Source organism: Zea mays, chromosome 1 (genome assembly GCF_902167145.1).
Source record: "Zea mays cultivar B73 chromosome 1, Zm-B73-REFERENCE-NAM-5.0, whole genome shotgun sequence".
In the NCBI taxonomy this organism is placed as follows: domain Eukaryota; kingdom Viridiplantae; phylum Streptophyta; class Magnoliopsida; order Poales; family Poaceae; genus Zea; species Zea mays.
In genome coordinates this window covers 78,631,123-78,703,004 of record NC_050096.1, presented here as the reverse complement: position 1 = coordinate 78,703,004, position 71,882 = coordinate 78,631,123, and the positions used below count along the sequence as shown (strand labels likewise).

The following is a 71,882-nucleotide window of genomic DNA, read 5'->3' as shown; positions in this document are numbered from 1 at the left end:
TTTGGAAGTCCAGGAAGATCTGACATACATAGAGAAGCCAACGCAGATTCTGGAGTTTGCGGACAGAGTCACCCGGAGGAACACCATCAGAATGTGCAAAGTCAGATGGGGTCACCACTCCGAGGAAGAAGCAACCTGGGAGCGAGAAGATGATCTGAAGGCCAAATACCCTGAACTCTTTGCTGACCAACCTTGAATCTCGGGGCGAGATTCTTTTAAGGGGGATAGGTTTGTGACACCCTGAATTTGGGGGTATAAAATTTCTTTGCTCATATTCACAAATTCAGGTGTTACTTCCCTTTTCTCACCCTTCCCCAATCTTTTCTTTCTCATTTCTATAGGAGAAAAGTGCTTATTTTAATTGTAATTATAGTCTATTAACTCAAACTCCAAGGGAGTATGAATTGTTGCATCATGTTGAACCCTAGATTTCACTTTTGTTTGATGCATAATTCTTAGAAAGTCTATTTTGAATTTGTGGCTTATTTGGATTTGAATCAAATAGAGAAAATAAAAAGAAAAGGGAAAACAATTCCAGAATAAAAGGAAAAAGGAAAGAAGCCCACTCCCCTGCCCCCCTCAGCCTTTCGGCCCAGCTAAGCCCATCCCGCGCGCGCGCTCTTTCCCCCCCCCCCCCCCCCGCTCTCTCTCTCTGCCCTGGCGGGCCCGCCCGTCAGCGCAGCCGCCTCCCGCGCGCCCGCCCCCGCTTTCCCTTCTCTCTCTCTGCTCGTGGGCCCGGCTTGTCAGCCCCGTCGTCCTCGCGTAACTACCGCCTGAGCTGCGCGCGGCCGCCTTCTCCGCGCCCACGTCGCGCGTGGAGCTCGCAACCGCCCCACCCCCGGCCACTTGGGCCCAGAACCCCACTCGCCCTCTCCCCCTCCCTCATTTGCGCTCCAGCAGACCCCTCTTCCACCTCCCCCTCGCTGCGCGCACGCCCGAGCGCCGCCGCCATAAACCCCCGCCGTCCCGAGCTCGTTTCCCCGTCGCCGTTGGAGCTCCGCCGTGCCCTTTGCCCTGGTGAGCTCCGCCCCGACGTCCGCAACCCGGGACGTGCCCCAATTTCCCCTCCCCCTCCCTATTTCTCTCTTCCCGCGCTCACCCGCCGTTCCCCGTGCAGCCGCGGAGGTCCGCCACCGTCGCCCCGGGCCACCGTCGCGCCATTGCCGCCACCGAGGAGTCCCCGGAGCCCGCCTTGAGGTAAAGAACCTCTCTCGCCCCTATCGACCTGTGTATTGCCTTCTGCTGCGCTTAATTCCTCGCCGGAGTTGTTTTATGCCGCCGCCGAGCCGCTCCGTCGTGAACCGCCCCCCTCCGGTGTCCCTGCCCCGACCCAGCCCCCACCGGGCGATTCCCCGTGCCCTCCCCAACCTTCCCGGCCACTCAGGTCGCCCCAGAGACCCGCCAAGCGCCCGCACCCCTCGTCTCCGGCGAGTCCTCCGCCGCGGGGACGAGCGCCGCCGCCCCAGCTAGCCGTAGGAAAGGCCCAAGCCGGCCACCCGATCCCTGCCGTCCGTCCCAGATCGGGCGGTCCCGTTTTAATTAGGCCGAAGCCAATCCTGGCCGTCCGCCGGAGATCCAGCGGCCCAGGCCCGCTTCCCCCACACCCCGCCTCTCTGCCGTTGGGCCCCGCCCGCGCGCTCGCGCTGCCCGCCGGCCCCGCCTGTCAGCCCGCCCGCGCGCTCGCGCTGCCCGCCGGCCCCGCCTGTCAGCCCGCCCGTGCCCGCGCTGCCGTTTGGGCCCCGCCTGTCAGCCGCGTGCTCGCGCTGCCCGCCCGGCCCCGCCTGTCAGCCGCTCAGGCCGCCGCGTGCTCGCGCGCCCGCCCGCAGGATCTAATCCTGACCGTTCGCCTTAGATCTGACGGCCGTAGTAGCCCGATACCCCTTCGCCCGCGCGTTTTCTTAAAGAGACCCCCGGTTTTCTGGAATTTGAACCCGCCGTCCCTGGTTTCTCTCAGTTAGGTCCCTGGGCCTTTTATTTAATTCAAAATAGGTATTTAGGGTATATTTTTAACCCCTAAACTTGTAAAATCCATAACTTTGTCATATGAACTCCAAATTAGGTGCTTCAAATTGCAAAATGCTCATGATGTTTTTGTCTATCTATTTAAACAATGTTTCCCTGCTGTTTCCATGTACCAATTAATGATTAATCATTAGGATAGGATTAAGGTTATTGGAACCCTATTTGAGATAATTAGAAGTTGGTAGACTTTAATAAAAGTTGGAGTACTTAAGTTTAGGAACTTAAACACCTAGGTTTAGGAGCTTAAAACCATGTAATGATTTAATCCCACCACTGACTTAAACCTGATTAGTGGATAATGAATCACTTTGTATAGTCCTCTACCCCAGACCTAGGGAACACCAGAGTGCCTATCCCTTTTCTACTATGAACTTGTGATCCCTCTCTGCTGCATATGTTTGGTATGTTGCTTTTTGTTTGTTATTTTCCCAAGTGCATAGTGTGAATGATTACTTTACGTAGACAACGAGCAGTCTGTGTTTCCCGAGGAGGTTGCAGAGGAAGTCCCTGATCAGCAGTTTGGTGAAGGCAAGTGTCCTCTGTCCCATTATGTCCTATTCATTTATAACTTACTACCCCGCATTACTTACTTGAAACCTAAGGATTGACTAGCTTTACACTTTACTTTATCCTTGATGACCTTATGGGCTGATATGGTTAGCACTCTGCTATTGCCTTAACTTAATCAATGAACATGGTGTGACTATTTATGATACTGTTATCCTGATGATGTTGATGATCTTGTGATACTCTAGGGGGCTCAGGCTGTTTCCTGAGTACCTCTCCGTAAGGACTTGTTCGTTGAGAGACCACCCGGGATAACAGTGCAACCATGAGGGTGAAATGGGATGCCCTTAGCTGATTAATTGGATGAACTAGAGGTGTAGTTGCTTAGCCGTCGTGCCGTCAATGGGGTCCAGGCACAGTGCTTGCTCTGCCGAGGCTGAGTGCCGAGGTTCTTTCGTTTTGCTCTTTGTTAGTCACTCTCCTGCGGGGAGGGGTACTGTGTTTATCAAACTGGAGAAACCTAACGGGCAGCTATGATCACTAGGGAATCTTTGTAAAAGCTACGTAGTGATGCCCTGCCGGACCACCTAGGTAGTGGTCAATGGGGATTAGCTCTCCCCGGGTAGAAAGGGAATCATGACTCATGGGTAAAGTGTGCAACCTCTGCAGAGGGTAGTGAAACTGATATATCAGCCGTGCTCACGGTTAAGAGCAGCCTTGGGATCCTCTTTGATTAGAGATACAGATGGTTCGAGATACAAGGATTATGTTATGGTTTTGGTTCGACTATGATGATGATGTTCCTCGATGAGGAAATGGTTTACGGGTTGGTTAATGCTAAAATCTGGCTTCTACTAATGATAAATACCTGACCAACTAAAAGCAACTGCTTGAGCCTAACCCCACATAAAGCTAGTCCACTTCAGCCAAACGGGACATTTGCTGAGTACGTTGATGTGTACTCATCCTTGCTTTACCACAAAACACCAGGTTGCCCGCATTGTAACCACTGCTCAGGAGAAGGCGAAGTCGTAGAAGGAGACTTCCAGGAGTTCCAAGACTACGACGAGTTTTAGATGTGGGTTGGCGGCAAACCCCAGTCAGCTGCCTGTGGAGGCCCTATCTTTACTGTGTTTCGCTAGTACTTTGATTTACCTGTTAAGACAATGACTTTGTGGATGTCTATGACTTTGTGATGTAATAAGTTATTACTCTTTTATGTTATTATTTGAGCATTGTGTGATGATGTTCATTTATGTAATCGCTGTGTACGTGAGTTCTGATCCTGGCACGTACATAGTTCGCATTCGGTTTGCCTTCTAAAACCGGGTGTGACAATGACTCGAACTGAGCTCTCAACCATGTCAAGTGGCTCTTTTTCCATCTCTGAAACTGAAAATGACCAAGTCTCACAATCAAAATTGAGATCGTAACAAAGGCAGGGATCAGAGGGAAAACAAGGATGTGGCTTATAGGGCAAAAAGAGGGGTCCAAATAACATTGTCATGGCTATGAACAAGTCAAAGATGGGAGATAAGAACAAGTCTTATAACATAGGGTTGGGAAGCAAAGATAGGTAGTCAAAAAACTAAGAAGGGAGATAAGAACAAGTCTTATAACATAGGGGGATAATAACATTGTCATGGCTATGTACTTCCATGATGTATGTGGCCATAAGCACATTTGCCCTAATGATTATCAAACAAAGATAGGTAGTCAAAAAACACTAAAAATAGACTTGTTGCCCCAATCACTATGGAGATTTTCTTATAACTGAATATGTAAGTGAAAAAACATTTAATTAGAAGGGATAAAAATAGATTCCAATCGATGGAGGGACACAAAATTCTTCATTCGAAGGATACTAACACCTTAATGGTATACAAACATTTAATCAGAAGAGATAAAAGAAATAAAAAAACTGATACATGAGAAGTAATTGACAACCAAGCAATAAGCATATGATTCAGGGATAGCCAAACAAGTAATTGACAACCAAGCAATAAGCAATAAGCATATTGACAACCAAACAAAATATGTAAGTGAAAACACCAACAGTAATTAATCTAAGCACTAATAATCAGGGATAGCCATTAATTAACACCTTAATGTGTTTGAACCATTGATTAACCTAAGCATTTGATTAACCTAACCATTTGATTAACCTAAGCTATGATTCAAACACATAGATATCCAGCTGTGTATTCAAACACATATATCATTCAAACACAAGTAATATGCCATCAATTAACATATATGATTCAAACACATATATGATTCAAACACATATAGCAAATTCGAGCCATGAACTTAGAAGAAATGGAACCTGAACTTCGACCTTACTACGAGAGGAAGAAGAAAGAGCTCGGGGACGGCGGCGCTTCGGGCTCAGGGACCGTGACGGTGGCGCTTGGGCTCAGGGACGGCGGCACAATCGGCGCTTGGGCTCGGGGACGGCGGCGCTCAGGCTCGGGGAAGGGGACGGCGGCGCTTGGGCTCAGGGACGGCGGCGCACTCGGCGCTCGGGCTCGGGGACGGGGACAGCGGCAGCCTGGCGGCGCAACAGTGTCAGCTCGGGCGGGACGAGTTAGGGTTCCTACCGACCAACAAGCCTTTTATATTGTAAACAATCACAGGCGGATATTTAGAAAAACCGCCTGTGATAGATAACATCACAGGCGGTTGTTTATTCCGACCGCCTGTGATATATTAACTTCACAGGCGGTTGGATTTAAAAACCACCTGTGATGTTATCTATCACAGGCGGTTTATCTAAATATCCGCCTATGATGTGTGTACACTATAAAAGGACTAGCCCACGGGTTCCAGAACCCTATCTCCCAGAACATTCACAGCACTGTAGCGGCGGCGGGTATTTTTTGAGATCTACAGGGAGAAGGTTTTGTTTTTGAGTTTATTGATTGATTTCAATAGTTTATGCATATATATGATCTCCATTTGTTTTCTTTCTCATTTTGATGCGATTTTTTGCCTCAATTTTGTAATATAGACCGGATTTGAAGAAAAGCTTAGGAATTCCAAGATTTGGACTTGTAATAGTTGAACTAGTTTAAAGATTCTTTAGAAACACAATTGTCTCACCTCAAGGTCCCTATTGCTGCAATGTTTGTTTCATTTTCATGCACATCAATTCGTTTCATGTTTTATAGATGAATTCAATTAATTAATGATTTTATTGATGTTAATCAATATAGGGATAGGTAATGGACCGAGGTTGGATGTACAATGTGCCAAGACCACATCCGTCGTACATTCGAAATTTGAGAAGCTTTATTGAAGCGGCCAACAAGCACGCGAATTTGCGAAAGAGCAAGGAGATATTATGTCTGTGCATCGATTGTGATAATAAGATAGCTTGGAGAGATACAGGAGTAATCCAATCACATCTACTAAAAAGAGGGTTTAAAAACAATTACACGATATGGTCAGAACATGGTGAGTTGGATCTGTGTGAAGTGCCTGGTAATGACGAGAGAGTTGTCGGAATTTTAGATCTTAAAGTTGATGGTAAAGTGGATAATGTGTATGCTAATCAAGATTTTGAAGAATTTGATTGCGAAGAGATGTTGCGCCATATGGAACCAGAAATGTTGAGTTCTGTGGGATCGCAGAAAGGGCTATCTAAAATGGAGGGACTGGAAAGTGCCTCAAAAGAACCTTTATATGATGAATCAAAGGGTTGTGACAAAGAGTTTACTACACTGCGTACAGTTCTAGAACTTCTTAAGTTGAAGGCTAGCGCCGGATGGTCTGATACTAGCTTCACAGATCTTTTGAATTTTCTATCCCAATTACTACCAAAACCCAACAAACTACCAACAAGCACTTATAAAGCGAAGAAGCTTATATCTCCCATAGCTCTGGGTGTGCAAAAAATTCATGCATGTCTGAACCATTGTATTCTGTATCGTGGCGATTTTGAGAACGCATCAAGATGCCCAGTTTGCAATGTCAGTCGATACAAGAAGAGCTACAATCAAGACTGTGTAAAAAAATTCCTGAAGAAAAATAAAAACAAGAAATCCACTATTGGACCTAAAAGTGACGATGACACTTTTGATGACATGGATGGGGAAAAGAAGTCAAAGATCCCAGCTTTGGTGATGTGGTATCTTCCAGTAATTGATCGCTTAAAACGTTTGTTCTCAAATCCTAGGGAGGCTGAGCTTATGCGTTGGCATGCTGAAAATCGCAAGCAGGATAACAAACAGATTCGACACCCTGCTGATGCATCACAATGGAAAAATTTCGATCTTATGTATCCTGAGTTCGCCAAAGAAACCAGAAATGTAAGATTTGCTTTGGGTACAGACGGAATGAATCCATTTGGTGAAAAAAGAAGTGTACATAGCACCTGGCCCGTGACTTTAACGATGTACAACCTTCCATCATGGCTATGTCACAAAAGAAAGTACATTATGTTGACTATTCTTATTCAAGGTCTGAAATCAGCTGGTGTTGATATTGATGTGTTCCTAGAACCTCTTATGGAAGATATGACAAAGCTCTGGAATGAAGGAGTTAGAATATGGGATGAGTATTGCCATGAGTATTTCAACTTAAGAGCAATTATATTTGTTACCATCCATGATTCTCCCGGTGGCGCTACACTATCAGGGCAAAAGACTAATGGAAAGAATGGTTGTGTAGTGTACGTCGATGGAACTGCTTCCATGTACCTTAAATCATCCAAGAAGTTGGTGTTCATGGGACACAGACGGTTCTTGATGAAGCAGCATAAGTACCGAAAGATGAAAGAGGAATTTAACAATGAACCGGAAAGTGAAGGTGCACCAAAGCCTTATAGTGGGAAACTTGTTTTTGAAATTGTAAAGAACATTCATGTTGTATTCGGAAAGGGAAAAACAAAGGAGAAAAGAGAAAGAGAACTGACCCTTCAACTTACACAACTTTCAAGAAGCAATCAATTTTTTCAAGTACCTCCCATACTGGAAGGATATGGAAATTTGCGACAGCATTGATTTGATGCATGTAACAAAAAATGTTTTTGACAGCATCATTGGAACCTTGCTGGGCATGCCGAGTAAGACAAAGGACGGACTTAAATCACGCAATGATCTAGTAGATCTTCAAATTAGACCGGAACTTCATCCAGTGGATAGTGGCAAAGGGAAGCCTTACCTCCCCCCAGCTAGCTACAACTTGTCAGTTGAGGAGAGAACAAAGATTTGCAAATGTTTGCGTGGGGTCAAAGTGCCCACAGGTTTCTCATCCAATATCAGCAAACTAGTCAGGATGAAGGACTTGTCTCTATTTGGCTACAACTGTCATGACTGCCATGTGATGATGACGGTGTTCCTCCCAATTGCGGTAAGAGCCCTCGAAACAGAGCATGTCAAAGTTTTCATCACACGCTTGTGTTACTTTTTCAATGCGGTTTTACAAAAAGTAATAGCTTTAGAAGACTTGGACTATCTAAAGGCATACATCATTGAGACTATGTGCAAGCTTGAAATGTGTTTTCCTCCATCATTTTTTGATATGCAAGTACACCTAATCATACATCTCGTGGATCAGATAAAAATATTAGGGCCACTATATTTACATCATATGTTTCAGTTGGAGCGATACCTGGGAGTATTAAAAGGTTATGTGCGAAATCGCGCTCACCCAGAGGGTTCAATCATGGAGGGATACACTACAGAAGAAGTGATTGAGAGCTGTATAGATTACATCAGTGACGGAACAATGATAGGTGTGCCTGTACCTAAACATGAGGGTAAACTATGTGGGAGAGGGAGAATGGGCAAGAAAACTTTTCGCGTTGAGGATTACAAGCTAGTACATTGTGCTCATGGTAGTGTACTACAACATCTCACGATAGCCGAGCCTTACATAGAGGAACACCTGGATGAGCTTCGTAAAGAAAATCAGAACCGCACAGAGGACTAGATCATGAGGGAGCACAAACATCGTTTCAGCGAATGGTTAATGGACAAAAATATCCCATTCGGAGACTCTTTGGAAGAGAAAACAATGAAGAATTTGGCTTCTGGGCCATCGTGTTTTGTGACTTCATGGCAAGCATATGACATCAATGGGTACACATTCTACACTAAATCAAAAGACATGAAAAGTGTTGCACAAAATAGCGGTGTTCGTATCGATGCTTTTGACCTACATGGACAGAAGACCACATATTTTGGATTCATAGAGGAAATATGGGAACTTGATTATGGCCCAAGCATGAAAATACCCTTATTTAAGTGCCAATGGGTACAACATCCCGTGGGGGTGATAGTGGATAACTACGGACTCACACTGGTAGACTTAAAGAAAGTAGGATATAAAGATGACCCGTGGGTTCTCGCCGAATGTGTTGCACAAGTGTTCTATGTACTCGATCCAGCAGATGAGAAGATGCATGTAGTTATTTCTGGAAAGCAAAAAATTATTGGAGTTGAGAATGTGGGAGACCAAGATGAGGAATACAATAAGTATGAAGAGATGTTCGTCTTTAACGGTCCAGAGAGAATCAAGCGTGTGGAAAAGAAAATTGATAAGAACCTAAAGCCATACATGCGGAAAAATGGTAGTTCATGAAAAATTGTATGAATTAAATTGTATTTGTTATCATGTATGATCGACTGTGAATTGTGGTTGCCAATTAATTTAAAATCTCTCTAGTTATCTATGTGTGCTATTATAATTCATTTAAATTGTATTTGCATATTTATGTTAAAAATTAAATATTAATTCATTTAAATTGTATTTGCATATTTCTGTTAAAAATTAAAATATTAATTCATTTAAATTGTATTTTCATATTTTCACAATCACAGACGGTTTTTCCTTAGGGTCCGTTTGTGAAAAGAATAGAGCACCACAGGCGGTTCTAAACAAAAACCGCTTGTGATACTAATACATCACAGGCGTACCGAACTGCCTGGGACATCAAAGGCGGTTTTCTAACCGAACCGACTGTGATGTAAAAAGCCTACCGCTTGTATAGAGCCAAATTGTACTAGTGCATATTACTCTTCACTAGTTAGGATGGATAGAACGAAAACTATATAAGCTTTAATTTTATTAGAGAACTGCCATCCAAACTCAGCGGAGATCTCCATGATCACCATCTTCAGAAACCTGTAGCCATTTTTCATGTTGTTTCTTGTCTCTCCCTTCCTATACAGCAGCAACCACGTCCGAATTTTTCCCTACATACCATCGGAAATTATATTTATCTCCTATGTGCTCCTGACTCCACATGTTATACACACAAAAACAATCTATATATACCATTCAATAGCATACAAGAGATGAATATAAAATCCAATGGTACATAGAAAATTGGTGTTCTGTAAATGACGTATGGGTAAAGTTAACTAACTGGAGATCGAATTCTAAAAGTGATAGCTACCTGGACGTCGAATTTCGAAAGTGACAAATGATATGATTCAAAGGTGATAGTATGTAGGAAATGGAATTTTGTCATTCAAGAGAATATTAGGTGTTGTTTGATTCACATATTTATAACATAAACAATAACTGATAACGTTAAATCATGATTGTTTAAGTCCAATCGTAATTAGATATAACATATACTAGAAATTGATACCGACATATTCAAATTTATTACAGCTAGTATTTAAATATGAATTATTATCATTATCATTTACGTTATATTTCGTGAATCAAACAACATCTTAATGTTCTATACAATCTCTGTTGGTTGAGTTCAGCTTCACGAAATCACCATTCCCTTCCGTCAATCCTGATCATGATCGTGCTCCACTATTTCAGTTGTCTTCCACCTTCGCTTGTCGTGGAGCGAATGAAGTCCTCCGTTGGGTGGTTGGGCAAGTTGATTCGTTCACTGTCATAGAGGCTAGCTGGACCTTTACATATCTATCAATTCCTTTTTTTTCCTAACCTGGTGTTTTATATTAGCGTTGCCTGCATCCGTGCTGTCGAGATGGAGTTTTCAAAGACGGAACGGAGTCGTAGCCCACTGTTTTTTTAAATGGAAACATCATTCTGACCTTTTGCATTTAAATGCATACAGCCTTATAACTCAATTATTACATCATCTTGTAACAATTTGTAGTTTAAATAGACTTTAACTAAATCATACTATGGAGAAAATAAAACACGAACACTGCTTCAATTCTTGAATGGAACCGCAACCCGTAACTCACGAATAACTCCATGACCACCACCTCCAAAGACTGGCACACGATGAGAATTTGCTGTTGCGTTTCTTCCTTCTGCAACGCTGTTGGGAGATGGACAGATGGTAGGAAGGCATAGACCAACTCACGGGACTTGAAGGGTTTGGAGTTGACAATCTGGAACTACACGCATTGCCAGCTGTTTGCTTCTGTCGGCGTTTCGAGACAGGGGGGTCCCAAAGCCGACGAGTGAGTGTGCTGCGTGCCCCAGCCCAGATGGGTCGAGCGCGTGGGCGAGCGCGAAGGGGGGAGAGGCGAGGTGGCCGGAGTCGAGCGTGAGAGAGGTGGAAGTCCCGCGACCTTCGTGTTCGTCCCGCGCCCAGGTCGGGTGCGCTTGCAGTAGGGGGGATACAAGCGTCCACGCGGGTGAGGGAAGCGAGCGGCCCCAAGAGAGCGCCTGTCCCGTCCTCGGTCCCGCGCGGCCAACCTTCTCTAAGAAGGCCCTGGTCCTCCCTTTTATAGTCGTAAGGAGAGGATCCAGGTGTACAATGGGGGTGTAGCAGAGTGCTACGTGTCTAGCGGAGAGAGAGCTAGCGCCCTAGGTACATGCCAATGTGGCAGCCGGAGAGGTCTTGGCACCTTGCTGGCGTGATGTCGTGGCTGTCGGAGGTGCGACGGAGCCTGGCGGAGGGACAGTTGTTGGAGCGGTCGAGTCCTTGCTGACGTCGCCCTGCTTCCGTAAGAGAGCTGGGGGCCGCCGTCGTCACATAGCTTGTGGAGCGCCATCATTGCCCATCTGGCGGAGCTGGCCGGATGGGACGCTGGTCTTGTTCTCCGTGACCCGAGTCGATTCGGGGTAGGATGATGATGGCGCCTCCTGTTGACGTGGCGGGTCTGTGCCCTAGGCGGGGTGACGTGGGGGCTCCTCCGAAGCCGAGGTTGAGTCTGTCTTCTGTTGCCGAGGCCGAGTCCGAGCCATGGGGTCGGGCGAGGCGGAGGTCGTTTGGCCGAGGCCAGGGCGGAGTCCGAGCCCTGGGGTCGGGCGAGGCGGAGTTTCGTCGTCTTCCGGGTCTTAGCCCGAGTCCGAGCCCTGGGGTCGGGCGGAGCGGAGTTCGCCGTCTTCCGGGTCTTAGCCCGAGTCCGAGCCCTGGGGTCGGGCGAGGCGGAGGTCGTTTGGCCGAGGTCAGGGTGGAGTCCGAGCCCTGGGGTCGGGCGAGGCGGAGTTTCGTCGTCTTCCGGGTCTTAGCCCGAGTCCGAGCCCTGGGGTCGGGCGGAGCGGAGTTCGCCGTCTTCCGGGTCTTAGCCCGAGTCCGAGCCCTGGGGTCGGGCGGAGCGGAGTTCGCCGTCTTCCGGGTCTTAGCCCGAGTCCGAGCCCTGGGGTCGGGCGGAGCGGAGTTCGCCGTCTTCCAGGTCTTAGCCCGAGTCCGAGCCCTGCGGTCGGGCGGAGCGGAGTTCGCCGTCTTCCGGGTCTTAGCCCGAGTCCGAGCCCTGGGGTCGGGCGGAGCGGAGTTCGCCGTCTTCCGGGTCTTAGCCCGAGTCCGAGCCCTGGGGTCGGGCGGAGCGGAGTTCGCCGTCTTCCGGGTCTTAGCCCGAGTTCGAGCCCTGGGGTCGGGCGGAGCGGAGTTCGCCGTCTTCCGGGTCTTAGCCCGAGTCCGAGCCCTGGGGTCGGGCGGAGCGGAGTTTGCCGTCTTCCGGGTCTTAGTCCGAGTCCGAGCCCTGGGGTCGGGCGGAGCAGAGTTCGCCGTCTTCCGGGTCTTAGCCCGAGTCCGAGCCCTGGGGTCGGGCGGAGCGGAGTTCGCCGTGGCGCCTTTGGCAAGGCCTGACTGTCTGTCTGACTCACCCTTTGCGTTAAATGCTCCTGCAACTCGGTCAGTCGGTGTGGCGATTTAGTCAGGGTCGCTTCTGAGCGAAGCCAAGGCCTCGGCCGAGCCGGTGATGTGTCCGCCGTAAAAAGGGGGGCCTCGGGCGAGACGGAAGTCTCTCGAGGTCGGCTGCCCTTGGCCGAGGCTAGGCTCGGGTGAAGCGTGATCGAGTCACTCGTGTGGACTGATCCCTGACTTAATCGTACCCATCAGGCCTTTGCAGCTTTATGCTGATGGGGGTTACCAGCTGAGAATTAGGCGTCTTGAGGGTACCCCTAATTATGGTCCCCGACAGTAGCCCCCGAGCCTCGAAGGGAGTGTTAGCACTCGCTTGGAGGCTTTCGTCGCACTTTTTTGCAAGGGGACCAGCCTTTCTCGGTTGCATTTTGTTCCGGTGGGTGCGCGCGAGCGCACCCGCCGGGTGTAGCCCCCGAGGCCTCGGAGGAGTGGTTACACTCCTTCGAGGTCTTAATACCTTGCGTAATGCTTCGGCTGGTCTGGTCGTTCCCTCATGCGAACTGGCCGTAGCCCGGGTGCACGGTCGGGGACCAAGCTCTCGGGCTGGTATGTTGACGCTGTCAACGGTTTGGCCGGAGCCGGTTTTTGCGAGAGCAGCCCCCGAGCCTCTGCACAGGGCGAGAGGACGATCAGGGACAGACTCGACTTTTTACATACGCCCCTACGTCGCCTTTCCGCAAGGAGGGGGGAGTGCGCCATGTTACCCTCGATGGGCACCGAACATGGTGTCTCCGGTGAGCTGCAAGCGGGTAATCCGAGTGGGCGTCCGTGCCCCGTTCGTTGGGGGTCGGCTAGGAGCCCAGAGGCACGCCCAAAAGTACCTGCGGGTGATTTGCCGGACCCGGTCCCCTGGCGACGGGGTCCGAGGGCTCGATGCCTCCCTCCGATGGGATTCCGTTACAAGATCGTTCCCGCTGGTCTCGAAAATGTCCTAGGGTACCTCGGGAGCGCAGCCCGAGCCTCGGTTATGTATCGAACGCACCCCTGGTCATCCCTCGCTCGGTGTCTGAGGCGACTGTGAACCCTTCGGGGGCCAGCCTTCGAACCCCTGATCAGTAATGGGCGCGGAGCCCGAGTAGCCTGAGGCGGCCATGGAGCTCTTCGGGGGGCTGGCCTTCGAACCCCTGACCAGTAGTGGGTGTCGGGCCCACGCGATCTGAGGCGACTGTTGAACCCTTCAGAGGGCCAGTCTTCGAACCCCTGATCAGTAGGGGGGCTCGGAGCCCGGTTCCTTCGCGGAAAAGGATCCTTTTCGGGGTATCCCCCTTTCCCGGTCCCTGTTGCAAGAGATAGAGAAAGAGGAAAAAGGAAAAGGAAACGAAATCGAACGACGTGGCGTACCTCTTTTTGACGCGGTTATTACGGCGAAGGTGAAGCGTCGCGCGCTTCTCCCGGCAGAGGCGCCGCGTGTCCCGCCGCGGAGTTAATGCGACGGGGCGAGTGGTTGGCGGGGTGGCTGTTACGTGTGCGCGAGCCGCTTGAGGAACGACTGTACCGCTTCGCGTTTTTCGAATCCCGCGTCCGGTCCAGGCGGTGTGCTGGAAACGGCTTCGCCCTGGCCTTCATATACTTGAGAGGGGGTCCGGTGACGGTTCTTCGCTCTGCTCCCTTCTTTTCCCTTTAGGTTTTCGCAACCCGGGAAACTTTAGTCGGAGAAGAGAGAAACCGCTCTCCCTGTCCCCCGCGCCGCCATCTTCTCCATTTTGGTGATGGCGGATCGAGTGACCATAATCCCCCCGCGCGATCCGTGGCCCTTCTCCACGGTGACGGCGAGTGATCTGGAGGAGCTGGTCGGCGAAGGTTTGCTCCGCCCCCTCACCGACAAGCAGCGGCCAGAGTGGATTCCTCCCGTGGGCGGAGCCGCTCCGTCCCCACCGCCGGGGTATGTCGTGAGCTTCGTCTCCTTCCATGAGCGGGGATTTGGTGTGCCGACGGGCCGCTTCATGCGGGCCATCCTATTCCACTATGGGGTGGAGTTGCACAACCTCTCCCCCAACTCCATCTCGCAGGCCGCTATCTTCGTAGCGGTATGCGAAGGATACTTGGGGATCGCTCCACATTGGGATTTGTGGACTCATCTCTTCCTCGCCGAGCCTTTCGCCTTGTCGACGGGGGAGAGGAGGATCCGTGCCGCGGTGCGGGCCGGCGGCTGCATTCTCTTGTTGAGGCAGTCGCGGGCGCTGCAGTACATTCCGGCCACTCTTGCGTCTTCGAACAAGGGGTGGCAGCGCCGGTGGTTCTACCTCCGGAATGACGGTGAGTTGCTCCCACCGTTTTCCCAGCGAGTGGTTACGGCTGCCACCGACGCCTGGCGCCACGGGACCCCGCACGAGAGGCAGAAGAATCTCGAACCCCTTCTCCAAGCCCTGAAGGAGTTGCGGGAGGGGGGACTTACCGCTGCGGGAGTGATCGCCGCTATCCACCGTCGGAGGGTGCTTCCATTGGCGGAGCGGCGGCTGCCGCTCTGGGAGATGACCCCGGAGGCTGACTGGGAGGGCTCACGAATGTCCCCTGATCCTCTCCCCTTCAACGCCCTCCAATGGCGGGTGTCGGCTGCGATGGGGAAGCCGGACCCCCACGCATACTCCCAGCTTCGGATGCGCCCCGACCAGGGGTGTGTGACTTTGGTGAGTGTTCGCTCCTTCCTTCTTCGTATATCGGGTCGCCCCGGGTCCTTATGACCGGGTTCCTTTCTCCCCTCCTTTTAGGATGTGGGGTGGCACAAACCCTCCCAGCCACGGGTCCCGGAGGACGCGGTGGACCGTGCAGCGCGGCGGGTCGCCGTGGAGGAGAAGAAGAAAAAGAAGGACGCGGAGAAGGCCCGGGCCCGCGAGCGGAGGCGGGCTCGGGACGCCTTGGAGAAGCGCCGTCGCCAGCAAGAGAGGGACGGACTCCCGAGGGAGCCGTCGCCGGAGACGCCCGACGATGATGATGACGATGATGATGATGAAGAGGATGACATGGCCGCTCGTCTCGGCCTCAGGCCCAGCTTGGGGTGCGGCCAGGAGCCGTCGAGCCAGCCCCCGAGCGGGCCGACTCCGTCAGCCCCCAAAGTCGGCGCGTCGGGCTCCCGACCCGAGGCACGGGGACGAACCGAGAGGTCATCTGACCCCTCAACCGGAGGAGCTGAGGCAGCTCCGGTGGTCCAGGCCAAGGCGTCTGTTCCCCAGGGGCCGCCGCTCGTGGTGGTGGCGCATGGGGGTGACCCTCAAGTCGTCGCGGCCGTGCCCGGGGAATCCGCTTCCCGGGCGCCCCAAGCAAGGGTGGTGCCGAAGGTGCCGGCGGAGCGGACCTCGGCGGCTGTTTCGGGAGCCGGGATCCAAGAAGGCTCTCCCCAGGCGCGGTGGATCATGGCCCGAAGTGGGTGAGTATCACGGAATGTCTTCGTCTTGGCTTCCCATTCATATGTCTCGGTCGTGATCTTTCTTTCCTCCTCTCCCCCCCCTTTTTTTTTATATATCCAGCAAGCGAAGTCATGGCCAGACCGACCTGGCACCCCGGAAGGCCCTCAAGACGGCGCCGAACTGTGTGGCCAGCGCCATTCCACCGACCCTTTCGCGGGGTACTTCACCACTGGGGGCTCGGGCGTCGCCAATCTCTGAGGAGCGGGCTCCCGAGGCCGGCTCTTCAGCCGAGGCGGCTATCGTGGTTGAGGGGGCGGCTGACGCCCACGCGGCCCTGAGTTCGCCTGTCGTGCCGGTCATGCCGGCGCCTGCCACCGCCGAGGTTGCCGCCGTCCCTGTCGAAGGGTGTCCAGTTGCCGCCAGCGTCGGGAAGGCCGATGCGTCGGCGCCCAAGACTTCAGAAGAGGTGGGCGTGGATGCGCAATCCGTCCAGCCGGGCGGCAGCCTCGTCGCTGTGCGGCGGAGCCCCGAGGCCCGCCGCCCGTTGCTCCGATTCCAGACCCGCGGGGCCTCGGACCCCGTCTTTGTTCTCGATGATGAGCAGGAGGACCAGTCCTGGGGTGAGCTCCGCGAGTGCGCAGAGGCTACGGTGGGGTCGCTCCGGTCGTCGCTGGAGGTTTTCTGCAGAGACGTCCCCAAAATCCTCCAGGTAGCGGTTTCGGGCATACCTTTTTTCCTTCTGTGGGCGAGACACCCGTCGTGACGCCCTGTTTCCTTTCCCCAGGATCTGTCGGACCGGAGCGCCGCCAAGTCGTCGTTCATCCGCCGCGAGGTTGATGTCTGGGGCTCGCTGCGATCCCTGAGGTCCTCGCTCGCCGGGGCTACCGCGCGCCTTTCTCAGCAGGATGCCAAGGTGGTGGACCTCCAGCTGCTCTGCGCCGACCTGAGAGCCGAGGCGGCTGCAGCGCGTGCGGAGGCGCAACGGCAGCGATCGGAGCTCGCTCAGGTCGTCGAGGAACGGGACCGGTCTCAGGGCCGGGCTGCCGAGGCCGAAAGCCGTGCCGAGACCCTTGCGGCTGACTTAGCCGCGGCCCAAGTCGCGGCCTCGGAGCATCGTGCCCGAGTCGGAGGTACGTCTTGGTCCTCCCTGGTTCTCTTTCTTGTCCGTTTCCTCCGCTTGTGCTTGAGGTATTTCTCCTGGTTGCTTGCAGAGCTTGAGTCCGCCCTTGACGAGTCCGCCAAGGCGCTTGCTGAGGCGCTTGCCGGAGCTGCCGAGCAGAGGGATGCGGACCTTGCGGCCATGTCCGAGGCCGTCTCGGACTTTTATCGTGTCCTCGGCCCCGGCGACGTCCCTTCAGGAAGCTCCCCTCAGAGCCGCCTTCGAGCCTTGGGTGATCACGCGCGCGGCAGAGTCCGCGAAGCGCTACACCACGGCGTCAGGCGGGCCTTTGCCGTGCTTGCTTCCCACTACGTTGTGGACCTGGAGCGGGTTAGTGAGGGGTACTGTCTTCCTGACGAAGACGATGCTGCCCTAGCGGAGGTCCAACGGCTCGACGCGGTCGCCGCGGGTCCGGGCGCGGTGTTGGCGACCACCTTTGAGGCGGAGATCCTTCCCCCTGCGACGTTACCGGAGGCCGAGATGGACCCCACCGACGGCGGGGATGGAGCTGAGGACGCGGCTCCTTCCCAAGGCGGCGCCTAATTCTTGTTTGAACAGTTTCTTGTTGGATGTGCGTCTCACCGCGGCTGCTGAGGCCTGAACACTTTGTCTTTTTTGCATGGAGTCGTACTCTCCTTTCTTTCCATCTACGTGTTCGTCCTGGCTTGTCAATAATAGGGTGGCTTCTCGAGCCGGGCCATTCTTCGTGGCAGGTGACGAGTGAGGTATCCCTAACCCGGAGGCACAGGAGCTCCTCGGCTCAGTCGGCCTTGCCATTTACATGTACCCGTGTTCGCTCCTCGAGACCCTGCTTCTGACATAGCCGGGAGAACGTAGCCGGGAGGACGCAAGAGGCCCCCTTTTTTGATTGAAAAAATTTTTTGACACGGAGAAGTATGCCCGATCTTGACGTAGAGGGGTTCCCCCTTTTTAGCCCCCGAGGGAGGGTCGGGCTCTGCCAAGGCGAGGCCGACCCTTCCTTGATGACCGAGGCGCAGAGGCTGTCTGACGGATCGGGCTCCGGCCCGGATATCCAGCGAGTGTTTGGCGACATCCCTCGGTATGCCGGGCATGTCCGAGGGACTCCGCGCAAGGACGTCGGCGTTTGCGCGGAGAAAGTCGACGAGCACTGCTTCCTATTCGAGGTCGAGCCCGGAACCGATCCGGATCTGCTTGGTGGTGTCGCCACTGGGGTCAAGAGGGACGGCCTTAACCGTCTCCGCTGGCTCGAGGTTGCCGGCATGGCGCTTCACGTCTGGCACCTCCCTGGAGAGGTTCTCCAGGTCGGCGATGAGGGCCTCAGATTCGGCGAGGGCCTCGGTGTACTCCACGCACTCCACGTCGCATTCGAACGCGTGTTTGTACGTGGGGCCGACGGTGATGACCCCGTTGGGGCCCGGCATCTTGAGCTTCAGGTAGGTGTAGTTGGGGACGGCCATGAACTTCTCGTAACATGGCCTCCCTAGTACGGCGTGGTAGGTTCCTCGGAACCCGACCACCTCGAACGTCAGGGTCTCCCTTCGGAAGTTGGAGGGCGTCCCGAAGCAGACGGGGAGGTCGAGTCGCCCGAGGGGCTGGACGCGCTTCCCAGGGATGATCCCGTGGAAAGGCGCTGCGCCTGCTCGGACGGAGGACAGATCGACGCGCAGGAGCTTGAGGGTCTCGGCGTAGATGATATTGAGGCAGCTGCCCCCATCCATCAGGACCTTGGTGAGCCTGACATTGCCGACAACGGGGTCGACGACGAGCGGGTATTTCCCCGGGCTCGGCACATGGTCGGGGTGGTCGGCCTGGTCGAAGGTGATGGGCTTGTCGGACCAGTCTAGGTAGACTGGCGCCGCCACCTTCACCGAGCAGACCTCCCGGCGCTCTTGCTTGCGATGCCGAGCCGAGGCATTCGCCGTATGTCCTCCATAGATCATGAAGCAGTCGCGGACCTCGGGGAACTCTCCTGCTTGGTGATCCTCGTTGTTGTCGTCGTCGCGGGCCCTGCCACCCTCGGCGGGTGGCCCGGCCCTGTGGAAGTGACGCCGAAGCATAATGCACTCCTCGAGGGTGTGCTTGACGGGCCCCTGATGGTAGGGGCACGGCTCCTTGAGCATCTTGTCGAAGAGGTTTGCACCTCCGGGGGGCTTCCGAGGGTTCTTGTGCTCGGCGGCGGCGACAAGGTCCGCGTCAGCAGCGTCGCGTTTCGATTGCGACTTCTTCTTGCCTTTCTTCTTGGCGCCGCGCGGAGTAGACGCCTCGGGAGCCTCTTCCGATGGGCGGCCCTGGGGCTGCTTGTCCTTTCGGAAGATAGCCTCGACCGCCTCCTGGCCAGAGGCGAACTTGGTGGCGATGTCCATCAGCCCGCTCGCCCTGGTGGGGGTCTTGCGACCCAGCTTGCTCACCAGGTCGCGGCAAGTGGTGCCGGCGAGGAACGCGCCGATGACATCCGAGTCGGTGATGTTGGGCAGCTCGGTGCGCTGCTTCGAGAATCGCCGGATGTAGTCCCGGAGCGACTCCCCCGGCTGGTGCCGGCAGCTTCGAAGGTCCCAGGAATTCCCGGGGCGCACGTACGTGCCCTGGAAATTCCCAGCGAAGGCTTGGACCAAGTCGTCCCAGTTGGAGATCTGCCCCGGAGGCAGGTGCTCCAACCAGGCGCGAGCAGTGTCGGAGAGGAACAGGGGGAGGTTACGGATGATGAGGTTGTCGTCGTCCGTCCCACCCAGTTGGCAAGCAAGGCGGTAGTCCGCGAGCCACAGTTCCGGTCTCGTTTCCCCCGAGTACTTCGTGATAGTAGTCGGGGGTCAGAACCGGGTCGGGAATGGCGCCCGTCGGATGGCCCGACTGAAGGCCTGCGGACCGGGTGGTTCGGGCGAGGGACTCCGATCCTCCCCGCTGTCGTAGCGCCCCCCACGCCTGGGGTGGTAGCCTCGGCGCACCCTTTCGTCGAGGTGGGCCCGACGGTCGCGTCGATGGTGCTCGTTGCCGAGGTGGCCTGGGGCCGCAGGCGCGGTGTTGCGCGTGCGCCCGGTGTAGACCGAGGCTTCCCGTATGAATCGGGAAGTCGCGGCATGAGGTTCCGAGGGATATCCTTGCCTTCGGGAGGCAGTGCTCTCGGCCCGTCGGGCCGCAGCGCCTTCCAGGAGATTCTTGAGCTCTCCCTGGATTCGCCGACCCTCGGTGGTTGATGGCTCCGGCATCGCGCGGAGGAGCATCGCTGCGGCTGCCAGGTTCTGACCAACCCCGCTGGATGCGGGCGGCGGCCTGACCCTGACATCGTTGGCGACGCGGTGCTGGAGACCTTGGGGCAGGTGACGTATTTCTCCGACCAGGGGTTGGTCCGCCCATACCTGCCCGACGTCCCGACGGATCGGCTCAAGCGCTCCTGTTCCCTCGTTGAGCCTGGCCTGCGCCTCGCGGACTTGCTCGAGTTGTGGGTCGTAACCCCCCGCCGGAGCGGGGACCACAGCTAGCTCCCGTGGGATGTCGGCGCGAGGCACCGGCCTAGGAAGATCACCGTCCTCCGGCATGCCGAGACGGTTGCCTTCGGAGGGATCCCCTAGCTCGATGTGGAAACATTCGCGGCTTGGGCCGCAGCTCTCGTCGCCAAGGCTGCGGCTTCCGTCGGAACCGTCGGATAGGCAGTAGTCACATGCGGTCATGAAGTCCCGCATGGCACTGGGGTTGCCAAGTCCGGAGAAATCCCGACAGACGCTGGGGTCGTCATCTTCCTCGGACCTAGAGGGCCCGTAGGTTGAGACGTCCGTCAGCCGGTCCCAAGGCGACCGTATACGAAACCCCAGTGGGGTTGCACTCGCCTCAATGAGAGCGCTCGCCAAAACGAGGTCGTTTGGCGGGTTGAGGCCGAGTCGAAATGACGCAAGATGGGAGTTAGCCGGTACCTTTTGGTCGACGAGGAGCGACGTAGTCACATCGGGGACTGGTTGCACCGTCATCTCAGGTACGAGGGCGACGTCCTGCAAGCTTTCCGCGAGCGCGCCGGCGTCGTCTTCTTGCTCGGAGTCAGCGTGTCGCGGGGGGACGGCGCTTGCCTTCGTCTTGCACGCGAGGTCGACGTCCGGCGTGCCTTCCGTCGGGGCGTCGGGGGCATCGATTCGCTCGACGGCCAACGAAGCGCGGCCTCCCGCTTGGCCTTGATGGCCCCGCCTCCTCCTCCGTTGGCGGGGGAGAGAACGGAGCGAGCTCGAATGTTGTTCTTCCACCACGCGGGGAAGGTGTCGTCGATTCCGCCGCCGGCGAGCGGGTTGTCGGCCGCCATTGTCGTTGTCGCGCGGCGGTGGAAGAAGTATCATGTCATAGCTGCCGTCGAAGGACATGAACTCAAGAGTCCCGAAACGAAGCACCGCCCCGGGCCGGAGAGGTTGCTGGAGATTGCCCATCTGGAGCTTGACGGGGAGCTGTTCGTCAGCACGCAGCAGGCCCCTACCTGGCGCGCCAACTGTCGGCGTTTCGAGACAGGGGGGTCCCAAAGCCGACGAGTGAGTGTGCTGCGTGCCCCAGCCCAGATGGGTCGAGCGCGTGGGCGAGCGCGAAGGGGGGAGAGGCGAGGTGGCCGGAGTCGAGCGTGAGAGAGGTGGAAGTCCCGCGGCCTTCGTGTTCGTCCCGCGCCCAGGTCGGGTGCGCTTGCAGTAGGGGGGATACAAGCGTCCATGCGGGTGAGGGAAGCGAGCGGCCCCAAGAGAGCGCCTGTCCCGTCCTCGGTCCCGCGCGGCCAACCTTCTCTAAGAAGGCCCTGGTCCTCCCTTTTATAGTCGTAAGGAGAGGATCCAGGTGTACAATGGGGGGTGTAGCAGATTGCTACATGTCTAGCGGAGAGAGAGCTAGCGCCCTAGGTACATGCCAATGTGGCAGCCGGAGAGGTCTTGGCACCTTGCTGGCGTGATGTCGTGGCTGTCGGAGGTGCGACGGAGCCTGGCGGAGGGACAGCTGTTGGAGCGGTCGAGTCCTTGCTGACGTCGCCCTGCTTCCGTAAGAGAGCTGGGGGCCGCCGTCGTCACAGAGCTTGTGGAGCGCCATCATTGCCCATCTGGCGGAGCTGGCCGGATGGGACGCTGGTCTTGTTCTCCGTGACCCGAGTCGATTCGGGGTAGGATGATGATGGCGCCTCCTGTTGACGTGGCGGGTCTGTGCCCTAGGCAGGGTGACGTGGGGGCTCCTCCGAAGCCGAGGTTGAGTCTGTCTTCTGTTGTCGAGGCCGAGTCCGAGCCATGGTGTCGGGCGAGGCGGAGGTCGTTTGGCCGAGGCCAGGGCGGAGTCCGAGCCCTGGGGTCGGGTGAGGCGGAGTTTCGTCGTCTTCCGGGTCTTAGCCCGAGTCCGAGCCCTGGGGTCGGGCGGAGCGGAGTTCGCCGTCTTCCGGGTCTTAGCCCGAGTCCGAGCCCTGGGGTCGGGCGAGGCGGAGGTCGTTTGGCCGAGGTCAGGGCGGAGTCCGAGCCCTGGGGTCGGGCGAGGCGGAGTTTCGTCGTCTTCCGGGTCTTAGCCCGAGTCCGAGCCCTGGGGTCGAGCGGAGCGGAGTTCGCCGTCTTCCGGGTCTTAGCCCGAGTCTGAGCCCTGGGGTCGGGCGGAGCGGAGTTCGCCGTCTTCCGGGTCTTAGCCCGAGTCCGAGCCCTGGGGTCGGGCGGAGCGGAGTTCGCCGTCTTCCGGGTCTTAGCCCGAGTCCGAGCCCTGGGGTCGGGCGGAGCGGAGTTCGCCGTCTTCCGGGTCTTAGCCCGAGTCCGAGCCCTGGGGTCGGGCGGAGCGGAGTTCGCCGTCTTCCGGGTCTTAGCCCGAGTCCGAGCCCTGGGGTCGGGCGGAGCGGAGTTCGCCGTCTTCCGGGTCTTAGCCCGAGTCCGAGCCCTGGGGTCGGGCGGAGCGGAGTTCGCCGTCTTCCGGGTCTTAGCCCGAGTCCGAGCCCTGGGGTCGGGCGGAGCGGAGTTCGCCGTCTTCCGGGTCTTAGCCCGAGTCCGAGCCCTGGGGTCGGGCGGAGCGGAGTTCGCCGTGGCGCCTTTGGCAAGGCCTGACTGTCTGTCTGACTCACCCTTTGCGTTAAATGCTCCTGCAACTCGGTCAGTCGGTGTGGCGATTTAGTCAGGGTCGCTTCTGAGCGAAGCCAAGGCCTCGGGCGAGCCGGTGATGTGTCCGCCGTAAAAAGGGGGGCCTCGGGCGAGACGGAAGTCTCTCGAGGTCGGCTGCCCTTGGCCGAGGCTAGGCTCGGGTGAAGCGTGATCGAGTCACTCGTGTGGACTGATCCCTGACTTAATCGTACCCATCAGGCCTTTGCAGCTTTATGCTGATGGGGGTTACCAGCTGAGAATTAGGCGTCTTGAGGGTACCCCTAATTATGGTCCCCAACAGCTTCTGTTTGGACTGCTATAGCTATAATTCATAGAGACAAAAACATTGTAGAAGTAGAAGCCAGTACGGATTAAAGCCAAACGAAAAAGGCTAGGTTATAAAAAAACAGTAAAATTTATGGCATCACTACCAGAATTTGGCTCTTTGCCGAGTACCAAATATTTTGCGAGTGTTTTTTTCGGCACTCGGCAAAGAGCTCTTTGCCGAGTGCTTTTTTTCAACACTAGGCAAAGACAATTTAAAAATTGTATTTTAAAGCAGTAAATTAATTCAAATGAAAAAGTTTTCAACTACAAATTTGTATAACTCATCATGATGTACAATTTATATTTTGAACATTTCTTCATATGAATAAAAATAAATTTATTCATAAAACCTATATCTCTCTCGTAGTTTATGAAACTACGAGAGAGATATATAGAATTTGTGCATATTGTTAGAACCATCATGTGAGATGAACAAATGACCAAACAAAAAAAATAAACTTTGTAGATCTTGTTGTAGTTGGCAACTTTTTCATTTGAAGTCATATTATCAACGAAAACTACGTCTGAATTTAAAAAATTTAAATTTTGAATTTTGAAAACGACCTCAAAAGAAAAAAACCACAAACATGAAAGTTGTAGGTACTGAAGAGTTATGAAACTTTGTAGTTGACAATGTTTTGGTTTGAAATCATCTTGTCATGCAAAACTATGTTTGAATTTTGAAATTTGAATTTTTCAAAATATCTCGGATGAAAACTCACCAAAATAAAAGTTGTAGGTCTTGAAATGTAATGAAACTTTGTATTTGACAACATTTTTATTTGAAATCATCTTATCATTGAAAAATTCGTGTGAAGTTTTCAAATTTGGAATTCAAATTTTGTAAATGGCATCGGGTGTAGAAACTATCAAAATAAAATTTGTAGATCTCGAAAAATTATGCAACTTTATAGTTGGTCATATTTTCAAATAAATTCATTTAGTGCCTTAAATAATCAAATTACTCTCATTTTGTTATAGTATATGAGGAATGAAAACGTAATATAGACATAATTGATGTAGTAGTGTAGTGGTATAGAAGGGTATGTACGAAAGAGATGTTGCGAGTTTGAATCTCACCATTCACAAAACATGTAAATTTGATTCAAAATAGTGAAAATGATAGAGCGATGGGTATGGTAACATGTGTAGGGTTGGAGAGTTGTTCATATAATTTTAAAAAATGTTTTGCTGTTTTTTGGATTTTTTTCGATTCTTAATTTGTCGAGTGCTTTTCTTTGCCGAGTGTTTTTGGACACTCGGCAAAGTCTTTGCCGAGTGTCCGAAAAAAGTACTTGGTAAAGAACTCTTTGCCGATAAAATGTTTGCCGAGTATTCTTTACCGAGTATTTTAGACACTCGGCAAAGAACGAGATTCTGGTAGTGCATACAACAAATTAAATATAAAATATGTATTTATAACAAATATAGTTGGTCAAGATATAGTTGCATCCTTTTTGGACCGAGATGGTTTTAGTATTTAGTGCTCCTAGATCAACTTAGTACAGAAATTACATGACAATATATGGGTGTGTTTGACATCTTGATCCTTGGTACAGATCACCAAAACGTGTGGTATGGTACGACATTGGTACTATAAAAGCACGACACTATCAGACACTATTGGTAATCATTATCGTGCCAGTAAACGTACCCAGCCATTGATATAGACACGACACTGTAGTGTCTAATCATGTCGTGCAATACTCACGAGTACCTAGTAGTGCTCGTACTAGATACTATTTCACTTTAAGAGTTCAAAAGATCTAGAATATTTTTAATATTGCATATATAATTTTAAAACATAAATATTCATACCAATATAGACTGGATTAATTATATTTAAAACTATGACAAATCACAATTCACAATCACATAGACACACCAGAATCGCATCCGCAGATCACTAGTTGGTCTAAGCCGTGTCTATTCATGTCGACCACTTAATCATGTCGTGTTCGGGCCAGCCCACCATGCAAGGGTAGCGACCTAGGCATGTCACTAGATTCGTGTCGTGCTGGCACGACCACTATATGAATCGTGTTATGACGTGCCGAAGCACTATTGGTTGTAGTGTGTCTAGTGTCGGTCCATTTAGCACGATCTACTTGGCCATTTTATAATCCTTGGAAATAGAACTAGAGTTAGGCCATGTTTAGATATATTGGATTGAGGCCAAGAACTTTTGTAGTTAATCAATATTAGTACAATAAACTTATCATTCTAGGTGGAACGGTTTTAATGAAACCATTCCGGAGGAAACGAACCGACCCATATAGGGGAATAGTGATTGTTTGTCTTCTCTTGTGTGGCGGCAACAATTTTAGTGATTCTACCAAGACTCCAAATGAACCTATATTTGTTCACGATTGACGCGCTATTGATGCGCAGAACACGAGTCATCGTCGAACTCGTCCAGGAACCACAACATCCATTGTCGTCTAGCTCTAGCACCGGGCTCACTACAACCTGTCTCATCAGATACACCATTGAGCCGCATCTCCGTGGATATAGGCAACCCTGCTCGATTTGGTTTGGATTACACCCACACACGTCTGTTCCGTACAAACAACCAAACACAGGCCGATGCTTGATCAATACATATAGAGAGTCTGGTTACAAGCGTGTGCGGGCAACTAAACACATAGTATATATGTGTACTTGAACATGTCTGTCATCCGTTCTTTCGGACGCTTGCATTGGTAGGCCTGGATGCTTACCCGCCTCGCACCGATCTCGTGTTGCTAAAAAGAAAACACTCTCCGCTCAGGTCTCCTGTACTTCGAAACTCCACGTGCGCAAGCCCTTACATTTGACTTTAATCTAAAATGGTTTCAACTGTTTTATAGTGTTTTGTCTTTATAAATTATAACTATATCAGTTCGAACAACTGACTTTAATCTATTACAACAAAATAATATATAAAGTTAGCACGTACTCTCTCCATTTTAAAATATAATTCGTTTGACTATTTTAACTCAAACTTTGACCATTCGTCTTATTCAAAAATTCATGAAAAAATGAAAAAAAAAATAAGTCATATGTCAAGTTTATTTGATAATAAATAAAACAACAACGATTTTTTTAATTTTTTTCACAATTTTCTGAATAAGATGAATTAGTCAAACTTATAATAAAAAAAGTCAAACGCGAATAATAAACTATGACTAATGGAGTATATTTAAATAGATTTTGTGGCATCGTGCATTCGTGCTCCACCACGCGCCCCCGCAACGTCACGGCCGCAACGTCACCGTGTGTATAGCATCATGGCCGCGCTCTGCCAGGCTTGCACATTCGCGGCCGGCGTGCTCCAGCCTCCAGCACGACCGCACCACCATCACCATGGCGTGCTCCACACCACGACGACGTACGTTCTCCACCGTGCCTGGCCAACTACCGTCGTCCTCCACCGCACTGGAGCTCCGTCCACGCGCCGCCCGCCTTCCTCCCTCTCCATCGTGCTCACCGACTGTGAAGCATTTTCTGTTCTCCGTCGTGCCCACGTTCCTCCCTCTCCGGTCTCCACCGCGCTCACCGACAATCCCACGGTTTCGTTATCCGTCATGCCCGCCTGGCTGGCTACTTAGGTTATCTCCAACAGGTTCGTCATTCTCATAACCATATTCAAATTCCACTATACGAACAGTTTAATATATACAGAGCAGAACAGTGCAAAAGAGTGTTTTTAAGTAAACTTTGGATAGAGTGCTTTAGACGGCCTTACATGCCTCTCCAACGGTACCTTGTGCGGTCGTGTCATGCCAGGAGCTCAGGATTGGATATGGTCTTGAACTCTAAACATAGCGATTCATGGGTAGAGCTAGATAAAATATATGTGGCCCGTCAGCTCGCTCGACTCATGGCCAGTTCGGTTTGACTCAACTCGGCTAGTTTCAGTTTTGTCACGAGCTAAGCTAGCATCTCAGCTTGGTTTGTTAACGAACCAGCTCGAGCTGAGCTCGATCCAACTCGTTAGCTTGAATGAGCTAGCATTTGTGAGTAAAACAAAGCCTTCATTTGTGGTGTATGAACTAATAAGTGATGTACTGTGTTAATTAGGTGTTGAATTCATGTGGTATGTGAAATTATAAGTACTATTACTCTATTCGAGTGTTAAATTGATCTAGAATTAATTAGTGATTGATTATATTGTTGTGTATTATATACATATTTTTTAGCTTGCGAGCTAAACAAGCCAGCTCGAGCTCGTAAATGAGCCGAGCCAAGTTAGCTCGTTAACTTAATGAGCCAGCTCGAGTTCGACCGAGCCGAACCAAGTTGGCTCGATATCGAGCCCTATTCATGGGTTTATTTTCGTGTCCAACAACATCCTATAAAGAGTGCGTTAAAATAAAGGAGCACTCGAGCATCCTCTATCTTTGGAGTCTTCCTATTGGTCTGTCGTCCGCTATCCGACTCTAGCAGCAACTTAACCGTCCAAAAGCACACCTGCAAGCCATGCAACAGTAGTACGATCCATACGTTCGGCAGCGGTAAGGAGCAATATGATTCATGTTTGGTACAAGAATATATTCTATTTATATAGTTGGTATGTTATAGACAATGAAATTTAGAGTACGCTGCTGGACACGGCGGAGATATAGAGGACGAAATCTTTTGTTAGAAATAATAGCAATTTAGTGATGAACAAATTGATTCCGACAAGAATAAAAGGCACAACAACATGTTTCACATATCTATAATCCACTAGCATTTCATCAACTAGTGCTAGGGATTGAAGGAATACAAATATGCACATGCTTAAAGTTGGGTTGTCAGCGCTAGAACAACGCAATAGTAGACAAAGCAGATTGACGTCGGTGTAGAGGAAACAGACAAGCAACAACTGGTTAGTAGTGAAAACCTCAATGAGCTACGCAGTCAGGCGGTCGCTGAGCGTCTGGTTAGTAGTTGTTAGGATTAATGTTTTCTTATCATATAGCTATACATTATATATGTGATGAACCTTCATATTGTATTGCGGGAGACTTACAGGTAGGAGATGGTTAGGAAGCATGGTGAAGACTATGATTGGCGAGGGGCGTCTACCATCGATACTGAAGTTGCATTCTATTAGAGAAAAGGCCAATGGACGGTATAAACTTATAAAAAAATTTCAATAAGATTGAAATTATGACCGAATAGCCAATTTTCTTGTTTTTCAAGGTATTATATGTTTATCGATGTGATCGATTCGAAGGAGTTGCAATCTCATGGGGGTTCTTCGTCGCAGACGGGTTGTAGTAGCAGCCATAGTCGGCGCTCGAGCATGGAGGAGACTATAAGTGTAACACCCTGAAATTAGGGTATAAAATTTCTTTTCTAATACCCACCATATTCAGGTGTTACCCTCTCTTTTCCTTGCTTTTCTTTTCTTTTTCTAAATAAGGGATAGTTATCTGGAATACATAGGTACTATTTTGATTACATGTGTGTTTCTCATGTCGAGGCACAACTTCTTGTTTGCTACAATAGTCTTAGGGTGTTCCCGTTCAGAAAAAATATTACTTTTGGATGATCAAATAATAAATAAATATGTTCATATATATATATAAATACATATATCTATACCTATAAAAAAACAAAGAAAAAGAATAAAAAAAGGGAAAACAAATTTCCTCTCCTCACCTTTTTCCCTCAGCCCGGCGCACCCTGTTGCACGTGGACACACGCGTGGCTGCTCGAGCCGCGTGAGCCTCCCCTCGCCCAGTCGTTGTTTGCGCAGCGGGCCCCCATATCATCTCCTTGCTTCCCCCTTCACAACTGCCTCAGCCCCGTGCATCCGAACGCCAAGGAAACTGGCCCCCACTCCATCATGGCCCGCCCACGTTGCTCGGACTTCAAGCCCCCTGCAGTTCAACTACATAGCAGTCCTGGAGTCGCGCTCGCCGCCAAGCTACGCGTTGCCATGCCCGGAGAAGGCTACGCCCGTGATTCTCCCTCATCGAGTTCGTCGCAAGGTCAGAGTACAGAGCGTGGCCATCTCTTTTGTTTTCTTTGCCTCGTCCGAGCTGTGGCAATGGCGATCCATCGTCATTCGCGCTTCCCCGGCGAAGTCGGCTGAGCCGTCCTCGCTCTCTCTGTTGTGTGGTCGTGCGTCTACCCTTGCAGCCCCTCCCTACAACGCCCTTCGCGGCCATGGCTGACCGAACCGCCAGCCTCGGCACGACGGCACAGCTAGCCGGCCTGCTGCCAGGCGCAACGGCCAGGGCAGAGTCCCTGCGCGCCCAATCGCCACCGTAAGCCCCGCTCGCCGGCGAGCCCACCCAGCCGTGCCCTGCCTCCCATGCGACCCCCGTGCTTTGCAACCACTCGTTCCGTCAAAGGTGTAGGAGAGAGGAAAATATGTGTTCGTGGGTTGAAGAAGCCAGAAAAGGGAACCGTTAGTCTATTCCCATGATTCATGGCCACGTTTCAATCTCCTAGTGCACCACGATCTAGCTAGATCCCAGGATGCTTTGTGGCTTTTCTTTGTGTGGCTCTCAGTGTGGTAAGCCATCAGCCAATAGAATTGCGTCAGATCGTCGTAAACTGTGGCTGATTAAGTATTCAATATCTTTTGCATCGTAAACTTATTTCGACTCGTTTTAGTTGTGTCAACTTCGCAATAATATTGTATACTCGTTGAAAGTACTATTTGGTCATGACACATGTTTATTTAACTAATTAATTAATTGTTCGTTCGGTAGTTATTAAAAATGACCTTCCAATTAAACCTAATGTATAGTTTTAATTTATGTTTTTTAAATACATGTTAATATGATTAATGTCAACTCAACAGTTTTAAATTAATAGATTCTTAGTATAAACATGGCATCAATATGTTATTCTTGAGTGTCACGTGCGTTGCTTCGCGCGTGTCATGCGTGTCGTTCACGCGCCATGCTGTTTCACGTGTTGCCGCGTGCCGTTTCGCGCGCTGCCGCGCGTGTCGTCACGCGTTGTTTGTCCGCTTCGTCGCACATCACTCGCGAGTGTCGCGCGTATTGTTCGCACGTGTTGCCGCGCGCCGTTCGCGTGTGTCGCGCGCCTTGCCGCGCCGTTCGCGCGTATCGCGCGTTGTCCGCGCGCGAGATTAAACTATTCGCTTATAATCACTCATGTCAGTTAATTATTTATTTATTTAATCATCCACAATAAAAACAGTAAGTTAGTCAAAACTAAGTAGCTTTAATCTATATTTCATAAATGCTAATTAATATAATTATATCGAATTAAATATTCTTATTAATACTTGTTTAGTATAAACACGTCACCTATTTAGTTCTCTCGCCTGTCGTGCGTGTTATTCCACATGTGGTGACGTGCCGGTTCGCGCGTCGTTCACGCTTGTCGCGCGCACTGTCTCATGCGGCGTTCGTGTGCTTTGTCGCGCTTGTCTGCGCGTCGTCTACACGCTGTTGTATTGTTTCGCGCATTGTAAATTCGTCTCGCCTAGAATCTCTCGCTCTAATTAAATAGTAGTTATAATTTATATTCGATAACACCGAATTAAATGTCCTATTTTATATTCGTTTAGCGTAAACGCGATAACTTCTCGACCGTAGCTTCGACTGTCGCGTTTCTTTTTCCTCGCGTGACCATAGTAACACGTTCCTTTTCGTATTTAATGTTTTATTACATTTTATCTTGTATGGTGTAATGTTCTTATGCGTATATATGTGTTTGATTGTTTGTTCTTGTTTGTATTCGCTACGCGTTGCGAATAGATTGCGATCTGTTTCCAAGCATCGAGGAATCGACGATCAAGCTTCGGCGACCAAATGATCCAGTTCTTCGAGTTCTACGAGATCGAAGACCCTGATCATCTGTTTGGTGAAGGCAAGTGTCCTCTGACCCATCATGTCCCATTTACTTTATAATACATTGTCCCGCATACTATGAACAACCTAAAGATTTACTAGCTTTCTATTTACCTTGTCCTTGATTTACCTTTTGGGTTACTATGGTTAGCTACATGCTAGCGCTTTACTTTAATCAATGAATATGATGAGATACAATGATGATACTATGATTTTATTCTGGATATGATGATATACTTGTGGCATTTAGGGGACTCGGGCTGTTTCCCGAGTACCTCTCCGTAAGGACCTGTTCGTTGAGAGACCACCCGGGATAACAGTGCAACCATGAGGGTGAAATGGGATGCCCTTAGCTAATTAATTAGAGGAACTAGAGGTGTAGTTGCTTCGCCGTCGTGTCGTCAATGGGGTCCAAGCACAGTGCTTGCTCTGCCGAGGCTGAGTGCCGAGGTTCTTTCGTTTTGCTTTTTGGTTAGTCACTCTCCTGCGGGGAGGGGTACTGTGTTTATCAAACTGGAGAAACCTAACAGGCGGCTATGACCTCTAGGGAATCTTTGTAAAAGCTACGTAGTGATACCCTGCCGGACCACCTAGGAAGTGATCAATGGGGAGTCATGATCCCCGGGCAAAACGGGAATCACGACTCATGGGTAAAGTGTGCGACCTCTGCAGAGGGTAGTGAAACTGATATATCAGCCGTGCTCACGGTTATGAGCGGCCTTGGGATCCTCTTTGATTAGAGATACAGATGGTTCAAGATGCTATGGTTCTATTTATGATTTTGGTTCGATGATGATAATGATGTTTCCTCGATGAGGAAATGGTTCACGGGTTGGTTATTACTAAAACTTGGCTTCCACTGATAATAAATACCTGACCAACTAAAAGCAACTGCTTGAGCTTAACCCCACATAAAAAGCTAGTCCACTTCAGCCAAACGGGACATTTGTTGAGTACGTTGATGTGTACTCACCCTTGCTTTCACAAAACACCAGGTTGCCTTTGGTGCAATCTATGCTCAAGTAAAGAAGAAGGCGTCGAGGCGGATCTCCGGGAGTTTCAGGACTTCGGCGAGTTTGAGGATTAGGCTAGCGACCTCCCCCAGTCAGCTGCCTGTGGTGGGTTTATTTACGTTGGCTACGTTTCTGTTCTGTGTACTTTGGTTATATTATGTAAATGACTCTAGTCTTTCATATTATTACTTATCTTTATTGTTATTCGAAGCATTGTGCTATGATGAGTCATTTATGTAATCGCTGTGTACGTGAATTTCTGATCCTGGCACGTACATGGTTCGCATTCGGTTTACCTTCCAAAACCGGGTGTGACATAAGTGGTATCAAAGCCGTGCTGACTATAGGACCGCTGACCTAGAGTAGCATTGGCCGTTTTAAGGACTTATTGATTATTACCTCATCTCATCCTTGATTCTGCTTCAAAATATTAGTCACCTCGACTAATTCTATGTTGTGCTCCTATATGCCCTGTTGCCAAAAAGTATTTTATTCTAGTATGGTCTATACTTCTCTCAATCTATTAGATCTGATCTCATCTTGTGCTTGCGACATCTTTGTAGATGCCCCCTGACCATAGCCTTTAGTCTTTTGGGACTCTTTCCTCATCCATTATTAAATTGCTACCATTTGACCATCTCTATTCCTTGGGTATTGACATGCTCGTGCTCCTAGACTATTCAATACTCCTGTTTCAATGCCTACCTCTAATAAAAAAACCATGCTGTCTATTTAAACATTTCAGATTATATGTCCATGATCTTACTGTCTTTTGAAACCCTTTCCTATTCTATTGTTAAGTCGCTATCTTTTTGGCAATTTGTACTCTCTTGGTCTTGGTATGCTCGTACCATTGGAATCTTGCATACTCATATTTTTATATATGCTTACCTTTATATCCCAATTTCTGTTTAAGACATTTTAGTTAATATGCCCTTGACCACCTTTGTTTCTTCATGATCCATGAGCGGTCATTTTATTTTGCATATCCTTGGTAATCTTGTTGTCTCCTTGTAACTCCACTTGGTAATTAATTTTCTTTACTTCAACCATTTTGTTGCAACCTTACCTATCTTACCCTTGACTGTTTTCTCCACTTCGCCACCTAGCGAGTCTTGCCTGAACTCTATCCTTGTGCTTTTCATTATTATCACCTTTACCTTTGACACCTCTATATCTTACTTGATGTTTGTCTCATACCTGCCTTTAAAATCACCTCTCTCCCGTCTTGTTCTGAGAGCTATACTTTACCTATCTTTACCTTGGTCACATCCTCTTCTTTGGCTTGCGAGTTTGTAACTTCGTCCTTTGCTGTGCTTTTGTTTGTTACTGCATCCACCTATCCCATCTCTCAATGTTACCTTGGTGATTACATTATTTTTGTTATCTAAAATCTCCAATCTCCTATCCCAATTTGAGAACGGTGTTTTACTTATCTCATCCTTGGCAATGTCCTATTCTTTACCGCGTGTAAGCCTTGACATACCTCCATTCTTTATTGTACTTATACCACTAGCTCTTCTATGCCTTCACCTTTTCTCCTATACTCTTGTCTGTTATTGCCTTTGACCCTTACGATATTTATGTCATCTACCTAAATGCTTACCTTAAACTTATCCTTTAAAAGCCTCTCCTTTATTTTGAGAAAGTTTGAGAGTTGCGAGTTACCTATCTCTCCCTTGATTTCTTCTCACTTCTTGTCGCCTTACAAGTTTTGTGTTAATACCATCCTTTGCGGTGTTTTTATTTGCTATCACCATCACCTTGCCATCCATCGATCTTGCCTTGATACTCATCTTTATTCTTGATCTTTAAAAATCTCCTCTCTTCCACCGCAATTTGGGAGTGGCAATTTACTTGTCTGGCCCGTCTTTTTCATTTGCAGGCCCTGTCTTAACTCCATCCTTTAGGGCACTTATATTCTTTGTTCTTATGACCATTTACCTCCTCTCTTACATTCTTGTCCGTTGTCACCTTTAACCCTTGCAATATCTATATCTTTACCTTCACGCTTACTTTGAACCTACCCTTTAAAGCCTCCTCTTTTCCATCCCTGTTCGAGGATAATGCCTCACCTACTTCACCACTGATTGCCCCCCTTTTTTGACACCTTGCAAGTTTTTCCTCAAATACACACCCTGTTGTGTGTTTGTCTGTTATCACCTTAACCCTTGTCACTCGATCTTTACATTGATGCTTATCTTGTACCTGCATTTTAAAGCTGCCTCTCCCATTTCATTTAAAGAGTGTTGTCTTACCCCTCCCCGCTCTGGTTCGTCCCCTTTTTCCTCTGTCGCGTGGCAAGTCTTGTCTTAACTCGATCTTTTGATGTGCTTTCGTCTGTTACCTCCTGTACCTTTGTAATCACTGGATCCTTCCATGATGCTTTTCTTATGCCTACCTTTCGAATTAGCATCTTTCCCATCTCGATTTGAGAATGGTGTTTACCTACCCTGCCCTTGGTTGCATTTTCTCCCTTGTCGATTACAATCCTTGCTTAAACTCCATCCTTTATTGTGCTCGTGTCCCTATCCAGCATGTATTATTCTTCTCCTCCTCCTTCGAAAAACCCTAGAGAGTAGTTATCTCCCTTTTTAAGAAAGATCCACCATGACTTAAAAGGAACGTATAGCAACAAGATGTTGTTGATGTGTGCTCGTGATGTTTGTCTTTGTGCTATGACTGATTTGCTTCTTTGAAATGAGTGTTGCTGTGTTGTGGCCTTTGGTCCGCAATGGCATCAGTTTACTAGGTGAGTGTCATAGAGTTAAGTAGTTGGGTTCTCCCCTGCTCTCTCTAATCCGTCTTTACTTACCTTTTCTCGTTATTCTTTCCTTTTGCACCTGTCCATTTGGCAACCTCTAGCTCCTCCAAATCAGTCAAGATCAGAGTCGGCAGCATCTTCACCAAGTGCATATCAACGCTCCTGTTAAGGGGGTTAGCCGATAACTCCAATGAAGACAATGTGTTCAATCTCAACCAATAAGATCAAACTGGTGCAGCGAAAGCATGTGTGGGTCCTAACCCATAGGTCCAAGAGATCCTCAAGAATTGCATCGATCGGTCTCAAGCATCTGAAAGTCAAAGCAAACTAGTCCCCAAGTTAAGCTTACAGAGTCAAAGTCAGCTCAAGAAAGTCGTGGACAACCTAAGAACCAACCTAGTCGTTCTTGCTAACCTCTTCTTGAATCTCGGGGGCGAGATTCCTGTTAAGGGGGTTAGATTTGTAACACCCTGAAATTAGGGTATAAAATTTCTTTTCTAATACCCACCATATTCAGGTGTTACCCTCTCTTTTCCTTGCTTTTCTTTTCTTTTTCTAAATAAGGGATAGTTATCTGGAATACATAGGTACTATTTTGATTACATGTGTGTTTCTCATGTCGAGGCACAACTTCTTGTTTGCTACAATAGTCTTAGGGTGTTCCCGTTCAGAAAAAATATTACTTTTGGATGATCAAATAATAAATAAATATGTTCATATATATATATATAAATACATATATCTATACCTATAAAAAACAAAGAAAAAGAATAAAAAAAGGGAAAACAAATTTCCTCTCCTCACCTTTTTCCCTCAGCCCGGCGCACCCTGTTGCACGTGGACACACGCGTGGCTGCTCGAGCCGCGTGAGCCTCCCCTCGCCCAGTCGTTGTTTGCGCAGCGGGCCCCCATATCATCTCCTTGCTTCCCCCTTCACAACTGCCTCAGCCCCGTGCATCCGAACGCCAAGGAAACTAGCCCCCACTCCATCATGGCCCGCCCACGTTGCTCGGACTTCAAGCCCCCTGCAGTTCAGTTGCATAGCAGTCCTGGAGTTGCGCTCGCCACCAAGCTACGCGTTGCCATGCCCGGAGAAGGCTACGCCCGTGATTCTCCCTCATCGAGTTCGTCGCAAGGTGAGAGTACAGAGCGTGGCCATCTCTTTTGTTTTCTTTGCCTCGTCCGAGCTGTGGCAATGGCGATCCATCGTCATTCGCGCTTCCCCGGCGAAGTCGGCTGAGCCGTCCTCGCTCTCTCTGTTGTGTGGTCGTGCGTCTACCCTTGCAGCCCCTCCCTACAACGCCCTTCGCGGCCATGGCTGACCGAACCGCCAGCCTCGGCACGACGGCACAGCTAGCCGGCCTGCTGCCAGGCGCAACGGCCTGGGCAGAGCCCCTGCGCGCCCAATCGCCACCGTAAGCCCCGCTCGCCGGCGAGCCCACCCAGCCGTGCCCTGCCTCCCATGCGACCCCCGTGCTTTGCAACCACTCGTTCCGTCAAAGGTGTAGGAGAGAGGAAAATATGTGTTCGTGGGTTGAAGAAGCCAGAAAAGGGAACCGTTAGTCTATTCCCATGATTCATGGCCACGTTTCAATCTCCTAGTGCACCACGATCTAGCTAGATCCCAGGATGCTTTGTGGCTTTTCTTTGTGTGGCTCTCAGTGTGGTAAGCCATCAGCCAATAGAATTGCGTCAGATCGTAGTAAACTGTGGCTGATTAAGTATTCAATATCTTTTGCATCGTAAACTTATTTCGACTCGTTTTAGTTGTGTCAACTTCGCAATAATATTGTATACTCATTGAAAGTACTATTTGGTCATGACACATGTTTATTTAACTAATTAATTAATTGTTCGTTCGGTAGTTATTAAAAATGACCTTCCAATTAAACCTAATGTATAGTTTTAATTTTTGTTTTTTAAATACATGTTAATATGATTAATGTCAACTCAACCATTTTAAATTAATAGATTCTTAGTATAAACATGGCATCAATATGTTATTCTTGAGTGTCACGTGCGTTGCTTCGCGCGTGTCATGCGTGTCGTTCACGCGCCATGCTGTTTCACGTGTTGCCGCGTGCCGTTTCGCGCGCTGCCGCGCGTGTCGTCACGCGTTGTTTGTCCGCTTCGTCGCACATCACTCGCGAGTGTCGCGCGTATTGTTCGCACGTGTTGCCGCGCGCCGTTCGCGTGTGTCGCGCGCCTTGCCACGCCGTTCGCGCGTATCGCGCGTTGTCCGCGCGCGAGATTAAACTATTCCCTTATAATCACTCATGTCAGTTAATTATTTATTTATTTAATCATCCACAATAAAAACAGTAAGTTAGTCAAAACTAAGTAGCTTTAATCTATATTTCATAAATGCTAATTAATATAATTATATCGAATTAAATATTCTTATTAATACTTGTTTAGTATAAACACGTCACCTATTTAGTTCTCTCGCCTGTCGTGCGTGTTATGGTTAGCTACATGCTAGCGCTTTACTTTAATCAATGAACAAGATGAGATACAATGATGATACTATGATTTTATTCTGGATATGATGATATACTTGTGGCATTTAGGGGACTCGGGCTGTTTCCCGAGTACCTCTCCGTAAGGACCTGTTCGTTGAGAGACCACCCGGGATAACAGTGCAACCATGAGGGTGAAATGTGATGCCCTTAGCTAATTAATTAGAGGAACTAGAGGTGTAGTTGCTTCGCCGTCGTGTCGTCAATGGGGTCCAAGCACAGTGCTTGCTCTGCCGAGGCTGAGTGCCGAGGTTCTTTCGTTTTGCTTTTTGGTTAGTCACTCTCCTGCGGGGAGGGGTACTGTGTTTATCAAACTGGAGAAACCTAACAGGCGGCTATGACCTCTAGGGAATCTTTGTAAAAGCTACGTAGTGATACCCTGCCGGACCACCTAGGAAGTGATCAATGGGGAGTCATGATCCCCGGGCAAAATGGGAATCACGACTCATGGGTAAAGTGTGCGACCTCTGCAGAGGGTAGTGAAACTGATATATCAGCCATGCTCACGGTTATGAGCGGCCTTGGGATCCTCTTTGATTAGAGATACAGATGGTTCAAGATGTTATGGTTCTATTTATGATTTTGGTTCGATGATGATAATGATGTTTCCTCGATGAGGAAATGGTTCACGGGTTGGTTATTACTAAAACTTGGCTTCCACTGATAATAAATACCTGACCAACTAAAAGCAACTGCTTGAGCTTAACCCCACATAAAAAGCTAGTCCACTTCAGCCAAACGGGGCATTTGCTGAGTACGTTGATGTGTACTCACCCTTGCTTTCACAAAACACCATGTTGCCTTTGGTGCAATCTATGCTCAAGTAAAGAAGAAGGCGTCGAGGCGGATCTCCGGGAGTTTCAGGACTTCGGCGAGTTTGAGGATTAGGCTAGCGACCTCCCCCAGTCAGCTGCCTGTGGTGGGTTTATTTACGTTGGCTACGTTTCTGTTCTGTGTACTTTGGTTATATTATGTAAATGACTCTAGTCTTTCATATTATTACTTATCTTTATTGTTATTCGAAGCATTGTGCTATGATGAGTCATTTATGTAATCGCCGTGTACGTGAATTTCTGATCCTGGCACGTACATGGTTCGCATTCGGTTTACCTTCCAAAACCGGGTGTGACAATAAGGGAGCAGCAAGGAAGGTTTCATGAAGAGTTGCGATAAGAGAAAATGGCATTCATCTGACAACAATCAGAGTACATTGCTGCTTACAACGCACAGGCGCAACAAAAAAGTGAACGTGAGTGTCTCATTTATTCTCAACACGGTCGTATATTTGTCCTATAACTAATATACTATATTTGCAACAGTCTTGGTTTTCAGAGCAACCACAACAATCATTCATTTTCCCTCAATTTTAGCCGCTGATATCTCAGGATTACATGATACAACACCTTCTCCAACTTAGGTGCGTCGATATGTATCTATACTCAAATGTATTATAAACTTGCCGGGTACCGTAATTAGGGGTACCCCCAATGCTCCTTAACCTGGCTGGAAAACATCTTCAGAACAAACCGTAAAGACTGATAAACACGGTTCAAGTCAAGGACTCGTCTACCAAGGGACGCGATCTCATCCGAGCCCAGCCTCGGGCAAGAGCAGTAGTCCCAGACGGATTCACGCCTCGCCCGAGGGCATCCTCAGGCAGTGGGCGCACCCTCGGCTCGCCCGAAGCCAAGCTCGGGCAGACTTTGTCGTACAGCGACCTCGGCCAAATCACCTTACCAACCGACCGTATCGCATGCGCATTTAATGCGGGGATCGCCTGACACCTTATCCTGACACACGCGCCTCAGTCGGCAAGGTCGAAGTGACCGCAGTCACTTCGCCCCTTTACTAACTGTTCCGACAGGAAAACATCGCTATTCACCCCGTTCCGACTACTGTGCCAAGCACCAGGGTAAAACTGAGTCACGATCTCCCCCGAATTCAGCCTCGGGCGCAACAGGGAGCTCCGCCTCGCCCGACCTCAGGCCTCGGCCTCAGCCTCGGGAGAAGGTCTCCGCTTCGCCCGACCCCAGGCCTCGGCCTCAGCCTCAGGCTCGGGAGGAGTCACATCCTCGCCCGACCTCGGCCTCGGCCTCGGGAGAAGTCTCCGCCTCGCCCGACCTCGGGCTCGGATCGACCGCGCCACAGGGGATACATATACATCATTACCCTACCCCTAGCTAGCTGCCTCAGGCTACCAAGGAACAAGACCGGTGTCCCATCTAGATTACTCCGGTAACAGGTAATGATGGTTCCCCGCGTGCGTCCATGACGTCGGATTGTTCTCAAGCCTCTACGAAAGCAAAGAAACGTCAGCAGGACCCCAGGCCGCCCCATCAGCTACGCTTCTACAGGGCTCAAGCACTTCTCCGACATCCACGTTAGCACATATACAGGGCTCAGGCACTTCTCCGATGGCCACGTTAGCACATAGCTACACCCCCATTGTACAGCTGGGCCATCTCCTTGTATCTATAAAAGGGGATGTCCAGGGCCTTCCTAAGGGGCAGAGGAAAAAAGGCGGAGGAGAGCAGAGGCAGGCAGAGTAGGAGAAACACAGAGGAGGCTAACTCAGACAACTCACCTCAGGGCCAGACTCTCTCTCTCTCGCGCGACGCTTGTAACCCCTACTACGAGCACCCCGGTGCAAGATAATATAAGCCTCATCCTCCCTCTTGTATTCCATCTTGCATCAACCCATCTGGGCAGGGACACGCAGCGACAAATTCACTAGTCAGTTGAGGGTCCTTGCAGGTCCAAAACGCCGACAGTTGGCGTGCCAGGTAGGGGCCTGCTACGTGTTGACAAACACTTTCCCGTTGAGTTCCAGATGGACAGTCTTCAGCAGCCTCTTCAGCCCGGGACGGTGCTCCGCTTCGGGAGTCTCGAGTTCATGTCCCACGACGGCAGCTACGACATGGTACTCCTCCCCTCGTAGCACGACAACAATGACGGTCATCGGCTCGCCCGGCGGCGGCGAACTCGACGACGACTTTCCCCCGTGGTGGAAGACGAACACCCGGGTTTGTCCCGCCACTCTCCGCCGGAGGAGGAGAAGACGGGGCAACCGTGGCTAGGCAAGAGGCGGCACCTCGTCGGCTGTCGGACCAAAGCGAGTCGACGACGTCGGCACCCCTGCGGGGGGACATGTTGGGAGTTGTCCTCGCACCTGAGACAACGACGGGTGTCGCTTCCCAACAACGTGCCAACCTCAAGCGGACTAATGACGCTGGCACCCTTGCGAGGGACTTGTCGGGCATTTGTCTCGCACCTGAGATAACGACGCACTTCGTCCCCGATGCGACTTCACCACCGTCCATCGATGAGGAGGTACCATCAGTCTTCCACCCTGTTCCCTTTAGATTCAGCTTCGATCCACCAAGCGACCCCTCTTCAGTGAGCGCTTTCGCGAGGGCATATCCTGACCTTCCAGGGTACCATATGTGGTCAATCTGGGACCAACTGACGGCCGTCTCAACCTACAGACCCGCGGGTTCTGAGGAAGAGGACGACCCCGACTTCGGTTGGGATTTCTCCGGACTGAGTGATCCCAGTGCCATGCGAGACTTCATGTCCGCATGTGACTACTGCCTCTCCGGTTGCTCTGACGATGGTCGCAGCCTTGACGACGAGGGTTACGACCCAAGTTGCGAGTGTTTCCACATCGATCAGGGGGATCACGACAAAGACGACCGCCTCGGCATGCCCGAGAACGACGACGCCTCTGCGCCTGCGTCTCGCGTTGAGATCCCGCGGGAGCTAGCTGTGGTCCGAGTCCCTGCGGGGGGTCAGGACACACAACTCGAGCAACTCCGCGAGATGCAAGCCAAGCTCGACAAAGAAGTGGGGCGGCTTGTGCAGCTCCGACAAAACATCGAGCAGGAGTGGGCAGGCCGAGCACTCGCCGGAGGAGCGCGTCATCGGGCCTGGGACGTCCAGCGCCGTATCGTTGATGATGCCAGGGCAGGGCTGCCCCCGGCCTTCAGCGGGGCCGGCCAGAACCTAGCTGCAGCGGCGATCTTACTTCGAACAATGCCGGAGCCATCCACCACCGAGGGGCGGCGTATCCAGGGCGAACTCAAGGATCTCCTGGAAGATGCCGCAGTCCGACGAGCCGAAAGCTCTGCCTCCCGAAGGCGAGGGTGCCCCTCGGAGCATCGCGCAACGTCCTCCCGACGCATGCGGGAGGCCTCGGTCCACACCGAGCGCACACAGGACGGGACGCCTGCAGCCCAGGACCGCCTCGGCAGCGAACAACACCGCCGCGACCGTCAAGCCCGCCTTGAGGAAAGGGTGCGCCGAGGCTACCACCCTAGGCGCGGAGGACGCTACGACAGTGAGGAGGATCGGAGCCCCTCGCCCGAACCACCAGGTCCGCGATTCTTCAGCTAGGCCATACGACAGGCGCCGTTCCCGGCCCGGTTCCGAGCCCCGACTACCATCACCAAGTACTCAGGGGAGACAAGGCCGGAGTTGTGGCTTGCGAATTACCGGCTGGCGTGCCAGTTGGGAGGGACGGACGACGACAACCTCGTCATCCGCAACCTCCCCCTTTTCCTCTCTGACGCTGCCCGGGCCTGGCTAGAGCATCTGCCTCCTACGCAGATCTCCGACTGGGACGACCTAGTCAAGGCCTTCGCTGGAAATTTCCAAGGTATGTATGTATGCCCTGGGAACTCATGGGATCTCCGAAGCTGCCGCCAGCAGCCAGGGGAATCCCTACGAGAGTACATCTAGCGGTTTTCAAAGCAGCGCACCGAGCTGCCCAACATCATCGACTCGGACGTCATTGGGGCATTCCTCACCGGCACCACTTGCTGAGACCTGGTGAGCAAACTGGGACGCAAGACTCCCACCAAGGCGAGCGAATTGATGGACATAGCCACCAAGTTCGCCTCTGGTCAGGAGGCGGTCGAAGCCATCTTCCGGAAGGACAAGCAGCCTTAGGGAAGACAGAAGGAAGATGCCCCTGAGGCGTCCGCCCCGCGTTGCACGAAGAAGAAGACCAGGAAGAAGGCGCAAGCAAAACGCGACGCCGTTGACGCGGATCTCGTCGCTGCTGCCGAGCACAGGAATCCTCGGAAGCCTCCCGGAGGGGCCAACATGTTCGACAAGATGCTCAAGGAGTCGTGCCCCTATCACAGGGGTCCCGTCAAGCACACCCTTGAAGAATGCGACATGCTCCGGCGTTACTTCAACAAGGCGGGACCCTCGGCAGAAGGCGGCAAGGACCAAGGCAACAACAAGAAGGGGGTGACAAGGAAGAGGAGTTCCCGAAGGCCCATAACTGCTTCATGATCTACGACGGGCAAGTGGCGAATGCTTCGGCTCGACACCACAAGCAGGAGCGCCGGGAGGTCTACTCGATGAAGGTAGCGGCGCCGGTCTACCTAGACTGGTCCGACAAGCCCATCACCTTCGACCAAGGCGACCACCCCGACTACGTACCGAGCCCAGGAAGGTACCCGCTCGTCGTCGACCCTGTCATCGGCAACGCTAGGCTCACCAAGGTCCTCATGGATGGAGGCAGCAGCCTCAACATCATCTACGCCGAGACCCTAGGGCTCTTGGGGGTCGATCTGTCCACGATCCGGGCCGGTGCAGCACCTTTTCACGGGATCGTCCCCGGTAAGCGCGTCCTGCCCCTTGGGCAACTTGATTTGCCCGTTTGCTTCGGAACTCCCTCCAACTTCCAAAAGGAAACCCTCACTTTCGAGGTGGTTGGGTTCCGAGGGACCTACCACGTGGTGCTGGGAAGACTGTGCTACGCCAAGTTCATGGCCGTCCCCAACTACACGTACCTCAAGCTCAAGATGCCAGGCCTCAAGGGAAACATCACTGTCGGATCCACGTACCGCCACGCTTACGAGTGCGACGTAGAATGCGTGGAGTACGCTGAGGCCATCGCCGAGTCCGAGGCCCTCATCGCCAACCTGGATTGCCTCTCCAAGGAGGCGCCAGATGCGAAGTGCCACGCCGGCAACTTCGAACCAGCCGAGGCGGTTAAGTTTGTCCCTCTCGACCCCAGCAACGACGCCGGCAAGAAAGTTAGGATCGGCTCTGAGCTCGACCCCAAATAGGAAGTAGTGCTCGTCGACTTTCTCCGCGCAAACGCTGAATTTTTTGCGTGGAGTCCCTCAGACATGCCCGACATACCGAGGGATGTCGCCGAGCACTCGCTAGACATCAGAGCCGGTGCCCGACCCATGAAGCAGCATCTGCGCCGTTTTGATGAAGAAAAGCACAGAGCCATAGGCGAGGAGGTCCACAAGCTAATGGCTGCAGGGTTCATCAAAGAGGTATTCCATCCAGAATGGTTAGCTAACCCTATGCTTGTAAAGAAGAAAGGTGGGAAATGGAGGATGTGCGTAGACTACACTCGGTTGAATAAAGTATGTCCGAAGGTTCCCTACCCTCTGCCTCGCATCGATCAAATTGTGGACTCCACTGCTGGGTGCGAAACCCTGTCATTCCTCGACGCCTATTCAGGCTACCACCAAATCAAGATGAAAGAGTCCAACCAGCTCGCGACTTCTTTTATCACACCTTTTGGCATGTATTGTTATACTACTATGCCATTTGGCTTGAGGAATGCAGGTGCAACCTACCAAAGGTGCATGAACCATGTGTTCGGGGAGCACATCGGCAGAACGGTCGAGGCTTATGTCGATAACATCGTTGTCAAAACAAGAAAGGCCTCCGACCCCCTCTCCGACCTCGAAGTAACTTTCGGGTGCCTGCGTGCAAAGGGCGTAAAACTCGATCCCGAGAAGTGTGTCTTCGGAGTCCCTCGAGGCATGCTCCTGGGGTTCATCGTCTCCGAACGAGGCATTGAGGCCAACCCGGAGAAAATCGCATCCATCACCAACATGGGGCCCATCAAAGATTTAAAGGGAGTACAAAGGGTCATGGGATGCCTTGCGGCTCTGAGCCGCTTCATCTCGCGCCTTGGCGAGAAAGGATTGCCTTTGTACCGCCTCTTAAGGAAGGCCGAGCGCTTCACTTGGACCCCCGAGGCCGAAGAAGCCCTCAGAAACTTAAAGGCACTCCTTACTAATGCGCCCGTCTTGGTGCCCCCCGCTGCGGGAGAAGCCCTCTTGATTTACGTAGCCGCAACCACTCAGGTGGTCAGCGGCGCGATCGTAGTTGAGAGACGAGAAGAGGGGCATGCACTGCTCATCCAGAGGTCGGTCTACTTCATCAGCGAGGTGCTATCCGAGACCAAGATCCGCTACCCACAAATCCAGAAGCTACTGTACGCAGTGATTCTGACACGACGAAAGTTGCGACACTACTTCGAGTCTCATCCGGTGACTGTGGTGTCATCCTTCCCTTGGGAGAGATCATCCAGTGCCGAGAGGCCTCGGGTAGGATTGCAAAATGTGCAGTGGAGCTCATGGGCGAAACACTTTCATTCGCCCCTCGGAAGGCCATAAAATCTCAAGTCTTGGCAGACTTCCTGGCTGAATGGGTCGACAGCCAATTGCCGACAGCTCCAACCCAGGCCGAACTTTGGACCATGTACTTCGATGGGTCGCTTATGAAAACCGAAGCAGGTGCTGGTTGCTCTTCATCTCGCCCCTCGGGAAACATGTGCGCTACGTTATACGCCTCCATTTTCCGACGTCAAACAACATGACCGAGTACGAGGCTTTGGTTAATGGATTGCGCATCGCCGTCGAGCTAGGGGTTCGGCGCCTCGACGCTCGTGGTGACTCGTAGCTTGTTATTAACCAAGTCATGAAGAACTCCCACTGCCGCGATCGAAAAATGGAGGCCTACTACGACGAAGTTCGGCACTTGGAACATAAGTTCTATGGGCTGGAACTCAACCATGTTGCTCGACGGTACAACGAGACTACAGATGAGCTGGCTAAAATAGCCTCGGGACGAACCACGATTTCCCCGGACGTCTTCTCCAGGGACATATATCAACCATCCGTCAAACTCGACGACGCGCTCGAACCCGAGGTAACCTCGGCCCAGCCCGAGGTACCCTCGGCCGCCGAGGGTGAGGCCCTGCGCGTCGAGGTAGAGCAGAATGGGGTTACACCAAACCAGAACTGGCAGACCCCATACCTAGAATATCTCCTCCGAGGAGAGCTGCCCCTCCACAAGGCCGAAGCTCGGTGACTGGCTCGGCGTGCCAAGTCATTCGTTTTACTGGGTGATGAAAAGGAGTTGTACCACCGCAGCCCCTCAGGCATTCTCCAACGATGCATATCTGTCGCCCAAGGACAAGAGCTGTTACAAGAAATACACTCGGGGGATTGCGGTCACCATGCAGCACCTCGGGCCCTCGTGGGAAACGCTTTACGACAAGGCTTCTACTGGCCGACCGCGATGGCCGACGCCACTAGGATTGTACGCTCCTACCGAGGGTGTCAATTCTACGCGAGACAGACGCACCTGCCCGCTCAGACCCTGCAAACACTACCCATCACCTAGCCGCTTGTCGTGTGGGGTCTGTACCACGTCGGTCCCTTGTAGAAGGCACCCGGTGGCTTCACGCACCTGCTGGTCGCCATCGACAAATTCTCCAAGTGGATCGAAGTCTGACCCTTAACCAGCATCGGGTTCGAGCAGGCGGTGGCGTTCTTTACAAATATCATCCATCGCTTTGGGGTCCCAAACTCCATCATCACTGACAATGGCACGCAGTTCACTGGGAAAAAGTTCCTAGACTTCTGCAAAGACCACCACATCCGTGTGGACTGGACCGCCGTAGCTCACCCAATGACAAATGGGCAGGTGGAGCGCGCCAATGGCATGATTTTGCAGGGACTAAAACCGAGGATCTACAACGACCTCAACAAGTTTGGCAAGCGGTGGATAAAAGAACTACCCTCGGTGGTTTGGAGTCTGAGGACGACGTTGAGCCGGGCCACGGGTTTCTCGCCTTTCTTTCTAGTCTATGGGATCGAGGCCGTCCTACCCACGGACTTAGAATACGGTTCCCCAAGGACAAAGGCATACGACGACCGAAGAAACCAGACCAGCCGAGAAGATTCATTGGACCAGCTGGAAGAGGCTCGGGACGTAGCCTTACTACACTCGGCGCGGTATCAGCAGTCTTTGCGACGCTACCACGCCCGAAGGGTTCAGCCCCGAGGCTTCCAAGTGGGAGACTTGGTGCTTCGGCAACGACAAGACGCCCGAGGGCACCACAAGCTTACTCCTCCCTGGGAAGGGCCGTTCATCATCGCCAAGATTTTGAAGCCCGGGACAAACAAGCTGGCCAACAAAGAAGGCGAGGTCTACAACAACGCTTGGAACATCCAACAGCTATGTCGCTTCTATCCTTAAAATGTTTCAAGTCGTTCATGTATCTTGCTTTCTTTACATGCATAAATAAAGTCTAACCATCAAGGAAGGATCAGCCTTGCCTCGGCAAAGCCCGACCCTCCCTCAGGGGCTAGAAGGGGGGAACCCCCTCTGCGTCAAAATTTTCCTCAGAAAAGTTTTCTACCAAAACGACTTTCGTGCTTTTCGACTATATCGATAACAGGATCCTAAAAACGACGGGAGGAACACGTAAACGGCAAGGCCGACCGAGCCGAGGGACTCCTACGCCTCCGGGATACGGATACCTCACTCATGCCTTTCGCGAAAAGTAACTCACGCTCGGACAAGTGATTCTGCTACCGACGAACAAGTCCTAACGCACGAAACGAGAGGAAAGAAAACGCGGCTTTATAATCCGACAATAAAAATGTTTAGGCCTCAGCGGCCACAAAAAAAACATACGCATAATTAAAACAAATTGTTCATGCAGGATCAGACATCGGCAGGGGGAGGAGCAGCACCCTCGGCGTCGTTTCCACCCTCAGCGGAACCTAGCCCAGCCTCGGACGGTGACACGGGCGGAAGGATCTCCACCTCAAAGGAGGAAGCCAGCGTCGCGCTTGGGCCCTCGATAACCACGTCAAGCCTCTAGACCACGGCTAAGGCGGCCTCCTCTTCGTCGGGTAAGCAGTACCCCTCGCTGACCCACTCCAGATCCACGTCGTAGTGGGAAGCGAGCACGGCGAAGGCCCGCCTAACGCTGTGGTGCAGCGCCCCGCGGAGTCTGCTGCGCACATGGTCGCCCAAGGGCCGCAGGTGACTCTGGGGGAGCTACCCGAGGGGACATCGTCAAGGCCAAAGGCCCGGCAGAAGGCCGAGATAGCCTCGGACATGGCCACGTGGTCGGCCTCCTTCTGCTCAGTCGCCTGGGCAAGCACCTTGCAGTTCTTGACGGACTCGTTAAGAGCCGTCTCGAACCCTGCAGACAGCCGAACAAAATTCTTCAAACACGAGGTGAAGAATGGAGACAAAAACAAAGTCACAAAGCGGGCAAAACATACCTTCGGCCCGAGCACGCTGCTGTAAGGCCATAGCTTGGGCGTGCCTTTCGACTGCGTCGATAACGGAATCCTAAACACGAGCGAGAGAGACCTTGAACGGCAAGGCCGACCGAGCCGAGGGACTCCTACGCCTCCGGGATACGGATACCTCACTCGTCACCTTCAGCGAAGGGTAGCTCACGCTCGGATAAGTGATTCTGCTACCGTCGAACAAGTCCTAATGCTCGAAACAATAGGAAAGAAGCATGGCTTTATACCCAAATGTTCAGGCCTCAGCAGCCACAAAGAACAAACACACATACTTAGGGTAACTATGGTATCTAGACTTAGACGTCGGCAGCGCCCTCGGCGGTTTTCCCGACCTACGACAGACGTCTTAGTACTTGAAGCAATTACATTTTGCTCTCAGGCAAATACCAGTACATTCCCTTACAAACGGGACTCCAGCTCCATTCCCACAGGAATGAACTACCTCCACACCAGAGGGGCTGCGAGATAACGAACTCCAAGCGGCTCGCCGGTGACCACTGCACCAGCAGCGACAACGACCTCCGCCTCGGGCGGCTAGACAGCAGCAGCGATTGCCTCAGGGCAAACGCTACTGTGAAAAGGCCCTCGCCCACGTCCCCCTACGAGGGACGAGAACCAGCCATTAAAGCCAAAGAGCTGGAGGTCCAGAGCGCAGGTGGCACTGACGGTCTCGTCGGCGGAGGCAACCGCTTCTGCAGGGGAAAGCCTCACCTATGGTGACCACCACCTCAGCACCGACGACAGCGGCCACCTGCCCACCAACACTGCACCGGCGAACGGCGGCCACCCCAGCGCGCACCGACAGGTCCTCACTCCCGTCCTCGCCAAAGGAGCGAGGACGAGATTGTCCTAGAACACGAACACCGCCCTCGCGGCGTACGACGTGTTGTGCGACCCCCCGGTGCAGCCAGCGGCGCAGGAAGGACCTGGACGTGGCCGGCCCGCGCACGGCGCAACCGACACCCGTGCGGCGGACGGGCAGCCACGCTCCGCCCCAGCGGTAGGAGGCGGCACCGGAAGCAGCACCAGAGCCGCTCAGGCCAGGGAGCCAGACACGCGGCAGCTGATAGCGCCATGGACGGCGAACGCCCTTCTCCCCCGAACACTGAGGGAAGGAGCGGGCCGCTGCCCACGCGGCGGCGGGACCCAACTCGGCACACCCTCCTCCCCAGCACGGATGATGAACATCCTTGAAGCTGAGGGCAGGGGGAGGCCACTGCCCGGCTCGCTCTTCCCCACCACGAGGCCTACGATCATCATCCTGGGTGACCGCCGGCGGGGGACTGCAGCCGGGCTGCATGATGAAAATCCTTGAAGCCGAGCGATGACTGAAGAGCGCCAACCCCCACGAGGTCGCGCTCCTCCAACAGCAGCAAGAAGAAGGCAACACAGATGCACCCCATCTGGGGGCTCGGAAGGTGGAAAGACGCGATGAATGCAAGGAGTGCGAAGGCATGGCTACCGCCCAGGGGATCGATCCCTTTTTAAAGGCAGATCTCCTCACTCGCACCCCCAAGCGTCACGGGCAAAGTCTCCACCGACGTGCTCCAGGGTTCTCACCCTACGACACGGGGGCTGGGTCCCACATGTCATACGAGCTGACCCGAAATGCGAAGAAGGCAAACTGCCGCACATGAAGCATGTAACCGCCCCGCGGTTATAAGCACTCCCTCATCCTCGCCGAAACCGACGGTCGAAAGGGAGGACCGCCACGCAAGAAGCATGAAACGCACCACGGTTGTGCACCCTTTCGGCTTCGTCGCATCCGGCGGTCCAGCATGGAGGCCCGGGCCCACATGTCGTGTAACCGGCGCGCCGGTTGCTACGTGCAAGGAAACCGCACCGCCACTTGCGCCAATGCCGCGTCTTCTCGACTGCAGAACAGGTGCAGCGACTCGAGGCAGCCCCGCGCATGACCCAACAATGCCAATTAAGTGCGACGGTCACGGGTCGGTCGGCCGCGGGAATAGGCACGACGGTTGATATGACCAAAGACGGGCCGGCAGTAATTACAGCAACAGACGTGCGGAAGCAGCGGTCCAATCACCTACAAGCTCGCATCTTCTCCTGAAGCGGCAGGGGAGCCCTCTCCCACGGCATAAAGACGACGCACCCGTGTTCCGTTCCTTGAACGACTCGCGCACGCACAACATACGCCCCGCAAATCTCCCGTCCCGTCGCATTAACTCCCTGGCAGGGCAAGCGACACCTCTGGCAGGCGAAGCGGGCGCCGTTTCACCTCCGTCATGATGACCTGAGAGCACCTAGAGGGGGGGGTGAATAGGTGATCCTGTAAAACTTGAAACTTAAGCCACAAAAACTTGGTTAAGCGTTAGTACAATAATGCCAAGTGGCTAGAGGAGTCTCAACAAAACACAATAGCCACAAAGATATCAATCACAGAGATGGCACGGTGGTTATCCCGTGGTTCGGCCAAGACCAACGCTTGCCTACTCCACGTTGTGGCGTCCCAACGGATGAGGGTTGCAATCAACCCCTCTCAAGCGGTCCAAAGACCCACTTGAATACCACGGTGTTTTGCTTTGCTTTTCTTAATCCCGTTCGCGAGGAATCTCCACAACTTGGAGTCTCTCGCCCTTACAAAGATGTTCACAAAGAAGTACGGAGTAAGGGAGGGATGAGCAACTCACACAAGACACAAAGATCACAGCAAACACGCACACACAAGACCCAGACTTAAGCTCAAAAGACTAGCACACTAGAACGGAGCTCAAATCACTAGAATGTCGAACAAGTGCGCAAGAATGGAGTGTGAGTGATCAAGAATGCTCAAGGAATGCTTGGTGTGCTCCTCCATGCGCCTAGGGGTCCCTTTTATAGCCCCAAGGCAGCTAGGAGCCGTTGAGAGCATTCCATGAAGGCAATTCTTGCCTTCTGTCGCCTGGCGCACCGGACAGTCCGGTGCACACCGGACAGTGTCCGGTGCCCGATTTCTTTCCTTCTACGGCGAAGCCGACCGTTGGCGCACCAGACATGTCCGGTGCACACCGGACAGTCCGGTGCCCCCTTCTAGCCGTTGGCTCGGCCACGTGTCCCGCGCAGATCGCGCGGCCGACCGTTGGCTCACCGGACAGTTCGGTGCACACCGGACAGTCCGGTGAATTATAGTCGTACGTTGCCGGTGAATTCCCGAGAGCGGCCAGTTCGCTCGAGCCAGCCTGGCGCACCGGACAGTCCGGTGCTCCCAGACTGAGCAGACTTTGGCTGAACAAAGCCATCTCATTTCCAATTCGATTTTTCCTGTTTCCAGCACTTAGACACAATACATTAGTCCATAAAATAATGTACTAAGTCTAGAAATATACCTTTTGACATGATTTGCACTTTGTCCACCTCTTTGCATATATTAACACTTAAGCACTTGTGTTGGACACTAAATCACCAAAACACTTAGAAATGGCCCAAGGGCACATTTCCCTTTCATGACCGCGTCAAAAAAGGTGCGCCACATTATTTAAATTTATATCCTTTTCCTTTTCCTCTCTCTCTCTCTCTTGCCACAGGGACCGGGAAAGGGGATATTTCGAAAAGGATCCTTCTCAGCGAAGGAAACGGGTCCCAAGCCCTCCTACTGATCAGGGGTTCGAAGGTTGCGCCCTGCGGGGTTCGGCAACTGCCCCAGAGCACTCGGGCTCCGAGCCCTTTACTAATCAGGGGTTCGAAGGCTAGCCCCTTGGAAGGGTTCGACAGCCGCCCCAGAGCGCGCAGAGTCAGGGATGACCCTGGGTACGTCCGTTACATGGCCGAGGCTCGGGCTACGCTCCCGAGGTACCCTAGGACATTTCCGAGACCAGCGGGAATGATTTGTAATGGAATCCCACCAGAGGGAGGCACCGAGCCCTCGGACCCTATCAAATGGGTCCGGGTCTAGCAAATCACCTGCAGGTACTTTTGGAGCGCGCCTCTAGGCCACTAGCCGACCCTTATCGAACGGGGCTCGGGTGTCCACTCGGATCACCCGATAGCAACTCACTGGAAACACCGTGTTCGGTGCCCTCCGAGGGTAACATGGCGCTTCCCCCCCCCCTTCCTCCTTGAGGAAAGGAGATGAAGGGGCGTACAATAAAATTCGAGACGGTCCTTGATCGTCCTCTCCATCCGTGCAGAGGCTTGGGGGCTGCTCTCGCACCAGGCTACGACCAAACTGTTGACCACGTCAACAAACCAGCTTAAAAACTCGGAGCCTAACCATGCACCCAGGCTGTGGCCAGGCCGCATGAGGGAACAACAAGGCCGACCGAGGCATCACAAAAAGAATTAAGACCTCAGAGAAGTTAAACCACTCCTCTGAGGCCTCGGGGGCTACACCCGACGGGTGCGCTCGTGCGCACCCATCGGAACAAAATATAACCGAGAAAGGCTGGTCCCCTTGCAAGAAATCTGGCAGAACCTCCAAGCGAGTACCTACACTCCCTTCGAGGCTCGGGGGCTACTGTCGGGTACCGTAATTAGGGGTACCCCCAATGCTCCTTAACCTGGCTGGAAAACATCTTCAGAACAAACCGTAAAGACTGATAAGCACGGTTCAAGTCAAGGCCTCGTCTACCAAGGAACGTGATCTCATCCGAGCCCAGCCTTAGGCAAGAGCAGTAGTCCCGGACGGATTCACGCCTCGCCCGAGGGCATCCTCAGGCAGTGGGTGCACCCTCGGCTCGCCCGAAGCCAAGCTCGGGCAGACTTTGTCGTACAACGACCTCGGCCAAATCGCCTTACCAACCGACCGTATCGCATGCGCATTTAATGTGGGGATCGCCTGACACCTTATCCTGACACGCGCGCCTCAGTCGGCAAGGTCGAAGTGACCCCAGTCACTTCGCCCCTTTACTGACCGTTCTGACAAGAAAACAGCGCTATTCACCCCGTTCCGACTACTGTGCCAACCACCAGGGTAAAACTGAGTCACGATCTCCCTCGAATTCAGCCTCGGGCGCAACAGGGAGCTCCGCCTCGCCTGACCTCAGGCCTCGGCCTCAGCCTCGGCCTCGGGAGAAGGTCTCCGCTTCGCCCGACCCCAGGCCTCGGCCTCAGCCTCAGGCTCAGGAAGAGTCACATCCTCGCCCGACCTCGGCCTCGACCTCGGGAGAAGTCTCCGCCTCGCCCGACCTCGGGTTCGGACCGACCGCGCCACAGGGGATACATCATTACCCTACCCCTAGCTAGCTGCCTTAGGCTACGAAGGAACAAGACCGGTGTCCCATCTAGATTACTCCGGTAACAGGTAATGATGGTGATGATGATGATGATGACGAAGACGATGACATGGCGGCCCGACTTGGCCTCAGCCCGGACCCGAGGCTAGGCCAGGGGTCGCCGAGCCAGCCTCCAAGTGGGCTGGCACCGCAAGTGCCTGGGGCCGGGACACCAAGGTCCCGGTCCGAGGAGCGGAGGCAGGCCGAGGGGGTACTTGACCCCTTGGCTGAGATAATTGGGGTGACTCCGGGGGGTCAGGCCGAACCGCATGCCCCCCAAGGGCAGGTGCCCGTGCCGGCTATACAGGAGGTTGGTCCCCCAGCCGTCGTGACAACGCCTGGACAGGCCGCGCCTTCGGCGCCTCGGGCGCCCGAGGCGGAAGCGGCGCCGAAGCCGGCAGCGGGGCAACCCTCGGCAGCGCCTGCGGAGACCGGGGCCCGAGGGGCCTCCCCGCATGCACGATTGGCCTTGCCCCGAAGCAGGTAAGTATCTGAGGATACCTCTGTTTGGTTTTTTGCACTGTGTGTCTTGAACTTGCTCTCTCTCTTTCTTTCAGCAAGCGGAGGCAGGGCTCGGCCGGTCTGGCCCCCACGATGGCCCTTAAGATGAAGTCGGCTTCTGCAGCCGGTGCTGCGGCGTGCCACGCCGGTTGGCTGGCCTCCGCACAAGGCGCCCTCCGGCGGGGGGCCCAGGCGGCACGGGTTGCCCTGGGGCAAGCCTCCCAGGTTGACCCCCTGTTGGAGCGGCCATCATGTCAGGGGAGGCCGTTGACGCGGCCGCGGCCCCGAGCCCGCCTGACTTGTTACCGGTGCCGGCATCGACTCCTGTCGGGGCCGTCGCTGATTCGCCCGCGGAGCCGCCCGTCGCCGCCGACGTCGGGATGGTTGAGGCGCCGCCACCCGTGGTCATCCCCGACCTCCCCGTTCTCAGCCATGAGGAGAGGGCGGCCGTCGTTGCTGGGGTCGATGATCGGAGGTGTAACACCCCTGGTGTTACGATAACTAAAATTCTGACATGTCATCATAAGCACTTGCATTATCTTGCTTGATACACCTAGAGTGCATCTACTAGGTCTAAAAATTTTGAAACAAAGATAGTGTGTTGCATTGATATGAGCTAAAGAGTTTGAAGAGTTAGTGAGTGGTTGAGTGAGAGCAAACTACTTCTAAGCTAAAAATGCCTTGGCCATGAAATCCAAGTATCAAAATTGGACTTTGAGGTAAAGTGCAACCTTGCTTTAAGTGAGGGATCAGACTGGAAGATATTTGTCTGGAGAAAGGCAAACTCAAATGAAACCCTCAACTAGCCCAAAAGTGGAGTTTTAAATCTAGAGAGAATTTGCTAGCGGTCCATACATCAAAGTTGTAGATTTTGGAAAGTTGAACAACTTTCATGTATGGAGAATTCCAAGTTTGAGAGGAAAAGTTGGAGTAAAAAGCTTAATTCAGTTTTGAATCAGATTTGAAGTTTGTTGAAAATAATATCAACTAGCTGTTTTTGGGCCTTCATAACTTTTGATCTATAAACAGTTTGAAGATGGTCATTGTAACAAAATTATAGAGCTACATGAGGAGTATAAGTTTGGTTAAGTCACCTAGCACTAAAACTGTTTGGAACTTAGAGAAAACCTGGTCCAAAGTAAAGCTGTCAGAAATTGTAGGTTTCAGACTTAGTGAAATTCAGATTCTGAATTTCAGCAATTGGAGCAAACTTTGAGCTATTGTAGTTTGGAATCCAAGAGGTTTTGGTTAATGACCACTATAGGAAACTTGTAGAATAAGTATGAGAGAACAACTGTTATTAAGTGTCACAGCCCTCGAACTATATACAACTAGGAGAAAAAAGGTGATCCAAAGTGAGGCTGTCAGACTTTTAAATTTCAGGTTGTGAACAGTGTCTGAAATCAGATTTCTGTGTTTTGATAGCTGTTTTAGAGCCTGTTTTTGGCTGATCTAGAGGGTTTTGGGTTGTGATGTTTATGAAGGAAGTAAAGACCATATATTGGTGAACAACTTCCTTAAAGGGTGATGGACATGATCCCATACAAGAATTGGAGTAACAACTGCTTAAAGTGGGACTGTGTTGTGGCTGAAACTTAATTATATTCAGTTATTGAAAACTGAATTTCAGTGATTGTGACATACTTTGGAGCTTCCTTGTGAATAATCCATAAGGTTTTGAGCTATGGTTTCTATAGAGGAATTGAAGACCATAAGTTGGTGTACAAATGTATTTACGGGTGATGGATATGATCCTACACAAAAAGTGGAGAAAAAGTAAACTGAAAATGGACTATTGGGTTACTGGTGACTGAAATTGGTTCAGTTAACTAAAACTGAAATTCAGTAAATGGTGCCCAGTTTGTAGCTCATTTGTGATCAATCCAAGTGGTTTTGGACTAAAGTTTCCATAGAAAAGTTGGAGCTCATAGTACAGAGAACAAGTTTCCTAAAGAGAGTTAGACTTGGTTCTACATAAACCTAGGAGTAAAGTATATCCCAATCTTCTCTGTCAAAGTGGTTGTGACTGAACTCAGTTCAGTCAGCTGAAACCAAAATTTCAGTGCTTGATACCCAGTTTGTGGTGCTAGTGTGACCATTCTATTGAGATTTGGACTGAGAATCATATAGTGAAATTAGAGACCAAATAAAGAGGTAAACGTCTCCTAAAGTGAGATGGACCTAGTATCATGCAAACTATGGAGTAGTATGCATCTAAACTCCCTCTGACAGACTGTTTTGGGCTGCTTCAGTTAATCGGAAACTGCACTTTTCAGTGCTTTTTGGCTCCAGTTTGGTGCCTATAACTTGTGTTCTGTATAGTTGCAGCCTTGGGGTGCTATACCAAGTTGGTAGGGTTGTAGTTGGTGACTAAATTTGGTTAAGGAAGAAGGGTTAGTTATTGTATGAAATTGTGAGATTAAGGGCACTGAACATGAAGAAGTGAAGTGGAGCAGTGGCAGTCCAATATGGATCAAAAATATCTGCAGTAAAGATCTTCACCCACTACGGACTCCATGGGTTTCCAGGGAATGTTTGGATAAGTGAAGGCTGGTATGAGGTAGGGTCGTGAGACTTGGTTTACTAGCTAAGGACTGTATTGAACTTGTACTAGATTGATCACAACAGACACATCCTCCTGTCTGCTTGTCGTCTTGTGCCCAGCCGTGGATGAGGTTCATCACCCCTGCGTTTACCTCCTATGTGCTGTCCATGCACTCCTGCTACGTGTCCATAATCGTGGGGCTGCTGGCGTCCCCGGCGTCCTCCTCCATCATGTCCTGGCCGAGCTCTGGAACATCTGTCTCCCATCCCTTTGCTTAAATACTGCTATTGTAATCCCTGCTGTTCTCACGTTTTAGTTGCTTCACTTGGTGTCTTAGCGGTTCGTGTTTGTAAGTCTAGGCTCCTCTTCCCAGCCACCAACTCGATCTGCCCTAGTCTTCCCATCTCCTACTTAAGTCATGGTCCAGTAGGCCGTGCAGTCCTAGAGCTCGAGTGATCTCCTTGGCTCTTGTAGCCTATGTTTCCCCGGAGTTAATCCCCTCCCAATATCTTGGTCCATCTGCCCAGAGCTTGGTGTACCAGTCCCTAGGTGGTGACCATCGTCGGCAATCAGTCCACCTCGCCGTGACCAGGTAACTTCAAAGGTTTCCTCAGTCGAGTTGTGCATATTTTGTGCTCTGCATAAGATAGAGAAGCTCATATGATGGTAAACCATTCTCCTTAAGTAGGTTTGGTTTGGGTGTGTATGGAAAATAGAGTGAAAGCTGCCCAAAAATGGACTGTGAGTTTGCACTGACTGAATTTTTGTTCAGATTAGCTGAAAACTGGATTGCAGCAGATTGCTCAGTTTGGAGCTCTCCTATGACCAGTTCATGAGGTTTTGAGTTACCAGTTGTATAGAAAAGTCAAAGACCAGATGAAGGTGAACAAGCTTCATCAGAGGAGTGGGGCTTACTACTGTGTAAAATATGGAGAAATATGTGCTGCAATTTTCTATGTCAGGTGTTGTGTTCAGGTCTTTTTCAGTTAGCTGAAATTTAGCCTTTGCGTTTCCACCTCAAGTTTGGTGCTCTGTAACTTGAGATCTGTTTAGGGTTAGCTAGTAGCTGTTGTAACAAAGATGGAGAGAGATTATAGAGGAACCATTCATAGTAAGGAAATACATTGAGCCCTCATATGGAATTGCGAGAAAATAGTGTTACAAAACCTTCTGTCAGACTTGGAGTGGGCTGTTTCAGCTAACTGAAAACCTGTTTAGGGTATTGTTTAGTCAACTTTGGAGCTCTGTGGTAATTAATCAAACCAGAATTGGGTTAAGAGTTTTATAGAAAGGTGAAAGACCTAAGTGTAGGAGAACCAGTTTTATACAAGTAGATTGGCTTGTTGATTTATGGAATTTTGAGAAAAGCCTATTGCAAAACTCTCTATCAGACATGGTAAGGTGCTGTTTCAGATCAAGGAACTGAACTTTTCAGTGTTTTGCTCTAACTTTTGTGCACCATAGCTACTGTTCTAAGTATTTTCAGCTTAGGGGTTTTATACCAAATGGGAAGGGCTATAGTAGGAGAGTAATATTGGTTCACAAAGGTTGGTTGGTTGTTGAGAAGAATTGTTAGATATCTGGGCTTGAACAAAGAAGAAAGCAAAAGGGAGCGGTATTGCTAATGAACTGGATTCAGTTAACTGAAAACTGGAATTTCACTGTTGGTGCTCAGTTTGGAGCTCTTTGGTGACCAAATCATGGGGTTTTAGGTTAGGAGTTCCATAACAAAGTGAAATACCAAGGTAAGGCAAACAAGTTTCATGTGAATAGTTGGGCTTGTTACGGTGAAGAAATTGGGGAGAGGAATGGAGCAATGGAAGATGAATTCAGAGAACTGAAAGCAGGTTCAGTGAATTGTGACTGATTCTTGGACACTATAACTTGTAGTGCATGCAGTTTGGATCCTTGCTTAAGGCATAAATGAAGTGCTTGGTTGGTTACGGAGGCAAGGTTTCCTAGTTTAGTTGGTGAATTGAGTTGTGATATTTAAGTATTTAGCTCTCTTAAGGTTTTATTAGTTTTTGTGTGCACGTTTAGAGAGGTGTAAGTCTTGTGATGCTTTTTAGTATTTTATTTTCAAGTTGCATCAGCATAAGCATTCATGTTCATATCTTTACATGTAGAATTCCCAGAAGAAGAAGATGAAATTCAAGAAGTGGTTTCTGAAGAGGAGTCTGCTTCAGTGCCTGCTCATCAAGTGATGGGAGCCATCTAACTGGGGTTTAATAGAGGGATTTAGACCTCTGTCTCTGCAACTAAGGCAAGCCCCGGTGCATTTGCCACCTTCCTTGTATTACAAAATTTTATCACTTATATGCTGCATTAGGTAATAGGAGTTGAATGATTAAACACTTGATGCATTACCATCCTTGAAAGATTGATTATCATACCTTGTTACCTGTTTTATAAAAACTAGTAATGCTTAGTTATGCTTATAGATTAAGAAAAATGTTTTTGATCTATGACTCATGATTTTTAAAAAGAAAAAGGGCTTGGGATGATGGAGCCATCCTCCACGGGGATGAATTCATCATTCAAGCAGGGTACCTCTGCCAGGTATCAAACTTTGAGAATTTGTTTAAAATGAGACCAGACGTTGAGCTGGACAGGTCGCTCGTCTGTGTCGATCAAGGACCGTACCGATTGTAGGCTTGTTGATCTAGGACCTTTTAACTGGCCACATACCTCATCATGGGTAAGCCTGAACCCGGCTACTCCATATGTGAAAAGACAATCGCGCACTGGGAGTGGAGAGATGGCGGGAGTGGCGTGTACCCACCTGACACGTGGCTGGATGGTGGAGTACCGTACTCTCGGGTGGCGCGGACCGGTTCACGTAGTGGAGGACCCATGGGAATGGTAGACATATGCAAGGGTTAAGTGCTACATATGTCGTGTGGCTGGAGATCCCTAGCTGGGTATTAATCGATTCGGATCGCCGTTACTTCTCGGATATGAAGACTGGATCGCTGCCCTTCATCGTAGATAACAAGCGAAACAAAATTTGGATTTTAAAAGCAACCTAGTGTAGGTCAAGTGAATGATCTAGATTAGGAAAATGCTAGATTCAGGCTAGAAGATTCAGGTAATAAACTAACTTGTGAAATAAAACTTGGCTTAAGGACCCACTTCTAGTAAGCTTTTCTGCAAAATGAGTCCTTGAACTTTGATGAGCTTTACCTTGATTCCCAAAAGCCAGCATACCCTTGAGAGTCTTTTCTTTAATCGGGTAAGTCTTGCTGAGTAATTGCGTACTCAGGGTTTTATCCCTTGTTGTTTTTGTAGGAGAAGTTTTATTCCCTTATCTTTGGGTTAGTTACTTCATGTGGAGGACTTGAAGCTTAGAATGTTTTTATATATCTCTTATGGAAAGGCTTCACCCTTCCAATTATTGTAATAAGTTATGCACTTCGAGTACTATCAGGACTTGTAATAAATACATCTCTTTCTACCATGTAAAACTTGAGTTCTGGAATGTAAAGTGTACTTTGTAAAAGTCTTCCGCTCTATCTCCAATGTGTGTGTATCAAATGTGATTATTGTAATATACCTGTTATGTGGGAGATCCTTGGGATGATGAGTTCCAGTTGGCGAACTCGATAGCCTTGTTAAGTTACCCGGTACACGTGCACAGCCATCTGAGGTCATTAAGGCAAGGATTGGTGCATGTGGGCCTGATAACTTGGGAGGGCTATCACAGGAGGCCTGCCACCTTAGTCGAGGGGAGGCCCGGTACGTCGACTGCGGTGGTACCCGGTGCATCGACTGCAGGGGGACCCGACGCCTTGGTCGAGGGGCGCGCAGAACTGTGGCCCGTCCTGAGGAGCAGCGGCCTTATCCCCGCGCAGCTCAACCCCAATGAGTGGTGTGGGCAGCCACTCCTGTTCTGGAGCCGCGACACCTCGGACTTGGAGCCCCTCCTCTCCCTCAACGATGAGCTGGAGGAGAGGTCTCGGGTTAATTTCCGTGAGTATACCGAGGCAGCGATGAGGTCGCTTCGGTCGACCATAGAGATCCTTTCTAGGGACGTTCCCAAGGTCTTCCAGGTAAGGATTTAGACATACACCTTGCGTGACCAGGGCATTCTTTGTAATATCCTGTTTTCCTTCCTCAGGAACTTGCGGACGTGAGCATCGCCAAGTCGCTGTTCATCCGCCGCGAGAGCGACGTCTAGGATTCGCTGCGGTCCCAGTGGGCCGCGCTCACCGAGGCCAATGAGCGCCTCGCCCAACGAAGCGCCGAGGTGGTGGACCTTCGGTTGCTCTGTGATGAGCTGAAGTCGGAGGCAACGGCGGCGCGGGCAGAGGCGGCACGGACGGAGGCTTCGTCGGCCCGGGAGGAGGTGGCCCGGGAGGAGATGCAGCAGCGACAGCTGGAGCTGGGCCAGGTCATCGACGAGCGGGACCAATCTCAGAGCCAAGCTGCCGAGGCCGTGAGCCGGGCTGAGGCCCTTGGGGGTCAGCTGGCTGAGGCTACGGAGCGGCTAGTCGAGGCGTCCGCTCAGGCCGGGACCCTTGCGGAGGGCCTGGCAGTGGCCGTCGGGTCTGCCCAGTCTGCCCAAGCCATGGTCTCGTAGCAGCGTGCCCGGTGTGGCAGAACCTCCCAAGTTATTGGGCCCACATGCACCTATCCTTGTCTCAAAGACCTCAGACTGCTATGCATGTGCACCAGATAACTTAACAGGATCCGTCCGAGTGCCCCAAGGACCCTGGATAAACCACAAACAACCAGGATCGCAAGATTAAGTAACACAAATCTCACACCAACATTTTTGCAGCGGAAAATCTTATTACCAAATTTTACAAGTTTACATTGTATTTATCGGAGTGATTACAAAAGTGGTTCAAAGGAATAACTTTGAGATGTTATAAATTATTTGTAAGTTTGAAATATATGCTAGCTCAAGTTACCATCCTCAATAAGAAGTATAGAAGGGTTACTTAGACTTATAAGAAGGCCGAGCTCACCGGCACTTAACACCATCATCAGCAGCACAAAACTATAACCTGAAAACAACAGGGAATAAAATCCTGAGTATGGAATTACTCAGCAAGACTTATCCGACTAAAGAAAAGACTCTCAAGGGTATGCTGGCTAGATGGATTCAAGGTATGGCTTATCAAGAATCAAAGACTCTGTTTTGCAGAAAAGCTTACTATGAGTGGATCGATCCTTAAAAATCCATTTTTACTTGTCAGGTTAAGTAAAATTACCTACATCTAGAGTTCTTTCTACCCTAGTTCAATCACTTGGCCTATACTCACCGTCTTTTTATCATCCCTTTATTTCACTGGATTGCTACATGTAGGGCAGTGACCAAGTCTTCATGTCCGCGAAGTTACGGCGATCTGAATCGATTATACTCAGCTGTGGATCTCCAATCACACGACATATGTAGCACTTAACCCTTGCATATGTCAACTCGCCACCGGGGTTCTTAAGACCAGATCAGGTTCACGCCAACCGAGAGCACAGATACACCACCGTCCAGCCTCTTGCCATGGAGGGTACACGCTACTCTCGCCATCTCTCCACGCCCATTGCGTGTTATCTTATTCTGGTATTAGTCTGCCTGAGGCAAAGCTTACCCATGACGAGGCATGTGACCAGTTAAAGGGTCCTAAATCAGCAAGCCTACATCGAGACGGTCCTTAATCGACTCAGACGGAGACACTACACCGAGACTCCCTTCTCGTGCAAGTCAACCGTCCGGTCTCAGCTTTATTAATTTCAACCCAAAGTCTGGTACCTGGCAGAGGTACATCTTTTCCGATGTTGAACCCATCACGACCGTGATGGATCCACCATCAAGTTTTATTTTCGAAAACATTCCCACCCACTGAAGCATCACTTTTGTTTTAAAACAAAACATTTTTGTTTGCTAAAGCAAGGCTAAGCATCATAAAATTCTTTTCAAAACGGGTATCAAGGAAGGGTAATCAATTTTCAAGGAAAGAAATGCATCAACGGTTTAGCACACAACTCCTATCACCTAATACATCAAACAAGGTGATAAAGATTTTAAAACACAAGGAGGTGGCAAATGCACCGGGGCTTGCCTGAATAACACTAGTTTAGTGTTGTTAGGTGACGTCCACTTGGCGAGTATCCTTTGGCTTCACATTGTTCTGATTATCCATCTTCAGGTTAATCCACCAGCATCATCTTGCAAATTAGTCTGCGCCTGGGGTCGACTTGGGTCTTCTTCCGCATCACGCGATTAATTATCGTACCTCATGAAATGCACGATGCACATGTATGATTACAAGTATACATAGTACGAGATAAATAATCTACGCTAAAAAGGATGAAACACTTAAAACCAAGCAGTAAGCATCATGGATATCACAGCAGGGCAGCGACTACATCCATTAACCAAATTGATATAATAACACTAGAACATCTATTTTTATTTCTAGCTTTTTATTAACTCTTTAACTATGTATCTTAATTAACTTGATTTACCGATTTATCTAAATCGATCATCACAATATACGCATGCTAAATGAATAACATTTTTTGAGACACAATTCTATTTAATCTATTTATAGACCTAGTTGACTGGAATACGAATCAACTTACCTAGACTAATTGGACACAATAGTCGCAAGCACAACGACGATTTCCGGTTGACGTCATCCAGGGGCCTTCTTTTCTTCGGTAATCAATTGCTGAAGATCTTTTCCTCGACTGAATAATTTTGACGAACCGAACTTGAGTCGCGCAGGATGTTCGAGCTTTTTGTCGTGCACTTGGTGAATATCACGTTGCTGGCTCCGTCTTCACTTGACTCTTGGAATTTCTTGATGACGCACGGATCAACGACGACCTTCAATTGAAGTCTGGAGCGAGCTGGTGAAGTGGGGATTGAGCAGGGGATGACGGGTTCGACGACTCGACTGTGAACGACGCGACGACGAGCTGGGCAGGATCCAAGCTAATAGGTACAGTATGGGACAGCGACCAGCACAACGGACAAACTAAGTCGCGAGGTCGGCCGACGAGGGAATTCAAGGAACACTACGGTCAGTCGGCGAGCTGGCAAGTTCGGATAGGGACTGCTGACGTGAGGACCATGACGAATATGAAATCGATGACCGACCAAGATACGATTGGTGAGTTGAGCGACTCCGATGATTTGACGGCAGTCGCGACAGCGAACAGGAGGACGTGCGCAGAGAAACAGCACGACACGGTATCAAGCGCCATGACTAGGACGAGTTCGGACACCAGCACACGCAGCGTTTTACCATGCCCAACACGAGCGTCACCGACTTGATATCGACTGGGAGCAGTTTCGCGCGCACGACAACGCGATGGAGGCGAACTGAACAGGGAGCTTCGCGGCAGCACGCGCAAGAACAACGGAACGCTACGCGCGCGACGCAAAGGCGAGCAGAACGCGAACTGGGCAGAGTCGAGCCACTTCCACGAACGCGAAGGGGCTCAAGCGGGATCGACGGCGCGACCATCCTGGCCGAGCAGGGAACTGTACACGACCATGGCAGACTAGTCGGCCAGCACGAAGAGGCGACGGCGAGCTAGAGCAGAGGGCAGAGTCGAGCTGGGCGACAAGGCGAAATCTGGGCTGGAGCTCGCGACAACAGGAAGCAGGACGCGCAGCGAGCTGGAGCTGGAGAGGAAGAAGCAGAGCGCGTGCACTGGGAGGAGATGGAGCGCGGCAGAGAGCTCCGGCGAGCTGGAGGAGCTCCGCGAGCAGAGCACGGCGCTGGAGCTCACACGGCCATGGCGAGCAGAGGACGCCAGGACGTGCAGCACAAAGACGAGAGAGAGAGGGTGCGGCTTGGAAGGAGCTCAGGGAGAGGGAGCTAGAGGCGGCTGGGGCAGGGCATCCTCGGCGAGCTGGCCATGGGAGGAACCGAGCGAGCAAGCGCAGGGGCGCCGAGCAGAGAAGAAGCAGGCGTCCAGGGGCGCGGCAAAGCTGAAACGGAGCAGGGATTTGAGGAGCTGCTGACGGGGGCCGGAAACCGAGCAGGGAGACACAGACCTTCACGGCGCGGTGCAGGGAGGTGGAACGAGCGGCCGGCAGAAGGAGCTGGAGCCTACCGCGACGAGCGCAGGGAAGAAGACACGGCATATAAAAGAACCCAGGCGGCGGCTGCTCAAAAAAATCAGGGGAGGTCGGCGAGAGGATGAGATCGGCTATAGATTTTTTTTTTGATTTTCTTTTCTTCTCTTCATTTTTCTTTACAGAAAATCGCAGATATTTTTGCGTCCAGATTTTTAGCAATGTACACTGAGTCGATACACTATTCAATTACGCATCCCATTTCTCGAATCTTGAAACGGAAATCCGAGGACTAACAACTTGATTTAGCGAATTCTATGAACTCGGACAAAATCGTGCTCACTTTTGAAGAGTTAGACCTAAACGAGAAGCAATGGACTGGATTAATCAGACTTCGGCTTCGGTATTTTTAATCTGCGTGATTCGACTAATATTAGCCGAAACCATATCTGCTGATGCACACGTGATTTTGTCGTCAAAACAGTGTGCTGAAGGGTAAATTGAATCATATTCGCGCGCAAGATTTCACGCGATTCACATTATTTTACCCCGAACACTTTAGTCGTCAAGTTCCAACTAATTTGCTCGGGATAAAAATCATCCGAGTGAGTCGGACTTCCGAATTCATATTCACGCGAGCGATGAATTTTAAATAATCACCGGACGCACCGATTTTCAGAACAAATATGTTCCGAACAACACGAAAATTTAGAAAGAGCCCGGATAAATAAAATTAATGCCGAACTCGCGACAAATAAAACAGATGCAATATTAAAATCACGATAGGCGAAAATGATTAAAATTTTAGCATCTGTTTTATTCACTGATATTACGTGCTTAAATCTATACTCATTGTCGAGCGAAATATAAACACCTGGGGTGTTACACCCGGGCCGAAGGTATGTTTTGCCCGCTTTTGTGACTTTGTTTTTGTCTCCATTCTTCACCTCGTGTTTGAAGAATTTTGTTTGGCTGTCTGCAGGGTTCGAGACGGCTCTTAACGAGTCCGTCAAGAACTGCAAGGCGCTTGCCCAGGCGGCTGAGCAGAAGGAGGTCGACCGCGTGGCCATGTCCGAGGCTATCTCGGCCTTTTGCTGGGCCTTTGGCCTCGACGACGTCCCCTCGGGTAGCTCCCCCAGAGTCACCTGCGGGCCTTGGGCGGCCATGTGCGCAGCAGACTCCGCGGGGCGCTGCACCACGGCGTTAGGCGGGCCTTCGCCGTGCTCGCTTCCCACTACGACGTGGATCTGGAGCGGATCAGCGAGGGGAACTGCTTACCCGACGAAGAGGAGGCCGCCTTAGCCGAGGTCCAGAGGCTTGACGTGGCTGTCAAGGGCCCAAGCGCGGCGCTGGCTTCCTCCTTTGAGGTGGAGATCCTTCCGCCCGTGTCACCGTCCGAGGCCGGGCTAGGTTCCGCTGAGGGTGGAAACGACGCCGAGGGTGCTGCTCCTCCCCCTGCCGATGTCTGATCCTGCAGGAACAGTTTGTTTTAAGTATGCATATGTTTTTTTGCGGCCGCTGAGGCCTAAACATTTTTAGTGTCGGATTATAAAGTTGTGTTTTCTTTCCTCTCGTTTCGTGCATTAGGACATGTTCGTCGGTAGCAGAATCACTTGTCCGAGCGTGAGTTACTTTTCGCGGAAGGTGATGAGTGAGGTATCCGTATCCCGGAGGCGTAGGAGTCCCTCGGCTCGGTCGGCCTTGCCGTTTACGTGTTCCTCTTGTCATTTTTAGGATTCCGTTATCGATATAGTCAAAAAGCACGAAAGTCGTTTTGGTAGAAAACTTTTCTGAGGAAAATTTTGACGCAGAGGGGGTTCCCCCCTTCTAGCCCTCGAGGGAGGGTCGGGCTTTGCCGAGGCAAGGCTGATCCTTCCTTGATGGTTAGACTTTATTTATGCATGTAAAGAAAGCGAGATACATGAACGACTTGAAACATTTTAAGGATAGAAGCGACGTAGCTGTTGGATGTTCCAAGCGTTGCTGTAGACCTCGCCTTCTTCGTTGGCCAGCTTGTATGTCCCGGGCTTCAAAATCTTGGCGATGATGAACGGCCCTTCCCAGGGAGGAGTAAGCTTGTGGCGCCCTCGGGCGTCTTGTCGTAGCTGAAGCACCAAGTCTCCCACTTGGAAGCCTCGGGGCCGAACCCTTCGGGTGTGGTAGCGTCGCAAAGACTGATGATACCGCGCCGAGTGCAGTAAGGTTACGTCCCGAGCCTCTTCCAGCTGGTCCAATGAATCTTCTCGGCTGGTCTGGTTGCTTCGGTCGTCGTATGCCTTTGTCCTTACGGAACCGTATTCTAAGTCAGTGGGTAGGACGGCCTCAGCCCCATAGACTAGAAAGAACGGCGAGAAACCCGTGGCCCGGCTCGGCATCGTCCTCAGACTCCAAACCACTGAGAGTAGTTCTTTTATCCACCGCTTGCCAAACTTGTTGAGGTCGTTGTAGATCCTCGGTTTTAGTCCCTGCAAAATCATGCCATTGGCGCGCTCCACCTGCCCATTTGTCATTGGGTGAGCTACGACGGCCCAGTCCACACGGATGTGGTGGTCTTCGCAGAAGTCTAGGAACTTTTTCCCGGTGAACTGCGTGCCATTGTCAGTGATGATGGAGTTTGGGACCCCAAAGCAATGGATGATATTTGTAAAGAATGCCACCGCCTGCTCGGACCCGATGCTGGTTAAGGGTCGGAGTTCGATCCACTTGGAGAATTTGTCGATGGCGACCAACAGGTGCGTGAAGCCCCCGGGTGCCTTCTGCAAGGGACCGACGAGGTCCAGACCCCACAAGGCAAATGGCCAGGTGATGGGTATTGTTTGCTGGGTCTGAGCGGGCAGGTGCGTCTCGCGTAGAATTGACACCATCGGCAGGAGCGTACAATCCTAGTGGCGTCGGCCACCGCGATCAGCCAGTAGAAGCCTTGTCGGAAAGCGTTTCCCACGAGGGTCCGAGGTGCTGCATGGTGACCGCAAGCCCCCGAGTGTATTTCTTGTAACAGCTCTTGTCCTTGGGCGACGGATATGCATCATTAGAGAATGCCTGAGGGGCTGCGGTGGTACAACTCCTTTTCATCACCTAGTAAAACGAACGACTTGGCGCGCCGAGCCAGTCGCCGAGCTTCGGCCTTGTCGAGGGGCAGCTCTCCTCGGAGGAGATATTCTAGGTACGGAGTCTACCAGTTCTGGTTTGGCGTAACCCCATTCTGCTCTCCCTCGACGCGCAGGGCCTCACCCTCGGCGGCCGAGGGTACCTCGGGCTGGGCTGAGGTTACCTCGGGTTTGGGCGCGTCGTCGAGTTTGACGGATGGTTGATATATGTCCCTGGAGAAGACGTCTGGGGGACTGTGGTTCGTCCCGAGGCTATTTTAGCCAGCTCATCCGCAGTCTCGTTGTACCGTCGAGCAACATGGTTGAGTTCCAGCCCGTAGAACTTATCTTCCAAGTGCTGAACTTCGTCGCAGTAGGCCTCCATTTTTCGATCGCAGCAGTGGGAGTTCTTCATGACTTGGTCAATAACAAGCTGCGAGTCACCACGAGCGTCGAGGCGCCAAATCCCTAGCTCGACGGCGATGCGCAACCCATTAACCAAAGCCTCGTACTCGGCCACGTTGTTTGACGCCGGAAAATGGAGGCGTATAATGTAGCGCACATGTTTCCCGAGGGGCGAGATGAAGAGCAAGCCAGCGCCTGCTCCGGTTTTCATAAGCGACCCATCAAAGTACATGGTCCAAAGTTCGGCCTGGATTGGAGCTGTCGGCAATTGGGTGTCGACCCATTCAGCGAGGAAGTCTGCCAAGACTTGAGATTTTATGGCCTTCCGAGGGGCGAATGAAAGTGTTTCGCCCATGAGCTCCACTGCCCATTTTGCTATCCTACCCGAGGCCTCTCGACACTGGATGATCTCTCCCAGGGGGAAGGATGACACCACAGTCACCGGATGAGACTCAAAGTAGTGTCGCAACTTTCGCCGTGTCAGAATCACTGCGTACAGTAGCTTATGGATTTGTGGGTAGCGGATCTTGGTCTCGGATAGCACCTCGCTGATGAAGTAGACCGGCCTCTGGATGAGCAGTGCATGCCCCTCTTCTCGTCTCTCGACTACGATCGCGGCGCTGACCACCTGAGTGGTTGCGGCTATGTAAATCAAGAGGGCTTCTCCCGCAGCGGGGGGCACCAAGATGGGCACATTAGTAAGGAGTGCCTTTAAGTTTCCGAGGGCTTCTTCGGCCTTGGGGGTCCAAGTGAAGCGCTCGGCCTTCCTTAAGAGGCGGTACAAAGGCAATCCTTTCTCGCCAAGGTGCGAGATGAAGCGGCTCAGAGCCGCAAGGCATCCCATGACCCTTTGTACTCCCTTTAAATCTTTGATGGGCCCCATGTTGGTGATGGCTGCGATTTTCTCCGGGTTGGCCTCGATGCCTCGTTCGGAGACGATGAACCCCAGGAGCATGCCTCGGGGGACTCCGAAGACACACTTCTCGGGATTGAGTTTTACGCCCTTTGCACGCAGGCACCCAAAAGTTACTTCGAGGTCGGAGAGGGGGTCGGAGGTCTTTCTTGTTTTGACAACGATGTCATCGACATAAGCCTCGGTCGTTCTGCCGATGTGCTCCCCGAACACATGGTTCATGCACCTTTGGTAGGTTGCACCTGCATTCCTCAAGCCAAAGGGCATAGTAGTATAACAATACATGCCAAAAGGTGTGATAAAAGAAGTCGCGAGCTGGTCGGACTCTTTCATCTTGATTTGGTGGTAGCCTGAATAGGCATCGAGGAATGATAGGGTTTCGCACCCAGCAGTGGAGTCCACAATTTGATCGATGCGAGGTAGAGGGTAGGGAACCTTCGGGCATGCTTTATTCAACCCAGTGTAGTCTACGCACATCCTCCATTTCCCATCTTTCTTCTTTACAAGCACAGGGTTAGCTAACCATTCTGGATGGAATACCTCTTTGATGAACCCTACAACCATTAGCTTGTGGACCTCCAGGAACTCCTCTTCCTTGTCGCCCCCCTTCTTGTTGTTGCCTTGGTCCTTGCCGCCTTCTACTGAGGGTCCCACCTTGTTGAAGTAACGCCAGAGCATGCCGCATTCTTCAAAGGTGTGCTTGACGTGACCCCTGTGATAGGGGCACGACTCCTTGAGCATCTTGTCGAACATGTTGGCCTCTCCGGGAGGCTTCTGAGGATTCCTGTGCTCGGCAGCAGCGACGAGATCCGCGTCAACGGCATCGCGTTTTGCTTGCGCCTTCTTCCTGGTCTTCTTCTTCGTGCCATGCGGGGCGGACGCCTCGGGGGCGTCTTCCTTCTGTCTTCCCTGAGGCTGCTTGTCCTTCTGGAAGATGGCTTCGACCGCCTCCTGACCAGAGGCGAACTTGGTGGCTATGTCCATCAATTTGCTCGCCTTGGTGGGAGTCTTGCATCCCAGTTTGCACACCAAGTCTCGGCAAGTGATGCTGGCGAGGAATGCCCCAATGACTTCCGAGTCGGTGATGTTGGGCAGCTCGGTGCTCTGCTTTGAAAACCGCCGGGTGTACTCTCGCAGGGATTCCCCTGGCTGCTGGCGGCAACTTCGGAGATCCCATGAGTTCCCAGGGCGTAAGTGCGTACCTTGGAAATTTCCAGCGAAGGCCTTGACTAGGTCGTCTCAGTCGGAGATCTGCGCAGGAGGCGGATGCTCCAGCCAGGCCCGGGCAGCGTCGGAGAGTAAAAGGGGGAGGTTGCGGATGATGAGGTTGTCGTCGTCTGTCCCTCCCAACTAGCACGCCAGCCGGTAATCCGCAAGCCACAACTCTGGCCTTGTCTCCCCTGAGTACTTGGTGATGGTAGTCGGGGCTCAGAACCGAGCCGGGAACCGCGCCCGTCGTATGGCCCGGCTGAAGACTCGCGGACCTGGTGGTTCGGGCGAGGGGCTCCGATCCTCCTCACTGTCGTAGCGTCCTCCACACCTGGGGTGGTAGCCTCGGCGCACCCTTTCCTCGAGGCGGGCTCGACGGTCATGGCAGTGTTGTTCGCTGCCGAGGCGGTCCGGGGCTGCAGGCGTCTTGTCCTGTGTGCGCTCGATGTGGACCGAGGCCTCCCGCATGCGTCGGGAGGACGTTGCGCGATGCTCCGAGGGGCACCCTTGCCTTCGGGAGGCAGAGCTTTCGGCTCGTCAGAGTGCGGCATCTTCCAGGAGATCCTTGAGTTTGCCCTGGATACGCCGCCCCTCGGTGGTGGATGGCTCCGGCATTGTTCGAAGTAACATCGCCGCTGCAGCTAGGTTCTGGCCGACCCCGCTGAAGGCCGGGGGCAGCCCTGCCCTAGCATCGTCAACAATACGACGCTGGACGTCCCGGGCCCGATGACGCGCTCCTCCAGCGAGTGCTCGGCATGCCCACTCCTGCTCGATGTTTTGTCGGAGCTGCACAAGCCGCCCCGCTTCTTCGTCGAGCTTGGCCTGCATCTCGTGGAGTTGCTCGAGCTGTGTGTCCTGACCCCCCGCAGGGACTCGGACTACAACTAGCTCCCGAGGGATCTCAACACGAGACGCAGGCGCAGGGGCGTCGTCGTTCTCTAGCATGCCGAGGCGGTCGTCTTCATCGTGATCCCCCTGATCGATGCGGAAACACTCGCGACTTGGGTCGTAACCCTCGTCGTCAAGGCTGTGGCCATCGTCAGAGCAACCGGAGAGGCAGTAGTCACATGCGGACATGAAGTCTCGCATGGCACTGGGATCACTGAGTCCGGAGAAATCCCAACCGAAGTCGGGGTCGTCCTCTTCCTCGGAACCCGCGGGTCCGTAGTTTGAGACGGCCGTCAGTCGGTCCAGGTTGACCACATATGGTACCCTGGAAGGTCAGGATATGCCCTCGCGAAAGCGCTCACCGACTGTCAAGCATTTTCTGTTCTCTGTCGTGCCCACGTTCCTCCCTCTCCGGTCTCCACCGCGCTCACCGACAATCCCACGGTTTCTGTTCTCCGTCATGCCCGCCTGCCTGGCTACTTAGGTTATCTCCAACAGGTTAGTCATTCTCATACCCATATTCAAATTCCACTCTGCGAAGAGTTTAATATACAGAGCAGAACAGTGCAAAAGAGTGTTTTTGAGTAAACTTTGGATAGAGTGCTTTAGACGGCCTTACATGCCTCCCCAACGGTACCTCGTGCGGTCATGCCGTGCCAGGAGCTCAGGATTGGCGACTTAAGACGGTCTCCAACGAGGGTCTGGATATGGTCTTGAAGTCTAAACATAGCGATTCATGGGTAGAGCTGGATAAAATATATGTGGCCCGTCAGCTCACTCGACTCATGGCCAGTTCGGTTTGGCTCAACTCGACTAGTTTCAGTTTTGTCACGAGCTAAGCTAGCATCTTAGCTTGGTTTGTTAACGAACCAGCTCGAGCTGAGCTCGATCCAACTCGTTAGCTTGAATGAGCTAGCATTTGTGAGTAAAACAAAGCCTTCATTTGTGGCGTATGAACTAATAAGTGATGTACTGAGTTAATTAGGTGTTGAATTCATGTGGTATGTGAAATTATAAGTACTATTACTCTATTCTAGTGTTAAATTGATCTAGAATTAATTAGTGATTGATTATATTGTTGTGTATTATATACATATTTTTTAGCTTGCGAGCTAAACGAGCCAGCTCGAGCTCGTAAATGAGCCGAGCCAAGTTAGCTCGTTAACTTAACGAGCCAGCTCGAGTTCGA

General features: G+C 51.5%; 1 long non-coding RNA gene across 1 annotated transcript; it reads left to right on the top strand.

Annotated features, from left to right (window-relative positions):
* Positions 1–35,528: 35,528 nt before the first annotated feature.
* Positions 35,529–58,423, top strand: LOC118476017 (uncharacterized). Its single transcript, XR_004855272.1, has 3 exons — positions 35,529–38,777; positions 38,848–38,945; positions 58,287–58,423. It is a non-coding gene; the product is annotated as an uncharacterized lncRNA (long non-coding RNA).
* The last annotated feature ends 13,459 nt before the right edge of the window (positions 58,424–71,882 follow it).